A 72,089-nucleotide genomic window follows, 5' to 3' on the forward strand; every position below is an offset into this window, starting at 1 on the left:
AACACTTTTCCTTCTAGGGAGAAGATATCCCAAAGCTATCTCTGGTTGAAACTAGCCATATGGACAAGCAGGAGAGTGTTGATCAGGGCAACCTGCCTCTAACACTTGTGAAACCACTTAAAACACCTCTGTATAGAGGGCTATAGTGTCCTTATGTTCTTTGAGAACAGGCCTCTGAAACTGAGGTGTTGATGTGTATAACTTTTCCCACCAAGGGAATTAATATAAAACTTGGCCACGTTATAATTTTTATTACAAATTCAGCCTAGTACAGTGGCTTACTCCTGTAATCACAGCACTTTGAGAGGCTGAGGTGGGAGGATCACTCAAGACCATCATGAACAACATAGGGTGACCCTGTCTCTACAATAAATAAATAAATTAGCTGGACATGGTGGCATGTGCCTGTGTTCTCAGTTAGGAAGCTGAGGTGGAAGGATCACTTGAGTCTGGAAATTTGAAGCTACAGTGAGCCACGATCACACCACTGCACTCCAGCCTGGGTGACAGAGGGAGACTCTGTCTCTTAAAACAAAAACACACAAATTCACAATAAGCTGTTCATGGAAATGATAAATGGGACTGATGGACCTACATTCTATCCTACAAGGTCTTAATATCTGGGATGTTTTGATCACCTTGCTGACTGAATCTGGCTTCTTTGTAAGCCCGTCAGTAGACAACATTAGATGTGTGAATGAAATCTAAATGTTTCCAGTACATTCCATTGTCTGTGAAGGAGCCTGCGTCAAAGCCATTAGACTTTTGCATAGCATCCTGTATCTCTGCTCTTGGTGGCTTATTAAACACAGTGTTTTAAATTGTGGTTACTCTTAAATCCAACTGCGCCATACTAGTGCCAGTGCCTTGTTTGTATCTGCTCTGTCTTGATACTGCTAAGGTGTTAGATTTATTGTTTGTCTTTTTCAACCTGAATCTCCTCTCATCACTCATTTTAAAAAATCTTATTCAGGGGTTGAGGAATTTACAGTTCTGAGCCCAATTGTCCTTGTCCTATATGTCATAATATCTGAATATGATGGACCCCCTTAAATAGGTCAACTGACTGTTTAGTTCAGGGTATTTTAGGAAGAGGAAGAGAACTGACATTTTTGAGCACTAATAATGTGCTATAGTTTACTAGATATTTTCATGTACATTATCTGAGTTAATCCTCAATATAACCATGTAAAGTAGGCATTACTACCCCAGTTTTATGAATGAGGGATCTAGCTTTGATAAGTTAAATGATTGAATCATCATTTGAATGCTGATCTGTTGGATTTCAAAACCTGTGACATACTGACTCCCAGGGATAGCAGAGTTTCTTAGATTTAACCTAATACCACACCGATCACCTGGCCTTGCTTCCCCTCTTGCTTTTCTGTATTAAAAAATATTTTATTTTTAATTGACAAATAATTGTATATATTATATTAGGTACAATGTGATGTTGATATATGTTTAACGTGGAATGATTAAATCAGGCTAATTTTTTTTTTTCTAAAAGGACCTTGCCTTCAGAATTAACTTTAATTTTCATTCCACTCTGCTTATATTACCTTGGCAAGATCAGTCCTTTGTGGCAAGGCCAGGATTTAAGCTTTGAACCACCAATAAGGAGGGCATTGGTTCAAGATCAATGCACTAGCAGAGAGAAAAACGGAAGAAAAAAAAAAGGGCATTGGTTTGAGCCTGCTTTCAATTTTGTCCAAAATCCAGTTATTCATATTTTACCTTGTTCCCAGTAACTCATAATACAATCCAAGGATGTGCCTTATTGCTGGCCTGGTACTTGCTGGATGCTCAGTATTTCAAGGCATATTGGGTTCCATCATCCACTTGAGAGCCAAAAACTTCAGTTGTAGGAAAACAGTGCTTTCTATGGTGAAAGCAAGCATGTTTCTCCTCTGGGACAGACTGGTAAGCAAAGCAACTGCAAAAAATTTACCAAAGATGTGTTGATGTGTATGTAGTAAAATAGATCAATGAGAAACAGACCATTTGGGCTGAAGACGATATAGGGTGAAGGTAGGGAGAAGCGAATTTTCAAGAGTAGGGAAACTGAAAGGGATGATCATTATCCTCTGAATGACTGAGGAAAGCAAGCTGGGAGTTAATCTAAGTTAGTGTTAGATTAACTAGGATTAATCTAAGTTAGTCTTAGATTAATTTAGATTAACTCAAGGAATTAAGAAAACCTGAGTGCAAAGCATAATGGTGTGGTGACATCCTTTGAAAGGAGGGTGGCTGGATTCCACCCAGGTCTAAACATTCTAGTTTGCAATTAGAATGAACATTTTCAAGGGCCTCTTGGAATTAGCTATTACGTGTTGGATTCAAATGCATCCTCAGGCCATTAATTTAGGGATATTTAGGGATTAACCAACCTAAGGTTGTTTCAGTACCAAATCCCAGACAAGTTAATCCATACCCTTTTGGTTTCTTCTTGTCCTCTTTTGTTGTCAACTCGGCAGCTTTCTGGGGTGATATTACAGTTTAGGGTCTTGAGAGCCAAACTCTCTAGCAATCCACTTTGGAGACCTGGAGGTTTTGGAGAGGGTTACAGGGAAGCTCGGGAAGGCAGAGAGTGGTTCCTGAATGTCTTCCCCATTTTGTTCTTGAATTTTTGCTGCCAGGTTGCCCAGAGGGAAACTGAGCATAATTTCCATCTGCCAACCGTGTCATTTTCTGTACCCCACAGAAAGGAGGATGAGGCACCTTCTCCTCAGCTGGTCTCCTGTGCAACTGAGTTCTTTACGAAAATGCAAATTTGGTAGTAAGTGGAAGGAGCCCCGAGGAGCAGTGGCTTCAGTCTGGAGAGCTTGGCTGTGCTTGCCTTGGTACCCACCTTTTTTCTTATTCTCTTCCCTCCCAGTGTCTCAGAATTTGTGATCCAGCATTGTCATCGACAAGCAGCTACAAGTGACATATGAGGCCATCTTAAGGGAAGGGGCACCAGAGACTTAAAAGGTGGTGGATTGGGACCAGTAACAGAAGAAATAATCACAAGATAGTAATTCTTTGGGAAGTAGCCTATTTTGAATATCATGAGGTATGGGAAAAGACAAGCTTTAGACGAATTGAGGTTTCTACCTTTTAGGCACACTCGCCCCGTATAAAATCTCTGATTCCTATCAGCGAGGGCAGGAGGAGGAGGGACTCCTTACCTTACCAAAGCAATTCCTGTAGTAAATCACTCTAGTAAACAGTTAAAAAGAACAGAACCACATTTCTCTTGTGCTGTCCAGTATGGGAGTCACTAGCCACATATGACTATGAGCATTTGAAATATGGCCAGTTTAAATCGAGATTTTTATAAAGGAAAACACACACCAGATTTCAAGGACTTAGTATGAAAACTATAACAGCATAATTTTTATATTGATGACAAGTTGAAAACAATATTTTGGTTACATTGGGTTAAATAAAACATTAGTTTTGCCTGTTTCTTTTTACCTTTATAACATGGTTACTAGAACATTTAAAATTATGTGTGTGGCTCACATTATATTTCTGTTGGACAGTGCTGCTCTAGTATGTTCAAAAATAGAATTTGATCTATAAGCATTTTTTAGGAGTACAGTTCTTGCTTTAAATAAATATACCTGTACATGAGAGACAGGCTTATTTCAAAAGAAGGACAGGGTGGAGTGGAGATTTGAAAATGGGGAAACTGATTATAGAAGAAAGTCAGGACCCTGCCTCAGTTACTTCTCAGTCTGGGGGTGGGGGATGCTGGGACAGGGGTCAATTGCCTGAAGCAAGTGCTCTCATTCCCCTCTCTCCTGCTGCTCTAGTTGGGACTCCAGAGAGGGGAGGAGAAAGGCACTTTGAAATTTCTCGGCCCTTACCGTCTTAGCCATCAAACTCTGAGTTGGAGATAGTGACAATGTGACAGGAACTTTCCCTGGGCCTCTCTAGGCCACCATTCCTGGCCAAGAGAAAGAGGAGGAATGAGGTGAGCACCTTCTTCACTCCCAGGGCCATGTGGTAGAGCTGTAGTCGCACCTCTTTCTGCCAATAGGCATAGATGAGTGGGTTGAGCAGGGAGTTGCCCACACCGAGCAGCCACAGGTACTGTTCCAGTACTGGGTAGAGGCGACACTCCTTGCAGGCCACCTGCACAATGCCAGTGATAAGGAAGGGGGCCCAGGATAGAGTGAAGCTCCCAATGAGAACAGACACAGTGCGGAGAGCTTTGAAGTCACTGGGAGTCCGTGGGGGTCGATAACCTCCAGCCATGGCTCTTGCATGTTCCATCTTTCGGATTTGCTGGCTGTGCATGGAGGCAATCTTGAGCATGTCACAGTAGAAGAAAACAAAGAGCAGCATGGCTGGGAAGAAGCCAAAGCAGGAGAGGGCTAGCACGAAGCGAGGGTGAAATACGGCAAAGAAGCTGCAGGGCTCTTTGTAGGGGGTCTGCTGGAACATGGGGACTCCGATTGGGAGGAAGCCAATGAGGTAAGACACCAACCACAGCCCGGCAATGCAGGCCCCGGCCACAAACCCACTCATGATTTTCAGGTAGCGGAGGGGCTGCTTGATGGCAAGGTACCTGTCAAAGGTGATCAGCATGACCGTGAGGACAGAGGCAGCTGCGGAGGAAGTGACGAATGCCATTCGCAGGCTGCACAGGGTCTTCTGTGTGGGCCGAGAAGAGCTGGAGAGCTGTTCTGTGAGTAGGCCAGAGATGGCCACGCCAATCAAGGTGTCAGCCACAGCCAGATTCAAGGTGAAGCAGAGATTGACACCATCATTCTTGTGAATCAGTAGCAGCACAGCCACAGCCACTAGTGTGTTAGTAGCAATGATGAGGGAGGCCAGGACAGCGAGGATCACTCCAAATGAGAAAGATGATTCCATGTCTTAAAGTGGCAGTACTTCACTTAGGAGGGCATGCTGTCTCTCCAGCTGAAATTCTTATGGGCCAGGGGAAGAGGAGCTGTGGGTTCAGAGCTATGGCACAATTCTGGCCTTCACTGGCAGTCCAGGCTGGCAGCTTGCCCTCTTTGTAATCCTGCAGGTCATGAAGAATTACTCATTCTCTCTTTTTCAGTCCTCAGCCTCCTGCCTGTCTAGCTTTCTAAAGGCAGCGATCTCAGTGCCAACCTCCCCCTGGGCCCCGAACTAGTCCCTCCCCCTCCAACCACCAAGTTACTAGACAACACCCAAGTACCTGTACATGCTGTCTTGCTAGGCCCTCTCTCTTCATTGGTGCTTCAAGGACTCTGGAGGGATGGGGACATTCATCAGGTCTCCTGTCTGTCAAAAGATATAATTGACTCCAATCATCCTTTTTTCTTCCTGCATACCTTGACATTAAATTTCTACTTTTCTTCCAAAGCCTTGAGTACCAACTTAATGAATCTAAGCTTAATTAAACATTTTCTTAATAACAAATTGTCAATTACTATTATGAATCACTTTTAATCAAGCAAGATGCTCATAATCAGTTGAAGTGGGAAGTGAGGGCAGGTGAGCTTTTAGAGGGGCCCCAGCATACTTTCAGGAACGTTACCACACATTTAAGCGGTTTCTTACCTTTTGCTTCCTAGTGCCTCAAATTTTCGTTCTCTCAAGTAGGGCGTGCTGTTCCCCCATTTCTCATCCCTTGGAACCCAGTTGAGGATTCAGGACAGGAAAAGCAGGGCCAAAAACTGTTAACACCTGTCATTCAGTTTAGAGCCCATTCGCCATCTTGAGCTGCTGTCTCTTGTGTATACTCATTGATAATTATTTCTGCAGCATGTTGGGCCAGATCTCTGATCAGTAAGTAGTGGCTGCCGGGCTTGCCTTTCTTGATCCTGTAGACCCGACGTATCTCTGTGGGAGGAGGAGAAAAGGAGATGAGCTGCATTCTGGGAAGTATCTGCTTGATGTTTGGTTATGGAATTTTCCATTTTCCAGGAATAGGAACATGGGGGCCAGGTGGGGGGTGGGGTTAGATCAAAGGGCGACTGTGTTGTTGAATCAGGTGAGATGCGCCCTGGAGGGGCAGCTGTGTAAGTCCCTCCTGTTTTAGGATGTGTATCCATTTGCTTAGGTACATTAGAACTAACCTTTTGCCTGCTACTCTCATCTTGGATACCAAGAAGAGAGGGGTGGGGAGAAGAGTGGTTAGAAGCTTATTTACTCAATTCAGGTGAGAGCACAAATGGGAAAGGTTAGTGTTTGAAGCGAGGGAGTGGAGAGCAAGGTGCAGAGTTGGAGGCAAATATATTCCAGGATGTTTTGACAGTCTGAGAGGGCCTTTGGCAGATGTCTCTCCTAAAAAAGGGTCAGAAAGAATGTGTCGTGGTGACTCAGTATTCTAGTTGCCAGCCTGAAAACAGTTCTTATTCTTTGATATGTCCATTAGCAGATTGATTCCTGTTGCTTAGAATCTAGCCTAGTTTTATTCCTGGACCTAAGTGCTTGAATTCCCCAGCTCTTAACTCCACGGAGTCAAGTTAGCCCTTTTCAAGCGCTTGTTCAAACTTGAGAGTGTGTCAGAATCATCTGACCGATGTCTTAAAACCCAGGTTCTTGGGTCGCATTCTCAGAGTCATTGGTGAGTCTGAGAATCTGCTTTTCTTTTCTTTTCTCTTCTTTTTTTGAGAAGGAGTTTTGCTCTTGGCGCCTAGGCTGGAGTGCAATGGTGTGATCTTGGCTCACTGCAACCTCCACCTCCCACGTTTAAGCAATTCTGCTGCTTCAGCCTCCCAAGTAGCTGGGATTACAGGTGTGCAGCCACCACACCCGGCTAATTTTGTATTTTTAGTAGAGACAGGGTTTCACCGTGTTGGCCAGGCTGGCCTCAAACTCCTGGCCTCAGGTGATCCACCTGCCTTGGCCTCCCAAAGTGCTGGGATTATGGGCATGAGCCACCGCACCTGGCCAGAATTTGCATTTCTAACAGATTCTGCTGTTGCTTGCTCAGGCACCACATTTTGAGAAGCACTGCTCTAGTGCAATGGTTCTTACCCTTAGCTGTGCATTGGAATCAGCTGGTGATTAAAAAAATTCTGCTGTTTGGGCCACACACCAAGAGATTCTAACATGATTAGTCTGGGGTGGTACCTGTGCATCGGAAGTTTTAAAAGTTCCTTGAATGATTCTAATATTCAGCTAGGGTTGAGAACCACTGTCCTTGGTTTCCTCATGTGTAACATGGGTACAGTCATAGTTATATCACAAGGTTGTGAGAATGATAAAATGAGGTATGATATAGGCAAAGATTTCATGACTAAAACACCAAAAGCAATTGCAACAGAAGTCAAAACGGGATCTAACTAAACTAAAGAGCTTCTGCACAGCAAAAGAAACTATCATCAGAGTGAACAGGCAACCTACAGAATGGTAGAACATTTTTGCAATCTATCCATGTAAAAAAGGGCTAATATACAGAATTTACAAGGAACTTAATTTTACGAGAAAAAACAACCCCATCAAAAAGTAGGTGAAGCATAAGAACAGACACTTTTCAAAAGAAGACATTTATGCGACCACCAAACATATGAAAAAAAGCTCATCATCACTGGTCATTAGAGAAAGGCAAATCAAAACCCCAATGAGATACCATGTCATGCCAGTTAGAATGGTGATCATTAAAAAGTCAGAAAAAAATGCTGGAGAGGATGTGGAGAAATAGGAATGCTTTTACACTGTTGGTGGGAGTATAAATTAATTCAACCATTGTGGAAGACAGTGTGGTGATTTCTCAAGGATCTAGAACTAGAAATACCATTTGACCCAGCAATCCCATTACTGGGTACTTATCCAAAAGATTATAAATCGTTCTATTATAAAGACACATGCACACGTATGTTTATTGCAGCACTATTCACAATAGCAAAGACTTGGAACCAACCCAAATGCCCATCAATGTTAGACTGGATAAAGAAAATGTGGCACATATGCACCATGGAATACTATGCAGCAATAAAAAAGAATGAGTTCATGTCTTTTGCAGGGACATGGATGAAGCTGGAAACCATTCCTTCTCAGCAAACTAACGCAGGAACAGAAAACCAAACACTGCATGTTCTCACTCATAAGTGGGAGTTAAACAATGAGAATATATGGGCATAGGGAGGGGAACGTCACACACCAAGGCCTGTTAGGGGGTGGGGGTAGGGGAGGGGTAGCATTAGGAGAAATGCCTAATGTAGGTGATGGGTTGATGGATGCAGCAAACCACCATGGCACATGTATACCTGTGTAACCTGCATGTTCTGCACATGTATCCCACAACTTAAAGTATAATAAAAATAAATAAATAAAAACATAAATTTTGAAAATGAGATACGATAGATATGAAAAGGCTTCATAAAGTGTAAAATGTTACACAGGTATCAAGCGTCTTCTAGTCTCTGTTAATCAAATCAACACATTGTTAATCAAAGTGTGTATCAGAAGCATTTGTATGACCTGAGAGCTTGTTAGAAATGTAGAAGCTTGGCCAGGCATGGAGGCTTATGCCTGTAATCCCACCACTTTGGGAGGCTGAGGTGGGCAGATCACCTGAGTTCAGGTGTTCAAGACCAGCATAGCCAACATGAATAAACCCCATCTCTGCTAAAAATACAAAAATGAGCTGGGCGTGGTGGTGGGTGTCTGTAATCCCAGCTACCTGGGAGGCTGAGTGGGGAGAATCACTTGAACCTGGGCAGCGGAGGTTGTGGTGAGCCAAGATCGCACCACTGCACTCCAGTCTGGGTGATAGCGTGATACTGTGTCTCCAAAATAAAATAATTAAAAAAAAGAAATGCAGAATCTTAGGCCCTATTCAAGACATGCTGAAGCAGTCTGCAGTTTAACAAGATGTCCAGGTGATCTACATGCACATTTAAGTTCTGTTTGCCTCTCTCCTACCCTCAGGTGTCTAGATGTATTAGTTTTCCTTTGCTGCTGTAACAAACTACCACAGACTGACAACACAAATGTAGTATCTTACAATTCGCAAGGTCAGAAGTCCAAAGTGGGTCTTACAGGGCTGAAGTCAAGGTGTCAGCTGAGCTGTGTTCCTTTGGGAGGCTTTAGGGAAGAATCCATTTCCTTATCTTTTTCAGCTTCCAGAGGCTGTTTGCACTCCTAGGCTCCTGGACATATCACTCCATGGTCACGTCTCCTTCTCTGACCTTCCTGTTTCCCTTTTTAAAGGACCCTTGTGATGACATTGGTCCACCTGGGCAATCCAGGGTAACTCCCCCATTTCAGGATCTTTAATCACATCTACAAGTACCTTTTGCCATGTGAAGTCACATATTCACAGGTTCCTAGGATTAAGACATGGACATCTTTGTGGGGAGCATTTTTCTACCTACCACACTAGTATTCTCTGCTGCACGGGTCTCTTCCCTCCCAAACCCCCCTTCAACAGAGTCTGCCATTGAAATGAGGCTCCTAGGAGAGGAGCTCTAGGAAGGTAGCCAGGACAAACCAGGCCTAATTTCTCATGGTGCCTAGACCAGCCATCCATCTGCCTGTGATGATTTAGCTGCATCTTGCCTGAGGACAAAGGTGCAGTGACATTTAATAAATACCTCTTCCTGAATGACTCGACTAGTACATATATTACTATAAAACATTATGCAGCAGTGTGAAAAGAATGGGAGAGGTTTATATGTACTGATATAAAGAGACTTCCAAGATATGCTATTGATTGACAAATCAAATCACAAATCAGTTTCTAGAGTCTTGGCTCACTTATGAGAAAACTCCTAAACCCAAATATATCTGGATATAAATGCATAGAATGCATAGAAAAGAGACTGTTAACAAAGAGTGAATAACTTTGAGGACGGGAATGGGATTGGTGGGGGCTGAAGAGTCACAATTTGCTTTGAATACTTTTTACTTGTCATATACACATACACACACACGTATATGTGTATGTATATATATTATATGTTATATATAGATAATAAAATATACATATAACATATAATATATATATACATACACACATACGTATACAGGTATGTAAGTGTGTGTGTGTGTATGTGTATATATATGTTATATATATATATATTTGAGACAGAGTCTCATTCTGTCACCTAGGCTGCAGTGCAGTGGCGTGATCCTGGCTCACTGCAAACTCCACCTCCTGGGTTCAAGCAATTCTCCTGCCTCAGCCTCCTGAGTAGCTCGGATTACAGGCACCCGTCACCACGCCTGGCTAATTTTTGTATTTTTAGTAAAGACAGGATTTCACCATGTTGGCCAGGGTAGTTTCGAACCCCTGACCTCGTTATTCTCCCACCTCGGCCTCCCAAAGTGCTGGGATTGTAGGCGTGAGCCACCATGCCTGGACAACTTGTCATATATTTTCACAGTGAGAATATATCTATGTAATTTCAAAAGAAAAAACCATCCCCCTTAACTTCCTCTCCCTGTTCCAGCTCAGGCACCATTTTGCAAAGGAATTTTCCAAATGACACAAAAATGCATGTGTGTGTGAGTGCACACACACACACACAAATATATATAGTCACATATCTCTTAATGATAGAGATATATTTTGAAAAATGCATCATTAGGCAATTTCATCATTGTGTGCGCATGTTCACCTTTGTATTCTCAGCACCTGAAACAGTATCTGCCTATAGCAAGTCCTCAACGAAAGTGGCCAGCTGGTTGACTGGTTGAATGACTGAATAATTAAGCTATATGATCACTTCTCATTGCCTATTGGCTAGAATCAGAACTTCTTGGTGACATCTACAAAGCCCTTCACAAAATGGCCAGAACTCTTCCATCCTTCTCTTCAGTAATTACCACCCTGCCCCATCCCATCCCCTGGTCATATTATATGCTTTTCACACTTTGATGCTTTTGCCTCTGGTGGTTCCACTGCTTGAAATGCTGTTTCTGTGTGGTAACCATCCTGTGTCTTCCATCTATATGTGACTGCCTTCAAGGCCCAGCTCAATAGTTGCCTGACTCGATGTGACTTTCCCTGATAATCTGCTTTTCACCCCCAGCTTCCTTTGACCCCCAACAGTCAGAATTAATTATCCCTCAGCTGGTTCTAAAGGTGTTTTATTCATACAGTCAATGTGACATTCATCACCTTGAATACAAAGTGTTTATTCATATCTGTAACTATCTTGCAACACTGAGCTGCTCAAGGGCAGGGACTGGGTCTTGTGGTCTTGTTCACTGTAATATCCCCAGCATCTAGGCTCGTGTCTGAGCACTGACAAACACAGGATGTGCCTTTATGTTGGTATCATGTGTGTTCTTATTTATTTTTATTTAAAAATACAGTATTTTTTAGTTTGGAACAATACCAGCATGGAACACCACCTTCTTTGTTGTCAACTGGAGGCAAACCACCACCATCCATCATCTGATTTATTGTAGAGCTTACAAACTGGTCTTCCTGCTTCTACCGTAGGCAACCCCTGCGCCCTTCCTGGTCTGTTATCAACACAGCAGCTAAGGTGAACCTGTTAAAATGTACATCAAATCAAAGTTCTTTGGTGACCCCCTACCTCCCATTGAGTAAATTCTGAAGCCAGTACCTAACATGGCCATGTTTGACCTGCTCTCTTTATCCTGACTTACCTTGTGTTTAGAGGTTAAGAGTGCAGACTTTGGAGCCATATGACCTGGATTCAAATCCTGGTTCTACCATTTACCACCTGTGTGACCTAGGGCAAGCAACTTAACCTCTCTGTGCCTCTGTTTCCTCATCTACCAAATGAGGATAATAATATCTGCCTCATAGGGTTGTTGTAAGAAGTAAATGAATTTATGCATGTAGAGTACCTAGAACAGTGTCAGGTACATGGTAGGTACTAAATAAGATTTTCTCAAATAAGCAAAAATCTATCATTCTCCCCCTTGCCAACTCCTCTCCAGCCACACTGGCCTCCTTGCTGTTTCTGAAATACACTGTCTTAGAACAACACTCTTTTCCCAGACATTCACATGGCTTACTCCCGGTCTTCTTGCAGGTCTCTGACTCTGTGTCACTTTAGCAGGGAGGCCTTCTTTGATTGTATTCGATTCTACCCTTTTTAAAATAGCAACACCCCATCACTCTATCTCCATAGCCTGCTTCATTTTTCCTTTATAATACTTATCAACATTGTATATATATTTATGTTTATTTTCCTTCTTCCCCAATAAGAATGTAAGCCCCATGAGGACAGGAACTTTACTTGCCTTTTTCACTGTTATAACCCTAGCACCTTGAACGGTGTCTGGCACTTAGTAGTAAGTAATGGCTGGTTGGTTGGCTGGTTGGTTGGGTGGTTGTTAATAGTTGTTCAATAAACATTTGTTGAATGAATAAAAGAAAAGCAAGAAAATAAAGGTCATGAACTCTCTGCCAAGATAACATGAAAATAAAAAATATGTGATATCTGGATAAAGGTAAGAAAATTCTGGCCAGGAGTGGTGGCTCATGCTGTAATCCCAACACTTTGGGAGGCTGAGGCAAGCAGATCATTTAGGGTCTGGAGTTTGAGACCAGCATGACCAACATGGTGAAACCCCATCTTTACCAAAAATACAAAAAAAAAAAAAAAAAATTAGCCCTGCATGGTGGCACATGCCTGTAGTTACAGTTACTCAGGAGGCCGAGACAGGAGAATCACTTGAACCTGGGAGGCAGAGGTTGCAGTGAGCCAAGATTGCACCACTGCACTCCAGTCTGGGCAACAGAGTAAGACTCTGACTCAAAAAAAGAAAAGAAAAATTCTAACCATATAGAAAAGAAAAAAGGGAAAAGAAAGTCTTCTCTCCCCCCTACCCTCATCTGTTTTCCTAAAGGGAATCAGTTGTGTGATTTTTCAATATCATTAACCAATAAGTATATTGTTTGCATTCTATATATGTAGGAAAATGGTTGAGGCTTGAGGTTCTGAGGGGCTTATAAATGCAGAGCCTTTATCTTCCAGGATTTCAGTCTTTCTGGGAGTAGAATATAAAGGAGTTTTGCAGTTTCAGAGTTCAGAAGTGAGAGCCATCACTGTGGGCTCATAAGGTCAGGAAAGGTTTCCTGCATGATGGATGACTTGTTGGAGGTTTGGAGCTTGGGTAGATTTCAGTAAGAGAGAGGAGGCTGGCCCAGGGGAATGCGGCTTTTTCAGCAGAGGTGCCTAGGTGGGATGATGAAAGGGGCCTTTGAAGGAATGGATAGAAGTGGAGCCCAGCTTAAGTTGAGCCTTTTAGTGGGGGAGCAACGACAGAAAAGAATGGAGAATGAGGGCTGGGGCAGCTAGAAGAGTACTGAAAGAGCTAGGAGGCATGTGCTAATGACTCAGATAGGACTGTGACTGGAAGAGACACATTTTATAGATACTGCAGTAGTACAATTGTTAGGATTTGTTGAGTGGATGGATATGTTGAGGTGAAAAATAGAGAAGACTGAAATATGACACCCATGTTTTTGAGCCTGGGCAACCAGGAAATTGGTGATAGCATTGCCCAAAATAGGGAAGTCTGGAGGAAAAACTGTTTGGGGGTATGGTGTGCTGGTGGGAAGTGGGGAAACGACTCTGGCTAGATAGATAGTTCAGCCTTTCCTTGAATGTGGGGCCTACCTTAGCATTGCCCTCAGAAGGCAGAACTAAATACTGCATAGAATATTTGCTAAATGGATGTTATCAGTGGAGATCACTTATAGCCACCTGCGATGCCAAACCTTGGTCCCACTTTCAGATGTTAAGTTCAGAGGGTCCTCGGCATCCCCATCACTTTTCAATTCAGACTTATGGCTATCTCTAGGCATCATCTTACCTACCAATTCCTGCCAATTGCAAGTACATCTATGGAGAATCTGACTTCCTTGCTTCGTTATTTACTTCAGGATCTCCTAGGGTGATCGACCATCCTGGTTTGCTCTGGGCTTGCCAATTTTAGCTCTGAAAGTCAGAAGTCTCAGGAACCTCTCAGTTCCAGGCAAACTGGGGCAACATTCAGCTCTCTTGACTTCAGAATACCTTTGCTGAAACTACCAGCTCCATAGTAATAATAGCCTTCTCATGTTCTCAAACTAAATTGATCTTATTCTACTCTTTTGCTCCAGCTTCCCTCTGAACACTGATGACTGATCCCCAGGTGTAGTCTCAATTTTTTCATTTCACAACCATTTGAAGAAGCCAGCAAGATAATGCTGCATGCTAGTTTACCACTCTGCAGTGGCTACTTCAACCCACAACTAAGCAACCTGAGATTCCAAGGAGCAGATAAACCCTATATGCAATCTGTCACTGTTTAGCTTTCATTGCCAAGATAATTTTACAAAGTTAATGAATAGCTGGGTTGGAATGGGGAAGGGGGAACAGACATAGAATGAATGAGGAGAAACGGTCATTGGTGGGCAGCCTTTGTTCTCCTTCTTGGCAGGACACTGGTTACATGGTGAGCCAGTTGAGGGTATAGTTGTCATCATCACCAGAATGCATTTTATGAAGGACCTAATAGCTGGTGCTCGGAGCTAGGCCACACAGCTCTGGACTTTCACTTTTAGAACATCATGGTCCAAGAGCAGGTATTGATGTGGACACGTGCAAGATGGATTCAAATTGTCAATATGGGTTAAATCACATATGTCAACCATCTCTTCTACTGGTTTCTAGATATTTCTGGTTGAAATCTATCAAGCAAATATATCTTGTCCCCTTAATTATAATATTAGCCCCTTGAGGGCAGAGGACCCACCCTGATACTCCTGTCTACAGACTTTAGCTATACAGGACAAATCTAGATGTTCGGTAACGACTGGTTAAATCAACCTGACCTGATGGGTGCAGGTAGAGTACCTTTCAAGTTAATTAATTCCTTTGAGCCTCATTTCTTCCTCTACAAAATAAGAGTGGAAATTTCTTTTTCTTTCTTTCTTTCTTTCTTTCTTTCTCTTTTTTGAAAGGAGTCTTGCTCTATCACCAGGCTGGAGTGCAGTGGTGTGATCTTGGCTCACTGCAACCTCTGCCTCCCAGGTTTAAGTGATTCTCCTGCCTCAGCCTCCTGAGTAGCTGGGATTACAACCATGTACCACCATGTCTGGCTAATATTTGTATTTTTAATAGAGACAAGAGTTTCACCATGTTGGCTGGGCTGGTCTTGAACTCCTGACCTCAGGTGATCCGCCCGCCCCAGCCTCCCAAAGTGCTGGGATGACAGGCATGAGCCACGATGACTGGCCCCCTTTTTTTCCCCTTTATTTTCGAGACAGGGTCTTGCTATGTTGCCCAGGCTGGTTTTGAACTCCTGAGCTCAAGCAATACTCCTGCCTTGGCCTCCCAAAGTGCTGGGATTACAGGCATGAGCTACTGTGCCTGGCCAGGGGATTGTAATTTTATCTGCTTTATTGGGTTGTTGTGAGGGTGGAGAGACAATACATGTAAATTGCTTAGCACATACTCTAGCATCGTATAGTACATCATCTGTTCAATTGTTAGCTATTAATTTAACAATATTAATTTCTGCCTCCTCCTCAACTAGGAGAGTCGATGCAAAAGAGTGAGCACAGTGGCTCTCGTGCAAATCTGTAGGTATTCACTTCAGCCTATAGAGGCACACTGGTCTGTTGCCTGTGTTTTGGGATAAGGACAACAGATTTACCCTTTCACTTATCTTCTTCACTTTTCTGCCATGACTGGGACGCTTTGATGGGGCTGTGTGTGAGCAACTGACTAGGAGCGAAAGTCCAAGTGGGACTCTGGACTGAGAGCGGGGGCTGAGACTAAAGTCGCCACATCAGACTGCTTGTTCCGTTCACTCAGAAAATATTTATAGCTAATCTAACCAGTTTCAGACACCGTTCAAGAGCTGGGGGTCCTGCAACAGCCCAGGCTCGCGCCTTTACTCCATTTCACAGAGAAGAAAAAGCGAAAAACTAGAGAAAAATCATCTCTACCAGCGGTAATCGCACAAAGCGCGGAAGGCTGCTAGTGCGCAGGCGCCGCGACTCGGTACGCCCTAGCTCTTCCGGCGCGAGGTCACCGACTCAACCGGCAACCGGCGCCGGGGTCGCGCATGCGCTGCACTGCCTCATCCGGGCGCTGATACCTGAATGCTGAGCGCGAGCTGGCGGAGATGAAGTAAGGCGTTAGCTTTTTTTGAGGAGGGAGCAGCGAGCCGCCCGGGGTGGCCCGCCGGGGCTGGGGTGGTAGAGAGTCTGCGGCGTAGAGAGGCGGGAGAGGCTCGGTGACTAGAACAGCTCGTCCCCTAGTTTTGCTCTCTCTCAGCTCCTGCCTAGTCGCACTTAACTTGTCTGCTTTCCTCCTCCCACCCCATTCCCCCATCTTGCAGCCCTTTAACTAAAGTGAAGCTGATCAACGAGCTGAATGAACGAGAGGTCCAGCTTGGGGTGGCCGATAAGGTGTCCTGGCACTCCGAGTACAAGGACAGCGCCTGGATCTTCCTGGGTGAGGTCCACATCTTTCTCTCACCGTGCTCCCAAGATTATCCTACTCGGTTTTTGACGATTTCAACGTTCCCACCCTTCACTCCTGCCTACATTCATCGCCCACCTTTATATCCATCTGCTGTCTGCCCGGGAATCCGTGTTCCATCTCTTTTCTCCCCCATTTTTAGTTTTATTTCCCTGCCAAATCATGAGAGTTACTGTTTGCCATTTGCTGTGCTAAGGTTCAGGGACTGTTGTTATTTCTCTCACCCCTGACCCATTATACGGCTGAGGAAATTGAGGTGCAGAGAAGTTAAGGGACTTCATTAAGGTCACATAGCTAGTAAGTGCAACAAGCAGAACTATAGTATTCTAGAAATCATGGTCTTAGCTACAGGCCCACATTGCTACCACCACCCTCTCTCATTCCCCTTCCCTTCCTAAATTCACTTTGCTCCTCTAATTAGCTGCTGTCTTCTGTCCATGGCCACATTCCCATTCCTGTACTCACTTTGTGTCACAACCATTAATTGTACAGTTTGACATTTCAAAGAGGTTATTGTACCAAACATTGTGCTAAGCACTTTATATGCATCGTTTTATTTAATTCTTATAACAATCCTGTGAGTTATGTGCTAATATCCTCATCTTACAGATTGGGAAAGAAACATTTGGAGGGGAAATTATTTCCTAGGAAATGCTTAACAGTGTCTTTGCAACCTTTGTCTATGTTTAGGTGGGATTAACCATGACATATGTAGACCGATTTTGTATCACAGCTGTAAATTTGTGGATAATGAGCAGATGAATTCAACATGTTTGTGGAAGCAGAGGTTTGTGATGGAAACTATCTGCTTTGTCCATAGTATTTGGGGTACCAGGAGGACTGAGTGATCAGATTAGTTTAGTTAGTGGTGACTCTGACTTCCACTCAAAGTTAATCACTCCTTTTCCTGTACTACTGGCACCTTACATGTACTTCTGTCATTGCATCAGACTTGATTTTTTTTTGAGTTGGAGTTTCACTCTTCTTGCCCAGGCTGGAGTGCAATGGTGCTATCTCGGCTCACTACAGTCTCTGCCTCCTGGGTTCAAGTGAGTCTCCTGCTTCAGCCTCCTGAGTAGCTGGGATTACAGGTGCCTGCCACCTTGCCTGGCTAATTTTTTTTGTATTTTTAGTAGAGACAGGGTTTCGCCATGTTGGCCAGGCTGGCCTTGAACTCCTGACCTCAGGTGCTCTGCCCACCTCAGCCTCCCAAAGTGCTGGGATTACAGGCATGAGCCACTGTGGCCAGCCCAGACTTGATTTCTTTAAGGGCAGGGCCTATTGCTTACTGTTTGCACCCCTAATGCCTGGCCTAGTGCATGGTACGTAGTAAACACTTCGTAAATGTTGGGTGAACTGAAATGTGGTTTTCTCTTTTAGGAGGGCTTCCTTATGAACTGACTGAAGGGGACATCATCTGTGTGTTCTCACAGTAAGTCGCCGTTCATTTCCTGCCTCCTGAGTCGACAGAGTACTTTGTTTCTATGATGCATTTTGTGGCATCACAAAAACCACTTATTTTCACTCTAGGCTGAATGGCATCACTGCATGGGGAGGGTTGGAGATTCTGCTCTAGTCTGGATCAGTCCCAGGACATGGTTCTAGAATGTTCTCCTGTGGGAGATCCAAGAAGTTGGTTAATTTGGGAGGCCATCTTGGGAATTCAGGTCTATTTCTGTTGTCTTTCACTGAGGCCTGTTCAGCCTGGGCCTAGACTAGAACAGATTGGAACCCTCAGGAAGGTACCATGTTGGTCCGCCTCCTTGGCTTTTGCAAACTAGGGGTAACCCATGGTCACAGGGCCCTTCTGGCCCTAACCTGTGTGGCATCATAGGATTGGGGCAAAACACAGAAGAAGTGGGGTAAAAAACAGAAGGTATAGGTTGTAGTTTGCTTTCTTTGTTTCTCGATGAGTGTAAGGTTAGTGAGCAAAGCCAGTCTCTACCTGGAGGCTGAGAATCACAGGCTGATGAGGAACAAGAATGAATAGGAGACCTGTATATTCTTCATTCTGCTGAGCAGTAGCACTTGGTAGGAGAGGGTGTTGGCGGCTCATACTGGTAGTAGCAGCTGGTAGGAGAGGGGCTGGGCAGACTGGCATGCAACCCCAGAGCTAAACAGCACAGTTAGTCCACAGGACCAGAGGACCTTGGTAGATCACAGGTGCAGAGGAGCACTATGTTTGGGTTTTGTGGGCCTTGGGAACATAGTACAGAGAAGTTGGATGGCATGTACCGCTAGAGGACCATGGCAAAAGGGGCTGGCCAGGCAAACAGGTAGCATACCCTGGCAGAGGGATTGCCATGGCAGGATGGTAGGGCCATCCATGGACAGAGGGCCCTGGCCAAGTGGTTGGGCCACTTATGGGGCAGCAAGCCATGGGAAAGGAATTAGGCAATACCCGTGAGAAGAAGGCTGTGATAGAGAACCTGGGCAACCCGCATGGTTGGAGGGCCCTGGCAGGGACAAAGATTGCTTCCTCCAACTTCTGGATGTTGGGAAGTTAACAGCAGGTGCAGCCTATAATTTCTACCCCATTTGTGGTACTTCTACCCAATTCAGCCTTCCATCTTGGAGCTGTTTAGTTCTACATACACTGAGTGATGATCAGTTAGCATGTGTGTGTGTGTTAGTTTATTCTGATTCTCTATTCTGGTTAATCTCCATGAAGATTGCCTTTGCCGCTAATAACAGTGCCTTTTGAAAAACTACTTTGTTGGCCGGGCACAGTGGCTCACACCTGTAATCCCAACACTTTGGGAGGCCGAGGCGGGCGATCACGAGGTCAGGAGTTTGAGACCAGCATAGCCAACATGGGGAAACCCCGTCTGTACTAAAAATACAAAAATTAGCTGGGTGTGGTTGTGCGCACTTGTAATCCCAGCTGCTTGGGAGGCTGAGGCAGGAGAATTGCTTGAATCCAGGAGACGGAGGTTGCAGTGAGCCAAGATTGTGCCACTGCACTCTAGCCTGGGCGACAGAGTAATACTCCTCCATTTCACAAAAAAAAAAAAAAAAAAAGGAAAAACGACTTTGTTTGATTTTGAAGGTAATATATAGTCATTATAGAACATTTGGCAAAATAAAAAAGTGTAAAGAAAATAAAACATACTCTTAAGGAAAACCCTAATGTTTTGGCATATCTATTTATCATTTAAAAAAATGTTGGACGTAATTTCCAATGGTTTGCTATTATGTGAATTATACTGCAATGTACATTATAGTATATAAATTTTTCAATGTATCCCTCATGGTTTCTTTAGTGAAAGAGGAATACAGATCAATATGTTAGCATGTTAAAGATGTTTTATAAATATTGCCAAATTGCTCTCCAAAAGGTTGTATCAATTTCCACAGTCACTAGGATGCCCATTTTTCTGAACCCTGATTAACAATGGCTATTTTAAAAAATATTAGCCAGAGGGCTTCTCATTATTACTTTACTTTGCCTTTATTTCATCATCAGTGAGGTTGAATATCTGTTTATAGATTAGCAGCCCATTAGTCTTTTTTTTTTTTTTTTTTTTTTTTTGTAAATTGTCTATTCATATCCTTTGCCAACTTTTTTCTACTGGTATTTTCCTGTTGATTTTACATGAGCCCTTCATGTAAGAAGGATATTATCATTTGCTATAGCACTTTGTTGTATATTGCATTACAGGTTGAGTATCCCTTATCCAAAATGCTTGGAGCCGGGTGTGGTGGCTCATGCCTATAATCCTAGCACATTGGGAGGCCGAGGTGGGTAGATTGCCTGAGCTCAGGAGTTCGAGACCAGCCTGGGCCACATGGTGAAACCTTGTCTCTACTAAAATACAAAAAATTAGGTGTGGTGGCGGGCACCTGTAATTCCAGCTACTTGGGAGGCTGAGGCAGGAGAATCATTTGAATTGGGAAGGCAGAGGTTGTAGTGAGCCGAGATAGCACCACTGCACTCCAGCCTGGGTGACAGAGCAAGACTCTGTCTTCCAATTTCAGAGGTTTTTTTTTTTTTTTTTTTTTGGATTTTGGAATATTTGCATAAACGTAATGAGCTATCTTGGGGCTGGGACCCAGATCTAAACATAAAATTCATTTATGTTTCATATACACCTTATGACTACACAGAAACAGGGTAATTTTATACAGTATTTTAAAATAATTTTGTGTATGAAACAAAGTTTGTGTGCATTGAACCATCCGAAAGTAAAGGTGTCAGATATGGAATTTTCTACTTCTGACATCATGTTGGTGCTCAAAATGTTTCAGACTTTGAGGCATTTTGAATTTTGGATTTTCAGATTAGGGATGTTCAGCCAGTACTATGAGCTTGCTTTTTCTTAATTAAATATGTTATTATACTATCATTTTTTTCTTGATGCTCAAATTTTCCCTATTTGAGGGTCAACATGAGTTCCTTCAAGCCATGCCTATATTCTTTTTTTTTTTTAAAAATTCTTGGTTTGAAATAATTTCAGGTTTGATACAGGAACATTATAAAATGGTATAAAGAACATCTGTATCGCCTTCACCCAGATTCCCCAGCTGTTAGCATTTTAATTTAATTGATTGATTGTTGTGAGACAGGGCCTTGGTCTGTCACCCAGGCTGGAGTGCAGTGGTGACATCATAGCTCACTGTAGCCTTGAGCTCCTGGGCTCAAGCTATCCTCCTGCCATGGCCTCCTACAGTATTGGCATTACAGGCATGAACCACCACACCTGGCCAACATTTACATTTGTTTTGTCATTATTTCTCTCCATGTATACATACTACAATTTTTTTCTGAATCATTTGGGAGTCAGCTGCAGATTTGATGCTTATTCCTAAATTCTTCAATGTGTGTTTCCCCCAAAACGAGGACATTGTCTTGTTTAACCTTAGCACAGTGATCAAGTTCAGAAAATCAATACTGATGCAGTATTACTATTTAGTTTATAGACTATTCAGCTTCACTGGTTGTCCTGATAATGTCCATCATAGCAAAAGAAAAAATTGTTTTCTGGTTTTTTATCTGTGATATAAATTATAAATATTTTCTCCCAGTTTATTGTTGACTTTGTTTATTGGGATTTTTTGCTAAGCAAAATCATTTTATTTTTATGTATTCATTCATTGATATGTTTAAATTAGCATATGGTAAAATGGACTTTTTTGAGGGGGGAGGGTGCACCCCTGTGAGTTTGAATAGATTTATAGATTTGTATAATCACCCCCATAATTAGAATGAAGAACAGTTCTATCACCCCAAAAAACTCTCTCATGCTCTCTCTTTATAGTCTCCCCTTCAGTATTTTATTTTTATGTGCTTAAATTTATCAATCTTTTTTTATTGTTTCTGGATTTTGAGTCATAATTGGAAAGTAATCTCCCCCACCCACCCACCTGTGTTCTCTTCTGGTACTTGCATGGTTTCAATTTTTTTTTTTTTTTTTTTTTTTTGAGACGGAGTCTGGCTGTGTCACCCAGGTTGGAATGCAGTGGTGCAACCTCTGCCTCCCAGGTTCAAGCAATTCTCCTGCCTCAGGCTCCCAATTAACTGGAATTACAGGCGTGTGCCACCAGGCCCAGCTAATTTTGTATTTTTAGTAGAGATGGGGTTTCACCATGTTAGTCAGGCTGGTCTGGAGTTCCTGACCTCAGTGATCTACCTGCCTCAGCCTCCCAAAGTGCTGGGATTATAGTTGTGAGTCACCATCATGGCCATAGTTTTCATTTTATAGATTGAAGTTTCTGATCTGTTTAGAGTTCATTCTGTTGTACAGCGTGAGGTTTAGAGCCAGTTTTCTTTTTTTTAAGTGGCTATCTAGTTGTCCTAACACTGTTTTTTAAAGTCCAGGCTCAAGAGTGGCTGTAATCCACACACTTTGGGAGGACTGGGGGGAGGATCGCTTGAGGCCAGGAGTTCAAGACCAGCCTGGGCAACATAGTGAGAACTATCTCTACAAAAAAAAGTTTTTTGAGTCCATATTTTCCCCAGCAAATTGGTATGTCACCCTTATCATATACTATTTGTTTTCATATATACTTGAGTCTCTTTCTTAGCTTTCTATTCTATTGGTCTGTCTATTAATTTGCCAATACCGCACTAGTAATTCATAGAAACTTTTCAGTCTGTCTGATATCTGATAGAGTTACTCCCCCTTATTGTTCTCTTTAAGAGTTTTCCCAGCTATTTTTACATGTTCTTTTTTCCATAAGAATTTTAGAATTAACTTATTCAGCTTTCAGGAAAGAAACCAAACTGGTATTGTTATTGGAATTACATTAAATTTATATTAACTCTGGAGAAGATTTTGATACCTTTATGATAGTGAGTCATCCTGTCCAAGAACAGGGGATACCTTTATATTTGTTCAAATCTATGTTTGTGACTTTTGGGAATTTTAAAAAGTTTTCTTTATATGGACTTTGTACATTTCTTGTTGATAAGTATATTTCTAAGTACTTTGTCTTTTTTTTGCTATTATAAATACGATTTCCCTTTTATCATTTCTTCCGATTATTGTTTCTGTGTAACAGAGTGATTGATTTTTAACTTTATATCTTGTTGCTTTACTGAATTGTTACACTCTGTTTTTAATCCTTGTTTATCATTGATTCTCTGGGTTTTCCATGTATACTATCATATGTAATCTACAAAAGGTTAGTTTTACTTCCTTTTTACCTAATTGCATTGGCCTATACCTTCAATTTAGTATTAAATAGTTCCTAAACTTACTTGAATCAGCTCTAGTATTTCTCATTAAGTAGGATGCTAGATTTTGGGCTGAAGTATATGTATGTGATTATGTAACATACCTGTCAATTCCTGTTTTATTTTTATGACTTTATTTTTAAATTTATAAACCTCTAACTTATCTGGAATTTATCTTGTTGTGAGGAATAAGGTAGTCTTTTTTTCCTAATGTTTTTTCTTTTCTTTTTTTTTTTTGAGACAGGGTCTCACTCTCTTGCTCAGGTTGCAGTGTAGTGGCATGATCCTAGCTCACTGCAGCTTCGAACTCCTGGGCTCAAGTGATTTTCCCCACTCACCCTCCTGAGTGGCTGGGACTACAGGTGAACACTACTATGCCTGGCTAATTAAAAAACATTTTTTTTTTTTTTTTGTAGAGACAGGGATCTCACTGTATTGTCCAGCTGGTCTCAAACTCCTGGCATCAAGTGATCCTCTGGCCTCTGCCTCCCTAAGTGCTGGTATTACATGTGTGAGCCACTGTGCCTGGTCTTTTTTTGTTTGCTTGTTTTTTTTTTTTTTGGAAACAGGATCTTGTTCTGTTGCCCAATCTGTCTTGAACTACCGGCCTCAAACAATACTCCTGCCTTCCAAAGTGCTGGTACTACATATTATAGGTGTGAGCCACCATGCCTGGCCTTTTTTTTTTTTTTTTTTCTATTTAATTCTGCCTTTTTATCTCTTTGGTTATTTTTTTAGAGACAGGGTCTTGTTCTGTTGCCCAGGCTGGTCTCAAATTGCTGGCCTCAAACAATCCTCCCATCTTGGTCTCCCAAAGTTCTGGGATTACAGGCATAAGTCACCATGCCTAGCCAAATTTCTGCTTTTATCTTTATTAGCTCTCATCTGCTTTCATTAGGGTTGCTTTCTTCCTTTATATTCATCCTTTTTGTTCACAATAAAATTCTTTTAAAGTTACAAATTTTCCTGACTATGATGTTAGGCACATTTCATAAGTTTTGGTATATATTCTTCTCATTTTTGCTATTTTCTAAATAGTCTGCCATTTTAAAAAAAAATTATTTTGCTTCATCTTCTCTTTCATCCAGTTATTAAGAGAGTAGCTTTCAAGTTCTAGTTAGGTAAGGTGTTTTTTATTTAAAATATCATTTCCAGCTTTAGGTCTGTTCTGTTTTTTGGAGTGTAATTATTGAGGTTTACATTGAGACCTAATCCATAGTCTATTTTGATACATCCTTCATGAATTCTTGAAACTGTCATCTTGTAGGATTCAAAGATATCTATGTATCTAATTACATTAATATTTGTTTGTATAATTGTTATAGTAATTATGTGTATCAATTAATCTGATCTTATTTTATTTCTGTCCACTTTGTGCGTGATAAACTTCAAAGTGATTGTTAAATTCTTCCATAACTTTTGCTATTAGTTTTTCTTTGCATTTCTTATAGCTTTTTTAATTAAAAATTTTGATTTCCTAATTGACCTAAAGTTTTCCTGACTTATACCTTTGTTGTGTATTTAGGCCTTTTTCAGTGTAAAATAATCTTCTTAGTCTCAGTTTTAATTTTGGCCTTGAATTAGTCTTTGTTCTTGATATTAGTGCCCATTTTTTAATTGGGTACTCCTGTTCTTGTCTGACTTTTTCTTTGTCATCTTTGCTTTGTCATGACCTTTCTATGTCATCTTGTTCTAGATTTATCTCTTGTATACACTATATTATTTGAATTTTGTTTTATTACCTTATCTGCATGTTTTTGCCTTTTAGGTCAACAGTGTCTTACTCTTTTATAAAATAAATAGATATGGGGAGATTGTTAACATTAATCTCGTGTACACACTATATTATTTGAATTTTGTTTTATTACCTTATCTGCATGTTTTTGTCTTTTAAGTCAATAGTGTCTCTTTTATAAAATAAATAGATATGGGGAGATTGTTAACATTAATCTCGTGCGGGACAAGAAGACTGGGAAATCCAAAGGATTTTGTTTTCTCTGCTATGAAGACCAGAGGAGCACAATTCTGGCCGTTGACAATTTTAATGGGATCAAGGTGAGTGTACTTATTAAGCAGGTTGGTTGGACTTTTTTTTCCCTTGTATAGGGGTTTCATTTTCTACCTGGTTCCCATGGAGACAGGGGCAGCACTTGTCAGCTTGGTGTGTTGCAGGGGCTGCAGAGGTGTGGAGACACTGGTCAAAAAGAGATTTCAGGAAATAATTCTGTTGGCTCGTGGCCCTGCAGGACTTGCTTCTTTTTCCCATCTGTTAACAAATTGTCTCCCCAAGAGCATAGGCACCAGGCCTGCCTCCCCTCCAGGCCTCTGTTTTTTACCTTTCTTTTTTTATTGTCTGCTGTCATCTCTGGTGCACTGGAGAATGAAGAGGCTAGCAAACATTTCTCTTCCATGTTGTCCTGTGTCGGGTGGGTTGGGCTTCATCATGGCCTCATGATCTAGGACATAGCCATGTATGTCTGTCATATATCTCCAGTGACCTAGCATATTGGGCCCTAGAAATTCTCAAGTTAAAATCTGATGACAAATTCTACAAAAATAATTCATTCTGAAATTTTCTTCTCCCAGTTTCCTCTTGTTTCCACTGTCATAGTGAGGCACTGAGTTCCTAGAAGGAGATAGGGCAAGTCAGGCTCATTGATGCTCCATGTGGTCGTTGCACTCACTTAGGAAAAATGCTGCAGTTGAAATGAACAATGTCACAGGGCTGGTGGGGGGAGGCTTGAGTTGGAGAGTTTGTCACTGATTCATGAGTATGGGATAGTTGGATATTATAGAACAGGGTGGAACAAGGTTCTAGGCTTGATGTTTAAGGAAGCCAGCAGTCAGAGGGTGTCACTGTAAAAGGAAGGTTTTCCAAAGTGTTTCAAAATGGAGAAGAGGATACATGACAGAAGCTGCTCAGGCTTCAAGGTAAAAATTAAAATCTGCTCTTGTATTGGAATAATAAAGGCCAAACTTTAAATTTTAGATGGCTTTGCCTAGGGAGTAAGTCTGTATCTGCCTAAAAATAGAATGTTTTTATTTTAAGTGAGGTATTAATTTTTTTTTGGTGGGGGGACAGGGTCTCATTCTGTTGTCCAGTTGGAGTGCAGTGGCATGGTTTCAGCTCACTGCAACCTCTGTTGCCTGGGTTCAAGTGATTCTGCTGTCTCAGCCTCCTGAGTAGCTGGGATTACAGGTGTGCACCACCATGCCCCGGCAAATTTTTGTATTTTTAGTAGACATGGGGTTTCACCATATTGGACAGGCTGGTCTTGAACTCCTGACCTCAAGTGATCCATGCACCTCGGCCTCCCAAAGTGCCACTGCACCCGGTCAGAGGGGTTAATTTTTTGTTGTTGTTCACCTGTAGAGTTGTGATTCATAGTGCAATAATCAGTGTGAGCCTACTGTTGCAGTATGGTGGGGCTAGAGCAAGGCGTGAGGGCTTAAGAAAAAAGAAAGTACCCTTTTCTCTATTCCCTCCTCCCTCCAAACTGTTGGTCTGACTTTGCCTCCTAATTACTGTGTCGAGAAAGCAGTTGTAGCATTAAGCTAGATTTCAAGAATTCCTTCTAGTTGCCAGACCTTCCTAGGGTATGTTTCACTGTAAACTTATGTTACGGATCAAGGGTAATTGTGCATCTAAATCTCACAGTCTTCCCTGATGCTTGTGCTTTGAGGTAGTATTTCCTAGTCTTTTTCATTTTGTGGACCATATAGAACAGGAAGATATTTTTATGATGCCCTGTGGTAAAGTGATGAGGCTGCTGGTACAACTGCCCCAGGCCTCACCTGGCTGCCCTGAGAGCTGAGTGTATTAATATTTAGGTGTACATGCTATGACACACCAGTTAGACAGGTCTGCTTTAGTGACAAAATTTGGCAAGAAGGAAGTGGACATAGTTTAAATCATGGTTCTCTGTAGCTTGCGTTCGGATAGTTTGACACTTTGTTATGAGGGCCATCTTCACTGAAGCATTGCCCATCTTGCTTAGATCAAAGGAAGAACTATCCGAGTGGATCATGTGTCTAACTATCGGGCTCCTAAGGACTCAGAAGAAATGGATGATGTGACCAGAGAGCTCCAGGAGAAGGGCTGTGGAGCTCGTACCCCCTCACCAAGTTTGTCTAAGAGCTCTGAAGATGAAAAACCAACAAAAAAGCACAAAAAAGGTAAAGCATTAAGACCTAAGAGAATATTCTGGCAGCCTTAATGTCTGCTTTTCCTTGCATTCACTGATAGTTGATAACCAACTCAAGTGTGAAAGGGAAAGGTGCAGGGAAGCATAGTTTAATTGGGAAAGGGGGAGTGTCAGTGGAAGGCTGGTGCTATGGGCAGAGTTGTGTTCCTCCCCAAGTTAATATGCTGAAATCCTAAGCCTCAGAATGCGACTGTATTAGGAGATAAGGTCTTTGAAGAGGTAACTCAGGATGGGAATTACCTTGTACAGCAACTTGACATATCAAGGGTGACAGACATCCAAGTTGGCTTCTCAGAGGCACTCTCCTGGAGGCCTAGACAGTGGCCCCTTCATGCTGCTGCTAAGGTTGTTCTCCTTATGCACAGTCCCCATCTCCTAGCATGTGAATGTTTTTGAATTATAGCACCTGTGTTTGATGTAATGTATTCAGAAAAGAAAGGTGCTTTTTTTTTTAAGGGAGTTCTTTATTTTTTCCCCCTTTTCTTATTGACTGCTTTTTTCCTTTATCCTCCAGACAAAAAGGAAAAGAAGAAAAGAAAGAAAGAAAAAGAGAAAACTGACCGGGCGGTACAGGCAGAGCAACCGTCCTCTTCGTCACCCAGAAGTAAGACAGTAAAGGAAAAGGATGACCCTGGCCATAAGAGGCACAGCAGCAAGAACTCGGAGAGAGCTCAGAAGTCAGAGCCCAGGGAGAGGCGGAAGCTCCCCAAGGCCAGGACTGCCTACTCTGGTGGAGCAGAGAACCTAGAGAGGGAGCTGAAGAAGGAGAAACCCAAGCACGAGCACAAGTCCTCAAGCAGGAGGGAGGCAAGAGAAGAAAAGACCAGGGATAGGGACAGAGGGCGGAGCTCAGACACACATTCTAGCCGGCACAACCGGCGTTCCGAAGGGCATAGTCATAGAAGTAGAAGCAGGAGCCGAGATAAATCCCATAGGCATAAAAGATCCCGGCGCTCCCGGGAGCGGGAGTCTTCCAATCCCAGTGACCGTAGGCGTCACTGAGGACTGTTTGGCTGCTCAGTAGATTTGGAAATAATTATGTTTTTTAAATGCAGTCAAATTCAGTTGGGTTGTTACTATTTTTGTACCTAAAACTTCTGGGGCTGGTTTCGTTGAATCCCTTGAGTATTAGAGTCATTGAGAGGGCTGCAGTTTAAACAGCTAGTTATCCTGGATATTCTTCACACCATCTATTGTCCCTGTACCAACGTATGTATCCTGAATTTTGGTTTATAAATATGGCTCTTGAGCCCATAGACCCCAGTTGAAGATGGAATTTTCAGGAAAGGGAAGATACCAGATAATTCTAGAAATCTATTCTTTGTGTTTGATGTTTAGAGCCCAGCATCATGGGACCTTTCCAGTTACTAGATATGGACAGCTTGATGTGAATGACTGGGATAGGATTTCTAAGATCAGCCAGGTCCATCCCCAACCTCCTGTTTAAAAAATTTTTAATATCTTTTCTTTTTCATTAAAACTTTTTTGTTTGATATGCCTCTTTCCACATTTTTTCCTTGTGATATATTTATTATTTATTTGTATTGAGGGAAGATTCACATATAAAGTTAACCGTTTTAAAGGGAACAATTCAGTGCCATTTGGTACCGAACATCCACAGTGTTGTGTAACCATCACCTCTGTGTACTTACAAACCATTTTTTATCATCCCAAGATGAAAGTCTGTACCCATTAAGCAAGAACTCCCTCCCCATTTCCTCCCTCCTCCCTGTCCCTAGCAACCACCAATTGACATCCTGTTTATGGGTTTGCCTATTCTGGATATTTCATATAAATGGAATTATACAATTGTGGCCTTTTGTGTCTGGCTTCTTTCGCTTAGTGTAGTGTTTTTTGTTTGTTTGTTTGTTTGTTTGTTTTAATTTGAGATGGAGTTTGCCCAAACTGGAGTGCAGTGGCACAATCTTAGTTCACTGCAACTTCTGCCTCCCAGGTTCAAGCCATTCTCCTGCCTCAGCCTCCCGAGTAGCTGGGATTACAGGTGCGTACCACCACATCTAGCTTATTTTTGTGTTTTAGTAGAGATGGGGTTTCACCGTGTTGGCCAGACTGGCCTTGAACTCCTGACCTCAAGTGATTCACCCGCCTCGGCCTCCCAAAGTTCTGGGATTACAGGTGTGAGCCACCGCACCCAGCCTAGAGTAGTGTTTCTGAGGTCCATCCACATTGCAGCGTGTATCAATACTTCATTCCTTTTTCTGGCTGTATCATATCACATTGTATTGATATAGCACATTTTGTTTATGTACTCCTCAGTGGGTGGACATTTGGGTTGTTTCTACCTTTTGGCTAGCTAGCTTCCTTTTTGTGTTCCAGACATACCATGCTACCTTTTAGCCTTTGTCCTCTTTTCAAGTAGCTGCCGTTGCTGGGATGGGAACACTGTCAGCTCCATTGTCTGTCTTTCTGGTCTGCCTGGCAGTTCTTTCTTATTTTGAGTTAGCTCTTTCCCTTATCTATCAGTCTCTTAACGAGTTTGGTAGGAACTAGGTCACAGGACCTTTAATAAATACTCCCTGGTAAATTATTGAAGGTCGAATTTCTGACCCTGCAAAATGAAAGACCAGAGCTTTAACAGTGAGTGCACCAAGTTGGACTTCCCTGTGTGTTAATTTGGACCCTTGGTTAGATGTGCAGGAGCTTCTGTGGGGGAAGTAGTGGGGGAGGGTTGAGGAGTCTGGGAAAGCTGTCAGACTATGATATAAGTCTAACCTCTGGAGAAGAAATAGGAAGGAAGGGTGGGTAGGAAAAGTTGTGCAGTTCTAACATGGTTTCAGCAAGACCAAAGTGAGTCGAGACCACAGCTCCTCTTACCTGTCAGAGGAGCTCTGCTACATCAGCTGTGGTAAGCAGGAGTTCTTGCTATTGTCTCTTGGCCTCCATCTCAGCCATTGTCACCGCTGTGCTCATGTGCCTATCATGTCTGCCATAGTAGCAAGTGACAAAGGCCCATGAACTGGGTTGAGTCATTTCATCTGCTTGTTTTTATATGCGGCAAGTAATTGGATCACACAATTATGGGGGCTGGTTAGGCAAACCTAAAATTCATGAAAGAAGAGCTGACACTGGTGTAATTTCTTCAGGGAAATCTCTGTTTTGCTCTTAAGGCTTTCAACCAATTGGTTGAGGCCCGCTCAGATTATCGAGGGTAATCATTACTGAACTGATCATAGATGTTAACCACATCTACAAAATACGCCACTCCCCCTTATCAACGGGATACATTCCAAGAACCCTAGTGGATACCTGAAGCTGGCTAATGCCAAACCCTATATATACTATGTTTTTTCTATACATACATATGATAAATTTTAAATTATAAATTACGCACAGTAAGATTAACAACAACAGTAAAACAGAACAGTTATAACAATATACTGTAATAGAAGTTATTTGAATGTGGTGTTTCAAAATATCTCACGTATGTAATATTTTCTGACAATGGTTAACCACAGGTAACTGAAACCGCAGATAAGGGGGAATTACTGTACCTTTATAGCAACACCCAGATTAGTGTTTGAGCAACTGGGTACTATAGCCTAAGCCGAGTTGACACACAACACTAACCATCACAATTTACTATCTTGTCTGTGGAGGGGGTAAGGGGAGCAGCTTCAGAGGTTTCCACATGGCTGTCCTCACTACGACAGCTCTTACTTAACAGACCAAAGAGCCATGTGGGCATTACTCCCACTGACAGGTCAATTTCAGTTCCACACTTAGGGTAAGGAAATGACCACTGGCTGGGTTAGCAGCAGGCCCACTGTGAGTCTCGTTTTGGCCAGCACTTCAGTTATCACTTGGCCTCCATAAGCTGCCAGTCTAACCAGGGCCATGAGGATGCTTCTTGTCTCTAGATATCAGTCAACTTAGATCTTGGATCCAGTGTACCTCCGAAAGTTTGAGTATTCCTTCCCCAGTGTACATACTCCCAAGTAAGTGGCTGTAGGTCCCTTTGGGGACGCACTGGATGCATCATTGCATACTTGTCATTGTCCTTCTCAGGGATCTAGCCACCTCTTTCTAGACCTGAAAACGGGCTGAACTGAAGTATAGCAGCTAAACAAGGAAGTAGGACTTTTTATTGGGGGAAGCTCCCTCAGCCTCCTGTTCCTCCACTCCTTTTCAGCTCATAGTGAGCAATGCCCTTGTTGCCTGTTGCTCTTAGGGACACTATATTCTATTAGCCATCTCCAGAACTCCCTGAAGGTAAAGCCTCCGTGGCTGTCCTTCAGACCTTGTGGTTCGCTCTGGTATTTGTGGCTTCCTGCCTTCTGGAGATTAAGCACCTCTGGTCTCTCTTACTCTGGGACCCCACCATCCCCATTGACGTTGATGAGCACAGCTCTGTGATGGTCTCTCACTGTCAGTCTTGGCCTGCAGAGGTGGCCACCTCTGAACTTCATGATGCTGGTGTCCCTCTCACCAGTGCTTTCCTGCTGACCTCAGTGCATGGAGTGTCCTCTGCCCACCCCCCCACCATGGAACACTGTTTTCTGGTGAGGTTTTTGACCTCTTGTAATCTGTCCACTCCAGCATGCCCGCTTCCTTTCATTCCTTCCTCTGCCATCTGCCAGGGCAGTTCAGGTCTTTCTACTTGGCCCAGCATTGGCCATTGCTTTCACCAGGCCTTTGAGATCCATCTTATTACAGGCTTCTTACCCTCTATGGGCCTTGCCAGGAGGTTAAATCATATATCTTGAGAAAGGACTCCCAAGTCTGAAGTTTTCTTTTCTGACTCCCTTAATATAGTACCTGTGAAATCCAAACCCAATACTTTCTTGGCTTCTGCTAGCCTATGCCAGCTAATTTTTGCACCTCTTTGGTGTATGCTCCCTTCTTTATTAGGCCTGGTACTTCCTAAGCCAGTTTCTGTTGGGATTAAACCCTAGTTACCAGTTTAGTAACCAGAGAGAGAGAGGGGGGCTGGGGACAGCTGTGAGGGAGGCACTAGTTGCCTAGTATGGGGAGCTGCATCTGCAGCATCTTCCAGCTCTGGGGAAGTGCTAGCTCTTAGTAGGGAAGAGTGGGCCCCCTCTGCAAACTGACAGCTGAACCAGTGTATTTGCAGAGGCAGCACCCTCGGGGGCGTCCGGCTAGATGTTCCCATCCCAAGTCTTTCCAACCACATGAAGTCTTGTGGCCCTGACTTAAGCAGAACAGATCTGCTATGTAATAGATATTGACTGTTATATCCCCCGGACTTGGACTACTTGATCACATCTCCTCTTTGGCTCAGCCATGTCTATTCCTCCACTGCAGGAGATCAGGGCCTCTTTGTAAGCTCCGTGGAAGCCCTTTGGCTCTCTTGTAATAGCCTTTAGCTGCTTCTTAACTGTCACCATTTCTCATTACCTTGTTGCAGGCCATCAAGATAACTTAATACTCTTTTTTTCTTCTTTTTTCTTTTTTTAGATTATACTTTAAGTTCTGGGGTACATGGGCAGAACGTGCAGGTTTGTTACATAGGTATACATGTGCCATGGTAATTTCCTGCATCCATCACCCCCTCATCTACATTAGGTATTTTTGCTAATACTATCCCTCCCCTAGCCCCCCACCCCCTAATAGGCCTTGGTGTGTGATGTTCCCCTCCCTGTGTCCATTTGTTCTCATTATTCACCTACCACTTATGAGTGAGAACATGTGGTGTTTGGTTTTCTATTCTTGTGTCAGTCTGCTGAGAATGATGGTTTCTAGCTTCATCCATGTCCCTGCAAAGGACATGAACCCATCCTTTTTATGGCTGCATAGTATTCCGTGGTGTGTATGTGCCACATTTTCTTTAGTCTACCATTGATGGGCATTTGGGTTGGTTCCAAGTCTTTGCTATTGTGAACAGTGCCACAATAAATATACATGTGCATGTGTCTTTATAATAGAATGATTTATAATCCTTTGGGTATATACCCAGTAATGGAATTGCTGGGTCAAATGGTATTTCTAGTTCTAGATCCTTGAGAAATCACCACACTGTCTTCCACAATGATTGAAGTAATTTACACTCCCACCAACAGTGCAAAAGTGTTCCTATTTCTCCACATCCTCTCCAGCATCTGGACAACTTAATACTCTTAACTTATCTAGCCATCTTCACTATCTTTGAAGGCCTTACGCCTCCCAGATTTTCAAAAGTCTGAGCCAGCATACCTACAAGGCCATTCTCCCAGTTTTCCTACGTTATCTCCACAGAAATCTTTAGCAGTTGGACTACCCCTGTGCCAGTGTCCATTTTACCCAGCAGGCAGTGAGTGAAGCCATCCCAGAACCCCGTCTTGCCATTGCCTGTATTCTTGGACCACAACCAGCACAATTTGTGTTAGTTTGAGTTCTCTGAGAGGCAGATGCCAAGATGAGATTAGATGTATGAGAGATTTACCAGGGAAAACTCCCATAGGGAAAATGGGGAGGGAGTCAGAGAGAGCCTAGATAGATGCACATCTAACCCCTGTGGAGGACAGAGAGAAGGAAGGGTGGGTAGGAAAAGTCTTAGATTGTGGGGTGCAGTTCTCACATTTGTTTTTATTTTGTTTCATTGTAAATCAACAAATTATAATCACATGTATGTATGGGGTAGAAAATGATGTTATGATTTATGAATCATAACACCATTTGTGGAGTGAATAGATGAAGCTAATATAGCCATCACTAGTGATGCAGTTCTAAGGAGGTTTCAGCAAAACAAATGCGTTTCTCAGGAGGGATGGTTTACCACAGGCTGTGAGCACCTCTGCGCATTCTTGGCTAGTGTCTTAAACTTTATCCATCCTCTAATATGGAGCCATTGCTGCAGATAGTCACTGTAAGGAATTTAAAATTGTATTAGTCTTGTTCAGACTGCTATATAATAAATATTGACTGTTATATCTCCCTGGACTTGGGTAACTTGATCACATCTTCTCTTCGGCTCAGCCATGTCTATTCCTCCACTGCAGGCTTCGGAAGCAATGCTAGGTCCCCGACCAACAAATGACCCCATGTGGGCTATGAGCCCACATGGAGAATAAACACCCACCAGTCCTGAGAAACTTCAGATAAGAAAGGGAGCGTGCTATGGAACTTCTCAAACCTCGAGAATCTGGCCAGTTCTCTAGGTTTCAGTACATCCTGACATACACAAAGTAAAACCTTAAGCATTATTGATTAAACGTTCGGAGCTGCATATTTGCATGTTAGCTGATAATTTCAGCTAGGGGCTTGATAATATAAGCTGGGACTCTCCAACTGCTCTCTGAAGTCTCACTCGTGGAGTGGACCCACTGCCTAGGACCCGTTCCAATTGAGACCCCACTTGGCTTTTTCCAGGAATTCCCAGCACTGCTTGATCTGGGTGTAGGTATTCCCCAGTTTGTTGAAAAAAACCAAACAAACACATTTTCCTTTTCCTTTTCCCCTTTCTCCTACTTTACCTTTTGCTAACTATTATACTCTTTTGCTACATTGATGATTAAACTTTTGTTTTGACTGCATTTGAGTGTAATATTGTAGTTTCTTTTGCTCATGAATCCTCAAACCCAAAATGAAAGTAAAACTTTCAGTGAAACAGTCACATAGGCAACCAAGTAGGGCAAGGTGACCACAGTGTGACTACTATTTAACTGTTCAATTCCCAGGGTTGGGGCATTGGTTACTTTGCTCATTACCCAAAAAGTCCTGAGCCCCTTGACCCCACACTCCTCAGCTGCGATTCAACCACCTGTACACATAGCGTCCATCTGAGCCTGTTGCATTGTCTTGTGGCTCTTGGGGGCAGGGGAACTGGAAAAACCACACTGATGCTCACGTTGCTTGCTGTGTTGTAATAAATGGTCTTGTTCGAACCCATTAAATCTCATTGTCTATGTTCTACACCTATGATGAAGCAATGGCAGGTTTTCTCCTTGTCATTCTCTGTGAGGTGGGGGCTCATCCTTGACAGCACTCCTGACCCAAAGTCACATGTTAGGGGAGTCCTTTGTCTCGTAGAAATGGACTGCCGTAGTGTCTCTGCCATACTGAGAGATGCCTGCGGAAAGTTTGGTTTTGGTGAAAATGCAGTGATGAATGGTGGGTTTCAGACATGCTGGATTTCAGCTGCAGCAGTCTTGAATTTCAGAGCACAGCGGTCAGCTACGCTTCCTGCAGTCAGAGATCTGAGGGACACAGAGACAGCTTGCACTAGGCCCCGCCTGAAACAACTCACTAGTCATTGACTTTAGTTAACTTTTGGGAACAGTAAATGTTTACTTGTTCCTTTCATGAGTTGACTTCACAGAGGACAGTTGGAATTTATTAGTGGACAAATAGCTAGTGACCTCAAACTTAGCCACATTGAATGAAGTGCTCATGAAGAATGCTTTTTAGTTCTTAGCATATCAATATTTTTTTTATGTGGCCTAATTAACACCCAAGTCTGTCAGTCTGTCTTTTTTTTTTTTTTTTTTTTTTTTGCTTCCTCTAACCTATTGGGGCATGTACCTAGTAAGTACCTGTCTTGGCAGTTTATGGACTTGTGAATCCTAAGTTGGAAAATAATCCTTATCTGATATAGGCCATTCCTTCTGTAAACATGTTTTGAAGCTCTTTGAAAGAAGTAGGGAGAGAGATCCAAGATGGCTGATCACTAGCAGCTCGGGATTGTAGCTCCCAGTGAAAGCACGGAGAACAAGAGGACGCCACACTTTCAGACAAATTTTTGTTGCTCATGCACCAGGAGATTCCCAGCAGAGGAGCCCCACAGGTTGCCAGCGCGACTCTTGTGCCCGGCGAGGCAGTTTTGCTGCTGCCTTGGTGTGGCAGTTCTTGGTGCAGAGTCAGAAAAGCACCATTAATCTTAACGCTGCTGTTTTGGCCGGGGCAGTGGGTTGCTCAGATTTTAGCACTGGGAATCAACAAGTTGGACATCCACTCAGAAACCCAATTATAAAGACGGTAATTATAAAGACCACAGATAGATAAATCCATAAAGAAGGGGAGAAAACAACATAAAAAGGCTGAGAATACCCAAAATCAGAACGCCTCTCCCTCTACAGGGGATCACAGTTCCTCATCAGCAATGGAACAAGGCCTGATGGAGAACGAGTGTGTTCCATTAACAGAAGCAGGCTTCAAAAGGTGGATGATAAGAAACTTCTGTGAATTAAAAGAACTTGTTCTAACCCAATGCAAAGAAACTAAGAACTTTGAAAAAAGGTTTGACGAAATGTTAACAAGAATACACAATTTAGACAGGAATATAAGTGAATTAATGGAGCTGAAAAACACAGCATGAGAACTTCCCGAACTATGCACAAGTTTTAACAGCTGAACCGATCAAGCAGAAGAAAAGATATCAGAAGTCGAAGACCAACTTAATGAAATAAAAGGAGAAGACAAGATTAGAGAAAAAAGGATAAAAAGGAACGAGCAAAGTCTCCAAGAAATATGGGACTATGTGAAAAGACCTAATCTACGCTTGATAGGTGTACCTGAATGTGTTGAAGAGAATCAATCCAAGCTGGAAAATATGCTTCAGGATATTATTCAGGAAAACTTTCCCAACCTAGCAAGGCAGGACAATATTCAACTCCAGGTAATACAGAGAACACCACAAAGATATTCCTCAAGAAGACCAACCTCAAGGCACATAATCGCCAGATTCACCAGGGTTGAAATGAAGGAGAAAATACTGAGGGCAGCCAGAGAGAAAGGTCAGGTTACCCATAAAGGGAAGCCTATCAGACTCACAGCAGATCCCTCAGCAGAAACCCTACAAGCTAGAAGAGAGTGGGGGCCAATATTCAACATCCTTCAAGAAAAGAACTTTCAACCCAGAATTTTACATCCAGCCAAACTAAGCTTCATAAGCGAAGGAAAAATAAAATCTTTTGTGAACAAGCAAGCACTCAGAAATTTCATCACCACCAGGCCTACTTTACAAGAGCTTCTGAAAGAACCACTACACATAGAAAGGAACAACCAGTATCAGCCTTTCTAAAAAATACCAAAAAGTAAAGAGCATCAACATAATCAAGAATTTACATCAACTAATAGGCAAAACAGCCAACTAACATTAAATGGCAGTATTAAACTCACATATATTATTATTAATTCTAAATTTAAATCGACCAAATCCCCCAATCCAAAGACACAGGCAAAAAAAGCCAAAACCCATCGGTATGCTGCATCCAGACCCATCTCACATGCAAGGATACACAAAGACTCAAAACAAAGGGATGGAGAAAGATTTACCAGCCAAATGGAGAGCAAAAATAAATAAATAAATAAAAAGCAGGAGTTGCTTTAAAGCAACAAAGATCAAAAGAAGCAAAGAAGGATATTACATAATGATAAAAGGATCAATGCAACAAGAAGAGCTAAAGATCCTAAATATATACGCACCCAATACAGGAATACCCAGATATATAAGACTTATAAAAAGACTTAGACTCCCACACAATAATAGTGGGAGACTTCAACATCAATATTAGACAGATCAATGAGACAGAAAATTAACAACGATATCCAGGATTTGAACTCAGATCCAGAACAAGTAAACTTAATTAACATTTATAGAACTCTCCACTTTAAATACACAAAATATGCACTCTTAACAGTACCACATCACATCTTTTTACAGGTTTCAATGAAATATTGGTTGGCTGCTTGTTTGTTATTTTCTTCCCTCATTTTTTTTTCATGTCTCTATTATTAAGCACAATTATAGGCATACCCATTTTTAGACTGCATTCTAGCCTGGGCAATAAAGCAACACTCCCGTTCTCTCTCCCTCCTCCTCTTTCTCTTTCTTCCTCTCCTTCATTCTTTTTTTTTCTTTCTTCAAAAAAAAGAGATTATCAGATGAGATTTATTAAAAAGCAAGACCTAACTACATGCTGTTTAAAAGGGGGGAAAAAAAAAGAAAAAAAAGAAAGAAGTAACATGGTCATCGTCTAAATGGATATTCTAGTGAACTGGAAAGTGCTCCCCACAGTGCTATTATGACCAGAGAATAAAACCAAACGTTTTCTCGTGTCTTTTATCTGAAAATGTAAACTTAGAAGACATAATTTGAGGAGTGATTATTTGCACTATGACTGATTTAACCTAAATTTTTTCCTTAATAAGTGACCCCTGATTTTTCCAAGTGTTACTGGAAACAGCATCACAAAATAGATATGAGCAGATCATATTTTTCAACAGGAAATAATGAACAATTATATTTGTGATAAGCATTTGATATTTTATAACTGAAAGATGATCAATAGTAAGTTATTAAACATACATTGGTCCCTAGATGGATCACTCAAAATACTGAAGTTATGTGCCAGGTGCTATAAAGTGGCAAAACCATATGACACATGTGAATTGTGTTACTCTAAACTATATGCTTGCTATACAGATGTATAGCTGTTGTAACTGTATATTTAATCTCAAACCAATTTGCTCTCTAAATTGAACATCGGTCAAAAATTTGGTTCCTTTTGTTAGCTTAGAATTTAAAAGATTACTTTGGGGATGATTGAACAGCCTCTTTAAAGAAGCTGTTCAAAGAAGCCTGAATGAATATTTTATTTAAAAAAATTATTTCCATAGGTTTTTGGGAAACAAGTGGTATTTGTTTACATGAGTAAGTTCTTTAGTGGTGATTTGTGAGATTTTGGTGCGCCCATCACCTGAGCAGTACACATTGAACTCAGTTTGTAGTCTTTTATCCCTCACCCCCTCCCACCATTTCCCCTGAGTCCCTCAAGTCCATTGTATCATTCTTATGCCTTTACATCCTCATAGCATAGCTCCCACTTATAAATGAGAACATATGATGTTTGGTGTTCCATTCCTGAGTTACTTCACTTAGAATAATAGTCTCCAGTTCCATCCAGGCTGCTGCGAATGCCATTAATTTGTTCCTTTTTATGACTGAGTAGCATTACATGGTCAATATATATACCACAGTTTCTTTATCCATTTGTTGATTGATGGGCATTTGGGCTGGTTCCTTATTTTTGCAGTTGTGAATTGTGCTGCTATAAACATGCATGTGCAAGTATATTTTTCGTATAATGACTTCTTTTCCTCTGGGTTTTTTCTCATGTCTCATGTGAACCTGAGACATTTGATGTCATTCCATTCACCTTAGATTAGGATTAGGATTTGTTTAAGAAGCGATGTTGGTGATGATTATAATGTTTCTTTGAGAGGAAGGCATTTATTTACAAGCAGCTAATCACAACAGCAAAAAACCTTCATAATTATTAACTTAAATACCTAAGTTTGTTAGGTTTTCATTAGTATGCCATATGATTGTTAAATGATAAAGTATATTGTGTAATTGTTATCAGAGTGCACATCTTACTTTATGTGCTGTTTTCACTTGTACATGCATTTCTATATATTTATATCATCACTCTCCTTGTCATTTTCAGTGGCTATGTAGTATTCTTTACTGATATGCCACACCTGTCTCCCACTTGGATTGTTTTACTGTTTCTTTACAATTAATAGTATTGCTATAAACATTTTAATATTGATCCCCATATAAATTTTTCCTTTCCTTTAAGGTTTCCTTGGACTATATTCTCTAAAGTAGAGTTACCAGGTCCAAAACTACAGATAGAACCATATCTTGTCTTACTACTGTCAGATCGCTTTTCAGAAAGATCAGATTTGTAGAACCACCATCACTGTAGAGCTCAAGTGTAATTCTTTGCCTACATTTGGGACAACCCTGGATTTGATCATTTATTACTTTTTGCTTCTCAGAATAGTATATTGTGATGCCTTCAGTTTATTCTAATTTACATTTTCTTTCATGGCAAGTGAGGCTCTCTGTGCATTTTTGCTATAGTCTATTTTTGAATTTTTTCTTTTTTGTTTATTTATTTATTTATTTATTTGAGATGGAGTTTTGCTCTTGTTGCCCAGGCTAGAATGCAGTGATACCTTCAGTTTATTCTAATTTACATTTTTTTCATGGCAGGTGAGGCTCTCTGTGCAATTTTACTATAGTCTATTTTTGAATTTTTCTTTTATTTTTGAGATGGAGTTTTGCTTTTGTTGCCCAGGCTGGAGTGTAGTCATATGATCTCTGCTCACTGCAACCTCCACCTCCTGGGTTCAAGCAATTCTCCTGGCTCAGCCTCCAGAGTAGCTGGGATTACAGGCATGAGCCACCACACCCAGCTAATTTTGTATTTTTAGTAGAGATGGGGTTTGACCATGTTGGCCAGGCTGGTCTGGAACTCCTGACCTCAGGTGATCCCCCCGCCTTGGCCTCCCAAAGTGCTGGGATAGCAGGTGTGAGCCACCACACCTGGTCAGCTGGTGTAGGCTTTGATTTGCTTTTTGTGATTACTTGACTTTGGTGTTCTAGATGAGGTCTGTCCTTCCTCCATCTATTGGACTTTGGCAAGTGCAGGGCAACAGGTATGACAGAAAGGCATGAGCTGTCCACTAGCCATATCAGTGGTTCAGGTGTCTCGAAGGGGTCAAGAGGATTCCTGGAGGCTTCAAAGCCCCTCTGAGAAGTCAGATCTTTACACTGCCCTAGATGTTCAGGGATAGACCTTGGAAATGAACTATTAGGGAACCTATTAAGCTCACCTGAATTGGCTTGTGCCCACGAAGCCATATACTAACTAGACCTGCACTGTCCAATAAGGTAGTTCCTAGCCACATATAACTATTTAAATGGAAATAAATTAAAATGAAAAATCCAGTTCCTTAATCACACTAGTGACTCAGTAGTCACATGTTGCTTGTGACTACTGTACTCGACTGTGCATATATGGTCCAATCCCATTATCACAGAACATTCCATCAAACAGCACTGAACTGGACCATTTATGCATGGTGGGATTGTATGTAGCTATGTGACCCATTGTGAAAGCCTTTCTGGATCTTTCTATGGCCCTCTAAAGCCTACTTGTCCTTTGAGGGTTGGCTCAATTCCAGTTATCCCAGGAAACGTCTCCTGACCACTCCAGCTCACAGCAATGACTCCATTCTTGGAACCTCCTAGAGCAGAGGTTCTGCTGGTCTGCAGCCTGTTAGGAACTGGGCCACACAGCAGAAGGTGAGCAGTGGGGCGAGTGAGGATTACCACCTGAACTCTACCTCCTGTTAGATCAGCTGTGGCCTTAGTTTCTCATAGGAGCTTGAACCCTGTTGTGAACTGTGCATGCGAGGGATCTAGGTTGCATAATCCTTATGAGAATCTAATGCCTGATGATCTGAAGTGGAATTGGTTTCATCCTGGAAACCATCCCCACTCTACCCCACCCCCATTCGTGGAAACATTGTCTTCTATGAAACTAGTCCCTGGTGCCAAGAAGGTTGGGGACCGCTACCCTAGAGCACCCAAAATACTTGACACACTGTCTTATTGGCGTCACATTGTTGCTTGCCTGTTAGTCTTATCTTGCTAAGAAGGCTACAGAGACCTCAAGAGAAAAGCTTAAATCCCACACTGCCTGGGTTCCTCTTCTCATGCCAGAATGCATAGCAAAAGCATTTAGCAAACTCTTTTTTTCTTTAGCTGTCTTCTATAGTTTGCTCTTGTTTTCAGTATTTAGAAGAATCAGCATGTAGGACACCATCTCATGCTTCAAAAACTTGAACAATGAGAACACATGGACACAGGGAGGGGAGCACTACACACTGGGGTCAATTGGGGGGAAATAGGGGAGGGACGGTGGGGGGTGGGGAGCTGGGGAGAGATAACAAGGGGAGAAATGCCAGATGTAGGTGATGGGGAGGAAGGCAGCAAATCACACTGCCACGTGTGTACCTATGCAACAATTTTGCATGTTCTTCACAAGTACCCCAAAACCTAAAATGCAATAAAATAAATAAATGGGGGAAAAAACCCATATAGTTTTAGAGGAAGGTCAGCATGCTTATTGATGTCAGGTGTAGCACTTCAGCTTCTGTCTTGGTGAGGTGGCAGGAGTGGGGATAGGGTTGAGGAAGATTTAGGAAAATTGATATTAGATCTTGAAAACACCCTTGACAGAGCAAAGAATAATGATACCTTCTTTTGTAATTTTAGAACTCTGTTTGAAGGTACTGGGCTTAGCATCTGTGAACAAACCAAAAGGGGTATGGACATTTATTTGACTTTCTAATTGAGGCTGTCATTCTAGGGGATTGATAGGCTAGGACTCAGAAAGAAGCATTTCTAGAATAACTTATAGTTTTTTTTTTTTTTTTTTTTTTAGACAGTCTTGCTCTGTTGCACAGGCTGGAGTGCAGTGGCACAATCTCAGCTCACGGCACCCTCCACCTCCTGAGTTCAAGTGATTCTTCTGCCTCAACCTCCTGAGTAGATGGGACTATAGGCCTGTGCTACCATGCCAGCTAAGTTTTATGTATTTTTTAGTAGAGACGGGGTTTCCCCATGTTGGCCAGGCTGGTCTCGAACTCCTGACCTAAAGTGATCTACTTGCCTCCATCTCCCAAAGTGCTGGGATTACAGGTGTGAGCCACCATGCCCAGCCAAATAACTTACAGTTTTTAAAGCACTTTCACAAAGAGTCTTTATTTGCTCCTTTTGACGCTTCTGTGGAGGAAGCAGGAGAGGTCAGTGAGGCCAGACATGTCATCTAAGGGTTATATGGGCAAAAAGTAGCTAAGTTGGCACTAGAGCCAGCTCTGCACTCCCTGAACCTGGATGCTTCTTGAGCCAGCTTTGCAGAGCCTGCCTCCCTCATTCTAGCAGATAACTGTGTGAAAAACCTAACAAACTAATTTCAAATGAAAAGGTAAATTTAAATTCAAGTGCCAGGTTCATTTCAGAATGTCCAGGTGAAAGCAGCAGGGCTTTTAAAAACACCATCAGTTCTCACCCACTTTGGTTAAACTTTCAGTTGACTGGCCCCAACAGATTTGTTTGTTGTGTTTGATATAAAGGACTTGTGTGGCCAGTAAGAGTCTTCATTTGAACCCATTTTTTCTGCACCACTTGTTTTGTGCCTAGGGCTTTTAAAAGCATATCCTAGTTCATAGTAACAAAATGATTATTGTATCAGTAAGGACAGAAATGAACATTTATCTACGTTGCTGATGCATCATGACAGGATGTGATATCACATGAAAAGACACAGGGGCATAAAACACATACTTTCTTATTTCCAGTAAAAGATTAAATTCTCTTATACCTCTTGTGGTTACCTGGTTTTTATCTTCTCCAGCAATATAACCTTGGGTACCTCAAGAATCTAGGGCTTATACTAAGGTAGCAGATAGCAAATTTAGCCTTAAACAAAGTGGGAAAAGTTTAGCTTTCAAATGAATACTGCAGTACTAGAATATGCTGGTAGTTTTAAAAACTAATAAGTGTGACCTAGAAATTAATAAGGAAAATGCCAAAATTTGCAGGGACAAAGACAAAGACTTGAAGGGAGAGATGGGTAGTCTGAAAAAAGCAAGACAAAGACTTTTAGTTACAGTATTGAGGTATGTACTGCAAGGCCATATTGTAGAGATCTCATAGTAGGAGAAAAATGAAGCTTTGGTTTTGAAATTTGGTGATATTGCTAAAAATGCAGATGCCTGGACTCTGATTCGTGGAGGTGTTGATGGGGCAGGTCTGTGGAAGGGCTATGGTTCTGCATTGTTAATAAGCACCCTCAGTGATCCTGATGCAAACAGTCCCGGATGACACTTTGAGACTGCCTCCAGGTGCAGTCACTATTAGATTCTGCGTCTTGCCCAAGATTGGCAGATGGCTGATGTCCTAGGATCACAGCACACAGGAAGCTCATTCTGAGGAGTACAGTGAATCCTTTGACTACCCATTCATACTTCTTTCAAAGAAAAACTGCTGAAAAGAGAAACTGGGGAGTAGGTATGGCATTCACAGTGTGTAGGATGTAGGAGAGTTCAAATGAAGCCAGCTTGGTGGGATCAATTCTCTTTCCAAAAGCAAACCCTGGAGGATTCAGCAGCTTAACACAGATACCCTGATGCTGCTTTGATCAGCTTGTGGGCAGAGTAGTGAGGCTCATTTGTCACTGTGAAGGGATGCACGCGCTGGGGTGTTTATGGCTAAAGCGAATGGGCCATGGTGCATGCTAAGTGCTAGGGAATGACACTTCGCACTGTGAACTGACTTAGAGTTCCAATAAAACTGTATTTGTAAAAAACAAACAAACAAAAACAAAACAAAAAACACTATAGGCTGTAATGGGCATGTGCTGGTCCAGAAGTCCTCTTTTTATTGCGAGTTTTCTTTAATAGGTGTCACTATAATTTTTAATAAGTTTTCCACTGTGGACCTTCTTCCTATTTTGAGCATCTTAGCACAGGTTTGGCCATTTGTGTATTTCTCCCTCCAAAAGGAAGCAGCATCAGTGTTACCCGTGTTAAGCTGTTGAATCCTCCAGGGTTTGCTTTTGCCTTACCAGAGCAAAACTATGTTATTTGAATTGATGACTGCTGCTCAGTGAGTTCCTGTATTGGACAGAACGTAGCAGTTGGGAGGAGGTGTTCCTGTTCAACTAAAGGTGCAGAAGAATATGCTTTTACTATTGGGTTGGGCATGCAGTAGGAAACCTACACGGGATATTTTTTACTTGCCACTGTTCTCTGCAGACTGTCCTTGGTCACTGCCCAATTCTAGGATACAGTGGCAACTGGACGTAGCCCCAGGCTGGCAGAAAGAAATTGTGTGGGATGAAAGTCACAATCCCTGTGAGGTTTGAGCCCCAGCGCAGCCATTTGTTGGCTGTGCAACCTCAGCCAGGCCATTTCCGTCCATTTTTCTCTTTTGTAAACAGGACATAAGACTCGTAGAGGAAGCAGGGTATGGTAGTCTATTACTCCTTTTGTGACTCTTGTTTTCTCATTAATAAAATAGAGATGACGCTCTGCAAGGCAGATGTAAGGAAAGCACATTCTCAGCAGAACGTCTGATACATAGCCACTACTTAATAAATGTTACTTCCAGTACCTGCTGCCCCTCTGCTGTGAGGTACAAGTCAGAGAGCTGCATGCGAACCTGCAAATCACAAATCTATATACACAGTAAGTCTATGATTTCAACCCCATACTGGTGGCAAAAGGGGATGTGCAAGGCAGGAGCCCCTCATTCCAGGGGGGTGAATAGACAAGCATCTATATTCAAAATGACATTACTGAGCGCTGGATTATAAAATGATATATATTTTGTATCTGAAATGTCATCATTTGAAGACTATGCATTGGCAAGAATGCCTTTGCATTGAAAGAGGGCGATGAACTGCCTGGACAAAAGTGAAATACTTATTGTAGGTCCCTGCCCTTTGTTGGATAGTGAACAATAGAAATACCTAGAAACCCTCAAAGGATGGAGCACAACCACTGTGGCAGGGTACCTAGTAATCTCTGTCTTCTGCTGTTCCTGGGCTTGACTTCTTATAATTTTGGTCAATTATGACCACCCAGGATTGGCCCGACTTGGATGTGGACCTTGGCTGCCCTTGTAGGATCATAGCAAAGGCTCCGTTGTCCCAGGTCACAAAAAAATGTCAGCCATGTCTGCCCCTCCTTCCTGGGATTTGGAATAAATTAAACATGATGGGTCCTTCTCCAAGAGAAGATAATGTTAGCAGGGGTCTTGCCAGAAGAAGGGGAAAAGGGCTATTTTACCGGCCGATCTCCTTTTCAAGAATTCTCAGCAATTGTGTGGTCTGGAGCAAGAAAGTGGCAGAGTTGATGTTGAGGCAGGCGTAGCCCCTGGCTTTCCTCTGGACCTTTATCAGTTTAGTCCCTCTTGGAACACAGAGGCAGCATGGTCCCACAAGGAGACAAAATTGGCTGGGGCGGGTGGCAGAGTTACTGGGTAGCCACTCCACGGTGGCGGCATTTCAAAAGGAAGTGGAAAATCAATGAGGCAAAGCCTAAATACACATGAGGTGAGAGAAGCATGTTTTGTATTGATTGTGTGGAGAGCAGAGTATTATCTCAAAAGTTTGACTCTAGATCTTCTGAGAGGATTTGAGGCAGCTTATGAATTAAGACGTTGCAAAGCAGGGTACTTAAAGGGATAAACTGGAACAGGGACAATGGAAAGCACTAGTCCTTAACCCTGGCTGCAAAGTAGAAATTTTACTTTGCAGGCACCAGGTGAAATTTTAAAAATATGCATGCTTGGGCTTCACTCCAGTTAAACAGGAATCCCTGAGTGTGGGACAAGTATTGGTGTATTTTAAAAATTCTCCCGGTACCTCTGATGTGCAGCCAGGTTGAGAAGCTGGAGGAGCAGATGCCACCAAATCCTTGACATGAATAGATTAAGTCAGTGGTTTGCAACGTTGGCTGTACATTCAAATCACCAGGAGAGCTTTTAAAATCTCATTGCCTAGGCTGCAACCCAGACCAACTGAATCTGAATCTCTGGTGAGGGTGGGTGGAGGGGGTAGGCATCAGTTGTTTTTAAAGTTTGCCAGGCAGTTTCCATGTGCAGCCAGGGTTAAAAAGCTCTACTCTATATATGGTTTCCAAACATGGCTATACAGCAGATTCACAGGGAGAGGCATTTGGGAACGCCTAACGTAGAGACTAAATTGGACTCTGATGGCTATAGCATTAGTCCGTTCAACAAATGTTTGTTGAGCATCTACTAAATGTCAGTCACTGTGTTAGGTGCTGGGGATGTGGTTATGAACAAAACAGACAAAGCCCTTGCTTTCATGAAGCACACATATATTCAAGGAAATATTATATATCATCTACCAGGGGATGAGGGCAGGAATTTTTGCTTTGAGAACCGCTGAATCTCCAGTGCCTGGCACATAGCAGGCTCCTGATAAACAACTGTTGAATGAATGAATGATTGACTGAAGGGTGAATTAAGTCCTATGAAGAAAAGTAACAGTGGGATAAGGGGTGTGTGTGTGTGTGTGTGTGTGTGTGTGTGTGTGTGTGCCTATTTTAACATGGAGTAGTCAGGGAAGGCCTCACTGAGAAAGTAGCCTTTGAACGAGGCCCAAAGGAGAGGAGGGAGCAAACTGCACAGCTACCTGAGGGCGCAGAGTTCCTGGCAGAAGAAGCGTCAGTGCAAAGGCCCTGAGTTGGGAGCATGCTGGCATGTTAGTGGGACAGTAAGGAGGCCAATGTGGCTGTAGCAGAGTGACAACAGAGAGCTAATGGTGGGAGGCGAGAGGGTAGGCAGCTCATGTAGGCTTAGTAGACCATGGTCAGGGCTTTGGCATTAATGGAAACACGATGGCCTCTTTTTCTGTGTCTGACATTGGAGAACATATGTATTGCTATGTAGAGATAATACTATTTTCCTAAAGTGAAATGCTAGCAGAAATGTCTGTGCATAAAGACTGCTGAGTGTCTTAATGAAACATACCTTTAACTATAGCTTTACAATGAAAAAAAAAAAAAAAAAAAAAGAACAGCAAGTGAAATCAGCAAAGAGAGTCCAGATGAACCAGGGAATCACCTTGGCGAAAGAAGAACCTGTCAGTGGCCTCCAGACTGGAGACTCTACCTCTCCTTTTTGCAATCTTAGTTGGAAATTGTGGTCTGTAAGTGAAGTTTGAGGTTTTTCAAATAAATGATAATATTGAGAAATGACTGGAAAATTGATAGGCTCTCTGTGTGTGTGTGTGTGTGTGTGCATGCATGTGTATGCACTTATGTACACACACTGGGAATGGGTTTAAAGTGAACCAAGAAGAAAGCAAAGGTGACACAAAACAAAAGAGAATCTGTAGCATCAGCCCTCACGGGAAACTTCCTAAGAGGGCTTAAGGAAGGGGGTTTCTAGGGATCACACTGAGGACTGGTCACTCTTTTGGAGAGCCGCATAGAAAGGGCCGGTCCTCAGGGACATTGGGAAGTAGTTGGAATCAGCACTCATTTCCCCCAGCAGTGCCCCTTCCTCTCTGAAGCGTCTGTTCCCTCGCTGCCCCGATCAGCTCTTACCTTGTCTACCTGCTAGTGCCATGCAACACACTCCCTTCTGACTTTTTTGCTGGAGCCTCCAGGAACAGAGCTAATTGGTGATGGAGGGGACTGTGCTAAGATGTGAAGAGGCAACTGTGACTTACTCTGCACTTGGACAAGGACAGTGACTCGACTCAAAGGTGAAGATTTTGATGAAGGGATTTTCAGGCCCTAGGAGCCAGCCCGAGGGAAGAGCGTTGGCCCCAGGAAAGTGTGAACAAGGGAGAGCTTCCTGAGGCCCCATACAGCACAACACACAAGCGGTTTCCTTTATTTTAGCTTGGCAACCAGGCCATTTCTTTCAGGGCCCCACTGCATTGCAATGAAGTGCCAATGAAAAAGACTTACCTTGATGGAGCTTGCATTCTCTGGATCTACATCTGCAAGGCTTTCTGTGATCAAGCACAGTATTGGAAAGCAGTTACTTCTGAGACATGTACATATTTTTGGCATAAAATAACCTCAATGCTTTTATTATTAAAGAATCAGAAAGTAAGCAAACAGTAAAAGCTGAAAGAGGTGAGATCCCTAGAATGCTGGGCACAGGTCTTGGCTCTTTCCTCAGACCCTGGGAAAGATGGTGTGTTGTTATGAGAAAAACTTGAAACTATAATGGATTCCCAAACTGGGAAGGAGCTGAGAGACCCAGGAATAACTCAGGCAAGTCCAGCTTGACAGGCAGATGGGTTTATTAGGACTTACCTACAGGGCACTTCCGGGCAGCAGCAGGACAGCTCCAGAGATCCACTTTGCCACCCGTCTCTACGCTGTTTTGAAGCTAACTTTCTGGCTCTTTGCCCACTGCGTATGTGAAACTTGGTAGGTTCTTAGATAGTCCCCAGGATTTTGGGGTCTTGGGCACCTGCCCCTCAGCTGGGCACCATGGCCTTGGCTCACTGCCAGCTTTCAGGTTTCAAGCAGTGGATATAGACCATTAAGTAACCTGGTGAGGGACCTGCCACACTACAAGTGTAACATGGTGGAAGGAGCACCAGCCAGCGTGCCAAGAGAGGCAGGTTTTGCAACCAGCTGCCCATCCTTGCACAACCATTCACAGTCTGTGGGCCTTTTTGCTCATCTATAAAGTGGGAGATTAGGCTGTGGATGGTTTCTGATAACCCCTACAATGCTCTGCTTGTAGACAGTTTTAAAAAAAAGAATGAGTCTTCCAGGTAAAGGAATAAGAGAGGGGAAGGTGCCAGTCATAGGGAATAGTGACTTCCTGTGAAATATGGAGAGTGCTGAGGCACCACCCTGAGTCCCAGCAAATGTCAATATGCCAGTGACTGAAATTCAGCTTGAGAAGATAGAAATGATAGTGAGAGAGACATTTCAGAAAGATCCATGGCTAGTAGTAAAAATAGCCCTGGACCTCACTTCACTTCACTACTTAGAGCTGGGTGAAACACTTGAGAGTTATTTCTACTTCTCTGACACTTTCTTCAGCTATAAAATGGGGCTATAACCATTTTCTCAAGAGGACCAGATGAAATCATGTGTATACATTTGATGTACATTTTATAAATATATGATTACAAAGGGCAAAGAGGAGAGGACTCTTTCTAGATTACTCTTTGGGTCAAGAGTTCTAGAAAAAAAATGCAGAAAACCTCAGTTACCTGGAATATGAAGGAGATCTCATTAGCTGAATTGTTTGATGATATTGGTTAACCAGAATATCCTCTAAATTTTATTATCTGTTGCTAGTTGTTCTAAAGTACCAGAATGTACTTTCTTACCTTAGAAAGTCTTGCACACTGCACATATTTGAACTGACTTTTTTCTGTTGATTGAGGTCACGTGGATTTATCAGGTCCATCATTCCAAATATCAGTTTTTAATGTGTGTAGGCTAAATGCATACCAACCCATCTGAATATACTTAGGAAGCTGTTTTGAGGAAGAGGGCACAGAAAAATTTCAGGTATTTGAGAGCCCTAGATAAACTGACTCAAGTTAAGATTTTATGGCTTACTCTGTGAAACTAAGAATTTGTATCACCAGCCGTGACCTCCCCACTGAATCTAGTCTTAAATAGCCAATGACTTGTGTGATCTTTCCACTTGAATATCTGATGGGCCTATCAATCTCAACAGAGCCCAAACAGAATTCTTGTCTGCAACTCTCTTCCCCACCTTTGCTCCTCTCAGAGTCTTTCCTGTTTCACCAAATGGCACCACCAGTCAGCCACCCAGTTGCTCAAGCCAAAATTGTAGGAATCACCCTTGATTATTCTTTCTTCCTCACCTCCAACATTCAGCCCATCATCAGATTCTGCTGACTCCACCTTCAAAACATATTCTGAATGTGTTCACTTTGTACTGCCTCCACTGTTACCTGCTAGTCCAAGCCACCGTCATCTCTCTGGTTGGCTTGTTGTAATAGCCTCCTAACTGGTATCCCCGCTTTAATCCTATCCCTACTCAATTTATTCTCCCACTTGGAGCAAGAGTGATTTAAAAAAAATTAATAAGTGATAGATTATGTCACTTCTATGCTTAAAATCCTCTGCAGTCTTTCTACTGAGACCAGGAAAGTGCTCCACACTCCTTTCCACGGCCTACAACACAGGCCCTGTGTGATCTGTCCCTGACCATTTCTCTTGCCAGGTGCTGTTCACTCTCCTCTGGGCATGGTCTCCTTTCTTCTCCTCCTAGGGTCTTTGCACTTGCTGCATCCTGTGCTTGGTCCCCTCTACTTCCTGTGGCTCCCTCCTTCTTATCATTAAGGTCAGATGTTTCTGGACTTCTTGGACCAAACAAATGAATCTAGTTAGCCCCTCTCTATCATGTTTACTCTTCATTTTTTTCATATTCATTTATGAATCTCACAAATATTTACTGAGCACCTACTATGTGCCTATTTTCTAGGCATGTGAGGATATAATGAACAGACAAAAATCCCTGCCCTCATGGAGCTAACATTCTAGGGAAGGGAGATAGCCAACAAACAAATAATAAATATCTACAGTCTATCAGATGGTATAAGAGCTAGGGAGAAAATTAAGGCAGGGGTGGAAGTTACAGCTGGGGTGGCAGCGAAGTTGCAATTTTAAAGAGGGTACTCAGGGAAGGCTTCACTTAGATACTGTTTGAGCAAAGATCTGAAGGAGTGAGGCGTGAGCTATGCAGATCTCTGGGAGGATGCTGCAGGCAGCCTAGCAAGTGCCATGACTCTGAGAAAGGAGAATGCCTGACATGTTTAAGGTCAGTGTGGCTGGAGTATAGTGATAAAGAGGGGTGGGTGCAGAGATCATAGAGGGAGAGTGGTGTCCAGACCATCTAGAGACTTATAAGCCATTGTAAGGGCTCTGGCTTTTACTCTAGAAGAGATGGGAAATACGTATTCCTAACTAGAATTATATGTTTATGGCCCTGTGCTTACCCACCTCCCACACGTTAGAATGTAAAACTTGTGAAGGCAAGGAGTTTATCTGTCTTATTCACTGCTGTATCTCTAGCACTTAGAACAGTGCTCAGCACAAAGAAAGTGCTCAGGGAATATTTGTTGAATGAATTGTGCAGGTGCAATATTACCAAAGGATATAGGAACTAGGCATGGCCTAGTTTAAGCAATGATGTTGGAGAAAACACTGACATTGGATTCAGGTTGACTTATACTCTGACTCACTGTATGACCTTGGACAGGTCACCTCCTCACCCTGAACTTCAGTTTCTTCATCTCCAAAATAAAGGGATTTTCCAAATGATTTTTTTTTTAATTTCAATAGATTTTTGGGGGAACAGGTGGTGTTTGGTTACATGAATAAGTTCTTGAGTGGTGATTTCTGAGATTTTGTTGCAGCTATCACTTGAGCAGTGTACAGTGTACCCAATGTGTTGTCTTTAATCCCTCACCCCAGTGTGTAGTCTTTTGTCCATCACCCCTTTCTTTCTGACTCTCATAGCCTAGAATTCCACAATGCAGGAAATACATCAGTGATATATGGCCTTCTGAGTATGATATGTTCAGGAATTCTGGTATACTTACCGCTATTCTATGGTTCATCTTTGAATGAATGTTGTCTACACTTCTGGGTGGAGAGGATAGTTTTCTTAGCTCCTTGAGTGGGTTGTAGGCTTCAAATAGTCCAGGTCACCTCTAGCCCTGTGGTTTGTGTTTCAAGTCTGCCTTTCCAGTTAAGATGACATGCCTACTTCTAGTCCAGTGTTACAGCCACACTGATCCTGAGGTTTCAACAAGTAGAGGACCAAAACCTCAAGTCATAAATATTTTAATGAGTCAGTTCTAACAGAGACAAAAAATAAAGTGGGATCCATCCTAGCTAGATTGTAAAGTAAGCAAATAAATTTAGGTTTAATCTTTAGCTTTAAAAGCTTTTTTATATATTTTAGTAGGGCAAAGCTAGTTATATAAAGCAAGTATACACTCTTAAAAAGATGATTAAATCCTAGTAACATTGGCTCTGGTCCCCATATAAATGACCAGTGTGATAAACCCTTATTTTCTAGATAGTTCTCAGAGAAGCATAGTAATTGTAAACTCATATCACATCAGATACTCTACACTCAAATCATTAATAAAATCTCAGTAGGGACTCAGACAAAGAAAACTAATTGCCTCCTGTTAACTAGTTAACTGATGCAGTACTCCCCTAAAGAAGGCCAATCTACTGGAAAACCCAGTATTAACGTCAAGTTTGACAACAGGAAGATTCATCAAGGCAATGAACAAAGTCTCCTTTTAAATGCTATCTCATTTAAATGAAGAAAAATAAGTCAATCAAGTCTTCTGTTACTTTGGCACTTGGATCTGGGGAATGATCATCATCACCACTAAATATGGAAGGTAAAAGACATTTCGTTTTTCTATGCATTTAACACATGAAGGGATACTGGTTAAGCCTAAGAAAAATCTGCCAAAGTCATGCATACAGAAGCAAACCTGAAATGATGTGTCTGAGTTCTCAAATCAGGTGAAAATAATTGCTATGTTGACTTTTGTTTAGTCTTATTTTTTAAATTTATTTTTTATTTCAACCTTTATTTTAGGTTCGGGGGCACTTGTGCAGGTTTGTTATATTGGTATATTGTATGATGCTGAGGTTGGGTATAATTGATCCTATTAGAGAAACACAAATCAAAACCACAATGAGACACCATCTCACACCAATCAGAATGGCTATTTTGTTAATTTTTTATTTTTGTGCGTTCATAGGTGGTGTATATATTTGTGGAGTACATGAGATGTTAATATTTTTGATACAGTCATACAATGAGTAATACTCATATCAGGGTAAATGGAGTATCCATTGCCCTCAGGCATTTATCCTTTCTTTGTGTTACAAGTTATCCATTTGTACTCGTTTAGTTGTATTATTTTATTTTATTTTTTTGGGACAGAGTCTCTCTCTGTCACCCAGCCTGAAGTGCAATGGCACAACCTCAGCTTACTGCAACCTCAGCCTCCTGGGTTCAAATGATTCTTCTGTCTCAACCTCCCAAGTGGCTGGGATTACAGGTGCACACCACCACATGCAGCTAATTTTTGTATTTTTAGTAGAGACAGGGTTTCACCATGTTGGGCATGCTGGTCTTGAACTCCTGACCTCAAGTGATCTGCTCGCCTTTGGTTTTCTGTTCTTGCATTAATTTGCTTAGGATAATAGCTTCCAACTACGTCTTTGTTGCTGCAAAGGACACAATTTTGTTCTTCCTTATAGCTGCATAGTATTCCATGGTGTATATGTACCACATTTTTTTTTTTCATCCAGCCTGCCATTGATGGGCATTTAGGTTGATTCCATGTCTTTGCTATTGTGAATAGTGCTGCAATGAACATATGCATGTATGAGTCTTTATGGCAGAACAATTTATATTCCTTTGGGTATATATCCAATAATATGATTTCTGGGTCAAATGGTAGTTCTGTTTTAAGTTTTTTGAGAAATTGTCAAACTGCTTTTGGCTGAACTAATCTACATTCCCGCCAACATTGTATAAGTGTTACTTTTTCTCTGCAACCTTGCTGGCATCTGTTATTTTTTTACTTTTTTGATAATAGCCATTCTGACTGGTGTGAGATGGTATCTCATTGTGGTTTTGATTTACATTTCTTTAATCATTAGTGATGCTGAGCATTTTTTTCATATGTTTGTTGGCCACTTTTATGTCTTCTTTTGAGAAGTACCCTTTGCCCATTTTTTAATGGGTGAACCACATTTTCTTTATCCATTCATCTGTTGATGGATATTTAGGTTGCTTCCAAATCTTGGCTATTGTGAATAATGCAGCAATAGGCAAGAGAGTGCAGATATCATCTCTTTGATTTCCTTTCTTTTGTGTATAGTGAGATTGCTGGATCATATGGTAGCTGTATTTTTAGTGTTTTGAGGAACTGTCAAACTGTTCTCCATAGTGGTTGTACTAACTTACATTTCCTCCAACAGTGTATGAGGGCTCCCTTTTCTCCACATCCTTGCTAGCATTTGTTATTGCCTGTCTTCATGGGTTGTGAAGACCATGGGAAAAGCATAGTATTTGGGCCCAAATGCACTTTTCCTGATGCCACACACAGTCCCTCATGGTTTCCCTTGGCTAGGGGAAGGAGTTCCCCAACCCTTTGCACTTCCCAGGTGAGGTGATGCCCCACCCTGCTTCAGCTCACCCTCTGTGGGCTGCACCCACTATCTAACCAGTCCCAATGAGATGAGCTGGGTACCTCAGTTGGAAATGCAGAAATCACCCGTCTTCTGGATTGATCTCGTTTTGAGGTGCAGACTGGAGCTGTTCCCATTTGGCCATCTTGCCAGCCACCCCCCTTGCTTTTTATTTTTCATGTATTGTATTTATTATATGATTTTTGGTTTGAATTTACTATAAGGCTTACAAATGCGATCTTATAATGCGTTATTTTATGCTGACAATGACTTAACTATATTTGCATAAACAAATAAGCAAAAAGAAAACTAATGAGAACTCTACACCTTAACTTTATCCCCCTGCTTTTTAACTTTTTGTTGTTTCCATTTATATCTTATTGTACTGTGTACATCTTGAAATGTTGTTGTGGTTATTATTTTTTATTGGTTTATCGTTTACTCTTTCTACTTAGGGTAAGAGTAGTTTATACACCACAGTTAAAAGTGTTATAATATTCTGTGTTTTCCTGTGTACTTTCTATTACCAGTGAGTTTACTACCTTCACATGATTTCTTATTTCTCCTTAATGCCTTTTCCTTTCTGATTTAAGTACTTCCTTTAGCCATTTATTATAGGAGAGGTCTACTGTTGATGAAATCCCTCAGCGTTTGTTTGTCTGAAAGTCTTTATCTCTTCTTCATGTTTGAATGATATTCTTGTCAGATGTATTATTGTAGGGTAATTTTGTTTTTTCTTTCAGCACTTTACATATGTCATGCTACTCTCTCCTGGCCCGTAAGGTTTCCACTGAAAAGTCTGCTGCCAGACTTGAAGCTCCATTGTATGTTGCTTCCTTTATCTTGTTTTTAGCATTCTTTTTAAATCTTGATCTTTAGGAGTCTGATTATTAAATGCCTTGAGGTAGTCTTCTGTGGGTTAAATCTGCTTGGTGTTCTATAACCTTCTTGTACTTGGATATTATGTCTTTTTTCTAGGTTTGGGCAGTTCTCTGTTATCATTTGAGGAAACTTTCTACCCCTAACTCTTTCTCTACCTCCTTTTTAATGAGAATAACTTTTAGATTAGCCCTTTTGAAGCTATTTTCTAGATCCTGTAATTGTGTTTCATTGTTTTTTATTCTTTATTCTTTTGTCTCCTCTGATTGTATTTTTAAAAAGCCTGGCATTAAGCTCACTAATCATTTCTTCTGCTCGATCAAGTCTGGTATTAAGATAATATGATGCATTCTTTAGCCTGTCAATTGCATTTTTGAGCTCCAAAATTTCTGCTTGATTATTTCTTTAAAATTTCAATATCTTTGTTAAATTTATCTGCTAGGATTTTGAATTCCTTCTCTGTGTTATCTTGAATTTTTTTGAGTTTCCTCAACACAGCTGTTTTGAATTATCTGTCTGAGCATTCACATATTTCTGTTTCTCCAGGATTGGTGCCTTATTCACGTATTTCTGTTTCTCCAGGATTGGTGCCTTATTCACGTATTTCTGTTTCTCCAGGATCTGGTGCCTTATTTAGTTCATATGGTGAGGCATTTTTTTCTGTAATGTCTTGATACTTGTAGATGTTCCTCTGTATCTGGACGTTGAAGAGTTAAGTATTTATTGTGGTTGTCAATGTTTGTGCTTGTTCATGCCCATCCTTCTTGGGAAGGCTTTCAAAAAAGGCTTGGGTGTTGTGATCTGTGCTGTATCTGCTTTAGGGGGCACTCCAAGTCCAATAACACTGGGTTTCTTGCAGAGTTATACAGGCACCACTTTGACGGTCCTGGACAAAATCTGGAAGAATTCTCTAGGTTCAACTTGCCATTAATGCTGCCTGTTGTCTTCCCTTACTTTCCCTTACTTTTGTCGAAGCAAACGGAGTCTGTCTCTCTCTCTCTGTGCTGAGTAGACCAGAGCTGGGGGTTGAATGACACAAACACCCCCTTTGCCAACACCACTGTGACCGTGCTGGGTCACATCTAAGCCTGTCCTTGGGTCTTGCCCAAGGACTGCTGTAACCAATCCTTGGCTAATGCCTACGTTTGCTCAAGGCCCTGGAGCTCTATGATCAGTAGGTGGCAAAGCCAGCTAGTCTTGTGTCTTTCTTTTCAGGGTAGTTCTAAAGTTGCTATCCAGGAGCCAGGGACTAGAGTGAAGGAAATCATGTATACAGTGGTCCACTTGCAAGACAAAGTGTCTTAAGTCAGCTTAGGTCAGCAAACTACAGAAGAAACAGGATATACTAGTCCCCTGCTTGGATAGCCTATGCCTACTTGTCAGCCCCCCAACCCCCACCTTAGTTACCTTTACCCCAACCAAAGAAGTTTAGTCTAAGATGAAAGTTTGCTAGCCCGCAAAATAGCTCAGTTTGTCTGTTCTTATCAGCCTGCCCAGCTACTTAGGTCATAAGCAAAATACTTGAAAAGCCCCTGAGCTAACTAGGATTGCAATGTATTGTGGGCTGCAACAAAGTGCAGCAGGACAACCTTAAAGAAAACACCTAAAGCCCCTACCCAGCAACCAATAGTCAACGTCTGGGAAGATTATTACCTCATAGGACTCAGCCTATGAGGAACCTGGGGAGGCACCTGCGCACTAGGGGATAAATTACTTATTGAAACTGTGTACTAGGGGATAAATAGCTTGTTGAAACAGTGCTGGGTATGCCTGCCCATCAGACACCTGATCTTGCAAGACCATCATTAAAAATCTTACTTTCACTGTTCTCCGGGTCTCTGAGTTCATTCTTCGAGTTTGGACGGGGCAGTTTGCTTCTCACATAGAGTCAAAAACGTTAAATGTCTACCTGGTGATCTATTGTACTGAGGCTGAGCTGGCACTCAAACCACAAGACACAGTCCTTCCCACTCTTCCCTCCCCTTCCAAAGGCAGAGGAGCCTCACTCCATGGCCACTGCCACCACAGGACACCGGGGAGTACTGCCAGACTACTGCCAATGTTCCCTTAAGGCCCAAGGGTTCTTGAGTCAGCCTGTCATGAATGCTGCCTGGCCTGAGACTCACCTTTCAGGGAAATAGGCTCCCCTCTGGCCCAGGGCAGGTCCAGAAATGCCATCTTAGAACGAAGTTTTGGAATTGGGCACCCCAAGAGCCTGCTTGGTGCTCCACCCCCTGTGGCTGCGCTGGTACCTAAGGTGCAAGACGAAGTCTCCTTTACTTTTACCTGTGCTTTTCTCAAGCAGTAGGAGTTTCACCCCATGGCCACCATAGCTGAAAATATATCACAGTCTCACCTGAAGCCGGCAAATCTCAGAGGGTCGCCCAAGGCCCTCAACGTAGTACCTGGGTATTGCTGCTGGTTATTCAGGGCTGGAGGACCCTTCAGTTAGCAGGTGACAAATCCTGCCAGGACTGAATCCTTCCCTTCAAGGTAGCAGGTTCCCTTCTGGCCCTGGGTAAGTCTAGAAATGTCATCCAGGAGCTAGAGTCTGGAAAAAGTGCCTAGCAACTCTGACCAGTGCCCTCAGGTTGGGCTGGTATCCAAGAGGCAAAACAGAGTACTCCCCACTCTTCCTTCTCTCCTCAAGTGGAAGGAAAAAGTCTCTTTTAGAGCTGTGAGTTGTGCATGCAGCCTGGGATTAGAGGAGAGGTGGTGGCAGCACTCCCTTAACTGCCCCAGCAGGTGTCTCAGTAGGTAGGTCACATGCCCTCCTGTCTATTGTCTCTGGGCCCAGTTCAGCACTAGGACTCCCATAAAAGTTGCGGTACTTGTGGCCTGGCCTATCTTTCAAGTTTTTTAAGGCCCGAGGGCATTTTAGCCCATGGTAGCAAGGTTTGCTGGAACTCAAGTTTCAACCACTGGGATTGGTGATTCGCCTCTGCTTTGGGCTGGTTTAAATGCTCCCTCCATGGGCTGGAATCAGCTGAATTTGGTCTGGTTTTCCTTTTTGCTCTAACAGGACAGCACTGAGTTCAATGCTTCACAATCGCTGCACTGTCCTTCTGCCAGCAACCAGAGACGCTCTCAGCACCACACTACCGCTGCAGAGTTGGGGGACATCACAATTCAATACTATTTTTCCTACTTCTGCGGTGCTTCTTTCAGTGATATGAAGTTAAAACCAGGTACTGTGAGTGCTAATCTGATTTTTAGTTCTTATGAGGGTGTTTTTCTTGTGTAGATAGTTTAAAATTTGTGTCCTTGTTGGGGGACACTTGGTGGCCCTTCTATTCCATCATCTTGCTTTGTCTCTGGACCTTGATAACATACTTTTTTAAACTTAACAATAGGAAACTAATCATAGAGCAATATAAATAAATTTATATATTTTCATGAAAAAAGACAAGGTATTGGCTAACCTGGAGTTTTAAAAGTGATGTATAATAGTCAAAATTGTGAAGGCCTTTGGATGTTTGCCTCTGCCCCTAATTATTCGGACATGTTTTCCAAAAAAAACTTCAAAGAATGAATCCTCATTTCTCCTCACCTCCCTAGTCAAATGTCACTTTCCATTTTGCAATGTTAAAGACAGCTCAAGGAGAAGACAGTTATAATTAAATAAGTGACTTTTCCCATTTCTGTAGCCTTTAATGATGCCACAGAGTCTTTACATTAATTTGGGTTACCAGTCCTAGATCTCAACATCTCTTTGTAGCACTGTAAACTAGTTTTGTAGCTAAATGTTGCCCTAAAGGAATACCTTTTGTGAAAAACAAAAGAGGAACTTCTGTAAGAAATGAAAACAATCAGTTTTCATTATGTGTGCTAGTGGAGGGAAACAATCGTTCAAAAAATAAAAAATCATTCTATATGGCTTTGGAATTTGTCGCTGTATGGGCCTTTAATATTCATATATTTGCTGTGTTGGGATGTTTTGGTCCCTTAAAATAGCAAATGAAGCCCTGCGAGTGGATTCCTGACTGAGGAGTAGTCCAGGACTCGTCTGGGTTTCCTAAACCCATTTATTGTTCTTTCTACAATTCACAGCCCTATGCTGGGGATGGATGGCCTTGCTATCCACATCACTGCACAGTGTCTGTCTTGGCTGTGCTGCCTATGTCTAACTTTCCTTAAGACAGCTTTTGCTCCCATTAAGAATGGCAGGGATAGTTGTTTTGGATTAAGTATTCTCTTCCAATTTTCTCTGGGCTATAATGGGTTAAAGTGCTGATACAGGATGAAAGTGAAGAGAGAAGGCAACCAATAATAAGAACTGTGACAGATATGTCTGTAAATGATTAAGCATTGACTTGGAGGTAATGTTTTACAGTTTAGTCACACAGGTCATGTGCCCAAGGAACTACTTATATATATAAATGAAGACTACCCTGTAAATGTTAATCTAATTTTGAAAATCCTGAGAGAAAAGGACATTTTTGAGCTGGAAATGACCTTCATCTGGTCCAAGAAACTAAATACCAAGGAGATTACATTAATGTCCCAGCTCATAACAATCTCAGTATTTGGGACTAAAAATAAGTACCCATCAATGTATTTAATAGTTCTGAGACTTAGTTCAATAGGTTGGAAAATAATGGTAAGGAAAACATGCTCCTAGGCAGTTTTTAAGCCACAGGCTATATCCCTAGTGTGAAAGTTCACCATCAATGTAAGAGGCTCATTTATACCAAGGGACTTTGGTATTAAATGAAAATGTGGGGCTGGATCACTATAGCTCCATCTCCAGACAAATTCCTACATAATGAAATAAGAGGAATGATATCTAAAGAGCTTGCAGTCTAATGTTTGTTGATAAATGTTGCTAAGTAAAAACACTACTACTGTGGAGACTTAAGTTTGAGGATATAAATGACCAGCAGAGCTGGTTTAGCAGATGCTCTAACTGACCCTTGTGCACCTATATAGTACAATGATAATGCATATACATAAAAAAAGAACTATGGGAATTGTAAAAGACTGAATTTCTTCTGAGTTGCCAAATGAGAACTATAATTCCAGTCACTCTGGTTTGCTGTCAAGGGTATTTCCCTGTTCCCTTTCTTCAAGAAATGGCAGTTCACTCTGGCTAATAAAAGCTAGCTTGACACCTTTACACTGAGCCACAGGGCTGATGGGGTAAGTGCCAAGAAAGCAGAGGATTGTATTGGATGAATCAAGAGCATCCAATTCTACTGAACTGGGCAGGAGCAAACTGACCATATTTGACAAATGTATTCAGTAGACTTACCTGAGGAAGAAAATCACAGAAAGACAACAGGGTCTCACTGGCCACTCACTTCTTTTCAACACTGCCTTATGCACTTACTTCTAACAGTTTCACATTCAGGCATCCTGTCTTATCCAATAAGTTTGTTCTTCTTCCTCTTTTCTGCAGCAGAGGAGTCTAAATGACTCCTCCCACTTATTGATGCTCTTCTCAGTGCTTTTGTGCTAAACACTTCATCTGCATTTTCTCACTAGGCTGCGTTTTTATAGAAATAACTCCTAGGTGTTCTGCAACAATGTCTGGATCGATATTGATTGGTTGTTGCCTACTGTGAAGAATCATTTTAATTGGATGTTTCTCTTCAGTTAAATCTTAATCTAACGTTTTTTCCTCTCTAGCTCAGGCTGTATTTTAACAGCATGCTCACACACCTTTTCCACAATTCAACCAATGTCCAGATCACCAAAGAGATCAGCACATGAATCTTTTGACTGAGTTGTTTCTCCTGGACAATTTAAAACTTTGCTAATAACCAAAGAACCCACCTTAAAAGGGAAGAAGTTGTTTGTACCTTTAATATTATAATAAAGTTGTTCCTGCGTTCCAAATTGTTATAGTACCTGATTATAAGCAGAATCGATAACTTGGGAATTAATTTCTATACTTTCTGGACTTAAAAAAGCATTCTCCAGGATTAGCAGCTATAACACTAATGTTTTCTCTGGAAATTTCAGCTGTCATGGACTTTCTTAATTGAGATGCGATTTTATTTAACTCAGGCTTTGATAAGTTTTAGCATCTTTGCTTGAGGCCCTTGGCAAGTTAACTAGTCTCCCAAAACAGGGCATTAAACACAGCATCTTTTCTGGGTAAAGGCTTTTTCTTTGACTTAAGGACATCAATAATCTTAGCCATGTTTTCTAGAATTTTAGCAGTTTCCAGAACTAATTCTCAATTTGATGCTTCTTTCTTCATTTGAGGATAAAATTGGAAGTTCCCTTCACCATTAAAAATCGAGAACTTTTTTTTTTTTTTGACCAGAGTCTTGCTCTGTCACCCAGGCTGGAGTGCAGTGGCACCGTCTTGGCTCACTGCAACCTCCGCCACCTGGGTTCAAGTGATTCTCTTGCCTCCACTTCCTGGATAGCTGAAACTACAGGCATGCGCCACCATGCACAGTTAATTTTTGTATTTGTAGTAGAGATGGGGTTTCGTCATATTGGCCAGGTTAATTTTGAACTCCTGGCCTCAAGCAATCTGCCTGCTTTGGCCTCCCAAACTGCTGGGATTACAGATGTGAGCCACCATGCCCAGTGAGGACATTGCTCTTACCCATTAAATGTTTCTACACTGAAATATGGCCCAGAGTGTTTAAAACACTGTTATTAGCAGAGTAACTACTTTTTCAATAGTTGCACTGTCTGCTAAAGACAGGGTGGGTGACTCTTTGGCTTGCGGTATGACTTTAATCTGACTTTTGGACATATATTTTTGAAATGAATGTAAGATTTTTGAGGTTAGTTTTTGCATTTCAGCATTTAGAGACTTATTTTGGTTTTTATCCACTTTTGGAAACATAGATAAAAGCTTTGGTAAAAAATGTACAGCAATATCTTCTATTATGTTAAAAGGCAGTTTGTAAGCCCATAATGGCTGACTATGGGGGACTCCCGTGGTTTACATAACATCTTTAAGGATATTTTCAACAACACTGTCAACTTCTGCACACTGATATGGAGTTAGCTCTCCAGAAAAATAGGTCAGCAGCTGATTGCCAGCCACTTGCTGTACAACTAAACTGACTTCTGAAAGTGTTCTGCAGCCACTGGTGACATAATTTTTTATGCTTTCATGAAATCCAAATTGTGGCAGGAGATTATTATAAATAGTCTGAACCACTAATTGAATAATTTCATCATCATTAGGATGTAAGGATTGTACATCCTATATAACCAATCATATATTCATCTTTGGAGATCTTTGTCATAATTGTACGTATCCCATTTGAAGGTAATCCAGTTCTGTGTACAAAGTATCTTCAGAGACTTCTGTTGTAGTGTTGGCTACTGTTGAGAAAATTTTTGATAGAAGAGAAGAAATTATACTCTAAAAAATCACAAGGCAGCATTGTGGTATATGGCCATGATGCCTGACATTCTTTGCAGGCTGTTTGGGGCACCTCTTCGACCTTTTAAAAAAACTCCCTAGATTCTAGAGGCAAATATACTGAAACTGGAACTTCACCACAAAGTAACAAATTTAGCTGATGCTGGAAACCTTCTCCTACTACTGCATTAACTAGCCTTATGGTAAATTTTCACTGTTACTGTTATGTCCTTACAGATTGAGTTTTCCTGTCTATATTCCTGCAAAATATTGCATACAGAGGAGCAAACAATTTTATTGACCAACATTTTATCAATTGGTGGTGTGTTAGCCATTAAAAGTACCTCATCTGAGGGAGATGTTTCAGTTGCAGGTGGCATTCTATGCATGGATGGTATTTTATCTATAATTATCATTTTTTATCTTGGGTGGTGCTTTATTCACAGATGGTTCTTTCTGTCTGAGAGGTACTTTATGAACTGATGTAACTTTATCTGCATATGAGAAAGGCTGATTTCCCTGATCTGGGCTTAACACTTTAATTTGAACATCTGAAAACTCCTTTAACTCGGAATCAATCGGTTTCATAGCTGCCTCATAGAGCTCATCTTGATTTACATCCCTGGTTACATTTCAACATGCATCATCTGTGTCTGGTGAGGAAGAAAAATCAATTTGTTAACTATTTCAGAGATAACATCTTCTAAAAAACTGGCTGACAAAATCCTAGGGTTGTTTTCTGGTGGGTTTTGAGGACTGTCTGGTTTACTAGGTTTACTTTAAATCTCTTTATCTTTACTTTTTTCATTCTCTTCCTCAGTTGCAGGAACACTTTGGTTAGCTGAATTTGTTGAAGCAGGCTGTGCAAAAACCTTACAATCCACTCAAGTCACTATCTTCTAGGGTCTTTGGGATTTTGAATCGCCTATTTCTCTTTAAAAAACAGATACTTCTAAATATTGCTGTAAACGCTTTCAGTGACATTTTGGACATATTCAGAATGCTAGATTTGTTTGTCATCTGTAACTCTTTAAGCTGGAGAATCTCTTCTCTCGGATCTGTCTATTTTTCACCTTGATTTTCAGAGATAGTAGTTTAAGAGTTACATTCCCTTTGTCAAGAGAACTTTCTCTTTTTTGCCACTCTTCTGTTTTTATCATCTATTTTAATACTAGTTCCAGTCCAATGTTCTTGTGTTTTGCATCATTGGTACCTGGTGAAAAATGTTGTATACCTTCTCACCTAGCCCTTTTTCTAGCTGAATTGTCTTTCTTCTTAATTTCATCCTTTGTAAGTGCTGTATTCAAATCTGGAGGAGTTGTTGAAATGACTTTTGATACCTTCCCACTATCTTCTCTAATTGAACTTCCCCCTTTCTTTTCTTCCCCTTTCTTTTTATTGACCATACTTCCAGCTAACCCTAATGCTAGGGTAGTTACTTTGCTGTTCATAATGATAGTTATAGTGGTACATATTGGCTCATGAATGGTGCCTTTTTTCATTGATGTCTCCTTTTTTTTTTAAAACCTTCCTTTTAATTACTCATCTTATCTATTTCTAAAGTGTCCTTTTTGTTTTTCAGGCCTGATGTAGATGGCTGAACAAATTGGATTCCTGATATGATTTGAATCTGTGTCCTTGCCCAAATCTCATGTCGAATTGTAATCCCCAATGTTGGAGGTGGGGCCCAGTGGGAGGTGTTTGAATCATGGGAGTGAAGTTCTTATGAATGGTTTAGCATCATCCCTTTGGTGTTGTTCTTGTGATAGAGTTCTCATGAGATCTGGTTGTTCAAGAGTGAGTAGCACCTCCCCTGCTTGCTCCTGCTTCTGTCATGTAAGATGCCTGCTCCTGCTTTGCCTTCCACCTGAAGGAATAAATAAAAACTCCCTGAGGTCTCCCCAGACGCATATGCAGGCACAATGCTTCTTGAACAGCTGGCAGAACCATGGGCCAATTAAACCTCTTTTCTTTATAAATTACCCAGTCTCACATAATTTTTTATAGCAGTGTGAGAATGAACTAATACAGTTCCCCTTTAAACTTCTATTTATCTTTGTAAAGGTTTTATATGGCAAGTGTTGAATTCTTTGGATAATGTTATCCATATCTAGAAATAAAAAGAAGGTGGAAGACTAGTCTTCTGGGAAAAAAAAAAACAGTTGAATTTTGAAAGCAGAGATCACCCTTTTGTCTAAAGTAGCAATAAGCTCTACAACAATGTAACTTCTGTCATTTCTCCCAATAGTTAGATCCATATATTTCTATGACTTCATCATACACAGAATCAGATACTTTATCAACTGTCTCTTTATCCATTGGTGGAAAAGAACATTTCTTCAGCATTTACTAGAATTTTAATTTCATTTTTCCTAAATTCTCCCAATTGAGTCATTTGCAAAATTTATAGCCATGCCCACAAGGTCTTATCCCAATATTTCTTTGTCTTTAAGATTTTCAGCAATACTTAAGAAAGTATAAAACTTGCAGACAAGGTCAATTATGATATCTTCCAGAAATGTAGCAAAATACACAGAAGACTGTGGTAGGGACAGTGTTTTTTATTTAGCAGGATTCAAGAATTCAACAACATGGTCATTTTCAGGTAAGTCACTGGAAGATGCTTCTTCATCACATAAAAATGGCTGCACATGGTGATCTACAATTTCCTTCATGTTAAAACCAGCTATTCTCCCAAGGAATGAGCCTTCCTTTTTGCATGCATTTTTCTGTACTTTAGCTTGGAATTTGAATTTTTTCATAATACTGTTACATATGGAATCAATGAAGTTCTCAATTGCCCCTAATTGTAGAGAGCCAGAGTAGCCCACCCCCTCTGGGGGTGTCAGCAGCAAGGCTGCTGTGAACTTTGGGTGAACTCCAGAGAAGCAAAACCATAATAGGGGAAAGTGTATGTCTCGGAGAAGAGCAGTCAGACCTAGCGAAAGATAACCAGCTTTCACTGACCTTGCTGCAAGATGGTTGTTAGCTGAGGTATGGTAACTGAAGTATGAGAATTATAACCACAGGCTGTTCTGGGTAACTGCACCCTCCTTCTGCTATGTGCTTTGTGAACATATAAAATAAATTACTTTGAGGCAGGACGGGGCCAGAGAAGCTAATACTTTCACTTTCCCGGACCGCCTGGCACTGCTTTATTATGTTTGTCTTTGTGTTTTTCTTCATCCCCCACCGTTCCTTCTTAGGTCTTTGAACCCTTGTGCAGCGCAAGATGCAGCACACGCCAGACCTAATTGAATGCTTTCTGTGTGCTCCTCTGCAAGGACAAGTCTAATCTCATGTTCAGAAATTTCTGTTCTAATTTTACCAGTCAGTTTTGAAACTGCATCAACAAATTCATAATTTGTTGGGACCTCTCCCTCTTTTAGTTCAATTTCAGTATCAGATAAAGGGTATATACATGCTCAAAGCACATAAATAGCATCTTTTAAAAGAGAATGAGGCAAAACAGAGATGCATGAAAGCAAGAGATGGCTATCATCACTGATGATGTTGAGTACATTTCGGATGATAGTCTCATCTTGGAGAGTAGAGTAAGAAGATATTAATAATTTTCCTGAAACTAATGGCTCTACCTGATAATCATAAATTTCTTCTTATAGCAAACAATATATTTTTCATCCAAAACCAATGATATCATTTTGTATAGCCCTATAAATATGAATCAAAGACATAATCATCTAATATTTTCCCATAAATTAGGTTGATGACTTTTTTGATACCATTTCTTTATATTGTTCTGAGAAACACAGATTTTCACCCTACTTATCTGCATGTAAAATCTGTGATGTGGTGAACTCCAGCACAATTGATTTTACTAATGTTGTAACAATATCAGTAATATTGGCTTTTGCTTTATGTGGATTTTGGCCACCAGATATTATGTGAGAATACATAAAAGATTTTGCATAAAAGCCCAGAAATTACTTCCTCAAAAAAAGACAGCTCAATTCACAATGAAGGACACTTCTCTTTGTTTAGGATCTCTTGCCCTTTGATTATAAGTTTGATCAACGGTATGAAGAAAAAGTTTTATCTCCAGATAAAAATGACTGAATATGATGGTTTAATATGTCTCTTATTATATAACTGGTTATTTTTGTAACAGGTATATTACTTATGTGTTTTTTGTCTTTTGTAAGAGACTGGTATAGATTTGAATGAGAAATATCACTATAAATGGCATCAACCATAGCCTGAACATCATTTTCTGAAATCACATTTGTTTTTCATTTCCATGTTTAATGATGCATATTGCATGTTTAGAAATTATTGACATAATTTCATCAGTCAGTCTCATGACTGTTACTGAAGTCTCATCATGAAAGTTTTGCATCTTCTGCACTGAAGTCCAATAACCTTATCTGAGATAAAACTTGAGTGACTATTTTTTCTGAATGTATTCATGATAATACGGTGGTATATGTTGTACACGTCTATCTTCAGAGTATTTATTTACTAATATCATAATGAACTCTCTCTACCAAAACATCAGCATTGAGTTTTGAATATGATTTATTTTTTATTTTTTGGAGATAGAGTCTTGCTCTGTTGCCCAGGCTGGAGTGCAGTGGCATGATCTCAGTCCACTGCAACCTCCACCTCCCGGATTCAAGCAGTTCTCCTGCCTTACCCTTCCGAGTAGCAGGGACTACAGGCATGTGCCACCATGCCCAGCTAATTTTTGTACTTTTAGTAGAGACAGGGTGTCACCATGTTAGCCAGGCTGTTCTTGAACTCCTGACCTCAGGCGATCTGCCCGCCTCGGCCTCCCAGAGTGCTGGGATGACAGGCGTGAGCCACGGCGCCCAGCCAATCTTTTTTTATTTTAAGATAGGGTCTCCTGTTGTCCTTGCTGGAGTGCAGTGACACCATCTTGACTCACCACAGCCTCTGCCTCCCAGGCTTAAGCAATCCTCCCACCTCAGCCTCCCAGAGCAGCTGGGACCACAGATGCGCACCATCATGTCTGGCTAATTTTTGTATTTTTAGTAGAGACAGGTTTTTCACCATGTTGCCCTGGTCTCAAACTCCTGGCCTCAAGAAATCCACCCACCTTGGCCTTCCAAAGTCCTGGGATTGCAGGCATGAGCCAGGGCACCTGGCCTTGAATATGATTTCAAAGACAGCTTTGTTGTGAAATTTGGATGAATTTGGGAATCAGAAACTTCAGCCAGGATAATTTTAATTACCCTCTCAGCCAATGTCTTTGTGTCATTGAGAAAATCTTTATCAGGTAGTTGTTCCTGTTCATATCCTTGTAAAACTTTGCTGTTTACCACATCAGGAATTTTGACAATTACGTAGCTATCTACTGGTGGCAAATGTAATTGTTCCTTAGTATTTTCTAGGATGCTAACTTGAACTTTTGAAAATTCTTCTGTTATCAAATATATAATTTCTTTAGCTGTCTCCAAAATTCTTTTTCTGAATCTCTTACTGATTTTGTTTGCATGATGCCTAACATTCTATGGAATATTTTGCTTAAAACTCTAGATATCACATCTTCCAAGAAGTCTGAGAAGTAAACACCAGTAGAAAAACTGCTGCCTTCTCACATCATCAAAATATGTATGTTATGAAGGAAGTAACAAATTTCCATATACAAATGGATAAAGATGTTGACAGATATTTCTAATGATGACATCTGCCATTCTATCAATAGAAACATTGTTACTGCTTGTGATTATTATGTTCAACTCTTCCTGAGACCCAGAGTTTTGCACAATATTTCTAAATACTGAATCAACGAGATGCTGAGCATCATCCTCTGAATAAACAGGAGTTGGTTTCTTCTTCATCTTTGGAAACTCGAATTCCATGTTGGGAACTTTTCGTGTTAATATCACTAGTTAGTTTTGGAGAGATTTAACTGAACTTTATTCCTGATTTTCTGGAATTTCACTGCATGGAAGCAAGCTTGATGCAGAAGAAAATATTCTGAATAACAGTGCTTTTATTATGTCTTCTAAAAATGTGTATGGCAGTAAGGTGTTATACAGAGATAAATGCTGCCTTGGCTTGGCAGATTTACTATTAGCACTAAAGATGTTCTGAATAATATTCTCTGTTGTTAAAGTAGCATAGGAAGCTGACAAATCCTCAGAAAACAGTTGATGAGAAAGATAATCACAAATAGCTGCCACAATTAAATTGGTAATATCTTCTGCAAAAATATCACTGTCTTTTAAGTAATATCTTCTGCAAAAAAAATCGCTGTCTTTGAGTTCTTTATTATCAACCTCAAGGGCCAGCCCATGCTGTTTCAGAACATTCTTATAAGCTGAATTCACAAGTTCATCCACAGCGTCTGTATCTACAGTGGGAAAGGATTGCTCTTGGTAATCACAAAGAATGCAAATTTTAGCTTTATTGAAATTGTTATTTATTGAATTTACTATTTTTGGATCATTTTATCCAGTTTATGCTCAGTGCTGTAGCTCAGGTTGAAGACCTTTGATAAAAGCCTTACAATAATTTTCCCTACAAATGTATGAGGGTAAAAACATATACCCAGTGGTGATGTGGTCTTCTGAGGTCTGTGTGACTCTGTGACTTCACTGAGAACCTCTTTAACCATATTGGATATTTCATCCAATGGAGTGTTTGGAAAAGGTAAGCCCTCTTCACACAAAAAGGATTGAATGATTTTTAATAATCTTGACTAATAAGACTGGCCATTTGGTCAACCATAATTTGGTTTGGCTTACTATAACTTTCCTGTATTGACACAAGAGTGTCAGACATCAGCAAAATATTATCATAAATAGATTCTATAATATTTTGAAGGTTTTTTTCTATACCTAGATATTGACAATTATATTTAGAGAGACAAATCTTATGCTTTGAAAATGGCTAACATAACTTTATTTGTTATACAAGTGGATTTCTCATTAAAATCTGAAGTCATTAAATAGTTCCTTCCCAAGCATGAATAGAACAATGAGTGGAGATAATAGCCTCCTGATGACATCGTCTAAAAATTGGTGTGATAACATGGTAATGTAGCATGTTGAATGTTGAACTTGGTAATTAAGTTATTTCAGGTTATTCTGAAGTTTCTGCAGTATATTTTCAGCTTTGGGAGCGTAATATGAATTAGGTATGAGCTTTTCCACAAAAAACAATGGGAGTTGCTAGTCTAAAATCTCTATCAATATGCCATTAGCTATCTGGTTTGCTACTGGGGTGATGGTGTATGCCAGATGATTACCACAAGTCACCTGCAATTTTATATTCCCATAAAGCATCATTATAAACTGGGTCAACAGTCTTATGAGCAGTTTCTTTCTTTCTTTCTTTCTTTCTTTCTTTCTTTCTTTCTTTCTTTTTTTTTGAGATCAAGTCTTAATCTGTCACCCTGGCTGAAGTGGAGTGAGTGGCATGATCTCGGCTCACTGCAACCTCCACCTCCTGGGTTCAAGCGATTCTCCTGTCTCGGCCTCCCGAGTAGCTGGGACTACAGGCACACACCACCATGCTTGATCAATTTTTGTATTTTTACTAGAGATGGGGTTTCACCATGTTGGCCAGGCTGTAGACTAGTTGGAAACATATCCTTTCTTCAACACCCTAGAAAGCAGTGACTTGAGCATTATCAAACTCATTTACCATGGAGTAAATACTTAATATACTCACCTTATTGAGCTTGGCCTCAGTGATATTTACATTTTTTTTTTTGCCCAAAATGAGGTATAGAGAATAAGAAAAATGCCTACAATTATCTCCTCCAAAAATGTGGCAGAGTAAACTGTGTTCATGCCTCCTGGATGTTGTATGTTATGAATGGCTGCTACATTTATTGTTTTTCTTCCTGGTCTTCAAAGAGGAAGTAGACAAGAGGGTTTTCTTGGAAGCTGCTAACCAGATCGGGGTTCTATTTGGAACAGATAGTTCTGAGATTATCCAATGCCCCCTTCAAAAGCTTGTTGTCATAACTCATGAATCTTACAGAGCCTTTTCCCTATCTTGATTCTTTTAATTCTGGCCTTTTTGCTTTTGGGAAATTAGAAAGTCTCTTTCTTTTCCTATAAGCAAAGAATGCAAAGGATGGCCATCTTGGAGGTTGCTGTACATGGTGTGACTATTTTTTCCATTAAGGATTTGACTGGCCGGGTGCAGTGGCTCATGCCTATAATCCCAGCAGTTTGGGAGGCCTAGGAGGGTAGATCACGAGGTCAAGAGATTGGGACCATCCTGGTCAACATGGTGAAACCCCGTCTCTACTAAAAATACAAAAATTAGCTGGGCATGGTGGTGCGTGCCTGTAGTCCCAGCTACTCAGGAGGCTGAAGCAGGAGAATTGCTTGAACCCAGGAGGAAGAGGTTGCAGTGAGCAGAGATCACGCCATTGCACTCCAGCCTGGGTAACAACAGTGAAACTCTGTCTAAAAAAAAAAAAAAAAAAATGATTTAACTAAACTATGGGAAATAAAACTAATCATATATTCTTGATCTATTTCCTCGAGATTTTCCAAAAGTTCTTGTATTATGTCATTTTTGCATTGCTATAAAGAAATAACTGAGGCTGAGTAATGTACAAAGAAAAGAGCTTTAATTGGCTCATGGTTTGGCAGACAGTACAACAATGGCGTTAGCATCTACTTCTGGGGGGAGCCTCAGAATGCTTACAATCATGACGGAAGGCAAAGGGGGAACAGACATCTTACATGGGGAGAGCATGAACAAGAGAGGGTGGGGTGTCATCTACTTTTAAACAACCAGATCTTGTGAGAATTCTCGCTAACCTGAGGACAGCACTAAGCATTCATGAGTGATCTTACCCCATGATCTAAACACCTCCCACCAGGCTCCACCTCAGAAATTCGTTCATTATTTTCCTGCAATAACTAAATCCTTCTTCCTCTGTATTTTGAAATATGTTGAACAGTTGACATTCTGCTGATATTTCATCAGAAAGAGAGTTATTTGTAAGAGAGTCGTTTGTTGTGCATTCTCTTAAAAGCATTCTAATAAGTTTCTTGCACACAACTTTCAGATGAAAAACTGATTTGGGGGAGAGTCCTAGATTACTTCTAGATATG

The 72,089-nt window shown here is 41.3% G+C and overlaps 2 protein-coding genes and 1 long non-coding RNA gene across 3 annotated transcripts; 1 reads left to right on the forward strand and 2 right to left on the reverse strand.

Moving 5' to 3' along the window:
- Positions 1-3,538: 3,538 nt before the first annotated feature.
- Positions 3,539-5,216, reverse strand: GPR119 (G protein-coupled receptor 119). The gene has a single exon (XM_032260281.1). It carries the CDS (start codon positions 4,864-4,866, stop codon positions 3,859-3,861), a length of 1,008 nt encoding a protein of 335 aa, XP_032116172.1. The 5' UTR covers positions 4,867-5,216; the 3' UTR covers positions 3,539-3,858.
- Positions 5,217-15,932: 10,716 nt separating this feature from the next.
- On the forward strand, positions 15,933-28,770 carry RBMX2 (RNA binding motif protein X-linked 2). Its single transcript, XM_032260195.1, has 6 exons — positions 15,933-16,040; positions 16,252-16,367; positions 17,775-17,826; positions 24,996-25,125; positions 27,069-27,246; positions 27,790-28,770. Exons 1-6 carry the CDS (start codon positions 16,036-16,038, stop codon positions 28,275-28,277), a joined length of 969 nt encoding a protein of 322 aa, XP_032116086.1. The 5' UTR covers positions 15,933-16,035; the 3' UTR covers positions 28,278-28,770.
- On the reverse strand, positions 21,512-28,922 carry LOC116537964. Its single transcript, XR_004263436.1, has 3 exons — positions 28,836-28,922; positions 22,614-22,617; positions 21,512-21,522 (listed from the first exon to the last, which is right to left on the reverse strand). It is a non-coding gene; the product is annotated as an uncharacterized LOC116537964 (long non-coding RNA).
- Positions 28,923-72,089: the final 43,167 nt, after the last annotated feature.

This window comes from Sapajus apella, unplaced genomic scaffold, assembly GCF_009761245.1.
Source record: "Sapajus apella isolate SASKATOON/1434 unplaced genomic scaffold, GSC_monkey_1.0 scaffold115, whole genome shotgun sequence".
NCBI lineage: Eukaryota > Metazoa > Chordata > Mammalia > Primates > Cebidae > Sapajus > Sapajus apella.

Coding starts and splice junctions, on each gene's coding strand:
- RBMX2 (XM_032260195.1), top strand. Junction 16,368..17,774: donor CAGCGCCTGGATCTTCCTGG/GTGAGGTCCACA, acceptor TTTCTCTTTTAG/GAGGGCTTCCTTATGAACTG. Junction 25,126..27,068: donor ACAATTTTAATGGGATCAAG/GTGAGTGTACTT, acceptor CATCTTGCTTAG/ATCAAAGGAAGAACTATCCG.
- GPR119 (XM_032260281.1), bottom strand. CDS start 4,866: ATGGAATCATCTTTCTCATTTGGAGTGATCCTCGCTGTCCTGGCCTCC.